Consider the following 72089-nt stretch of genomic DNA (forward strand, 5'->3'; position numbering starts at 1 on the left):
TACAATATATCTTTGCTTCTCTTGTTTCCCTTTTTCTTCGCCACTGTAACCCATTCATTCTCACTTTCTGTGCTATTAGCTTCACTCGACACACTAGCCGTTTCAAACAAAACCTCAGTTTCCGCCATCTTCCGTCCCACTCCTTCCAGCTGATCGTAATCTGGCTCCGGTCACTGATTTCGTCTGCGAAAAGAGCATGGAGGTGAGGAGGAGCATAACGTGATCTGGAAGTTTAGGGAGGAAGGAGCAGTTGGGGCATAGAGTCCGATAAGGTTGAGGGCTGTGATAAAAGATTTGATTGGGGTAGTTGTCAATGCTAAAGTGTTAAGAGATGGGAGCTTGTTGGTGTTCTGTAAGGACATGGCGCAGAGGGAAAAAGCTCTCAATAGGGAAGTGTAAGGTGGTGTGGAGCAGCTGGACAGATCAAGCCCTGAAATGTCCATCCCTAACTATAACATTTTCGACAAGATAGAACTGCCAAAGGGGGCGGAGTGGCAATATACTGCAGGGATAGCCTGCAGAGTTCTGTCACACTATCCAGGTCTGTGCCCAAACAAGTCGAGCTTCTACTTCTAAAAATCCACCTTTCCAGAAACAAGTCTCTCACCGTTGCCGCTTGCTATAGACCACCCTCCGCCCCCAGCTGTGCCCTGTGAATTGATTGCCCTCCATCTATCTTCAGAGCTCGTGCTGCTAGGTGACCTAAACTGGGACATGCTTAACACCCCGGCATCCTACAATCTAGGCTTGATGCCCTCAATCTCACACAAATTAACACGGGCACCCTCGTAGATATCATCCTAACCAACTTGCCCTCCAAATACACCTCTGCTGTCTTCAACCAAGATCTCAGAAATCACTGCCTCATTGCCTGCATCCGTAATGGGTCTGCGGTCAAATGACCATCCCTCAGCACCGTCAAACGCTCCCTAAAACACTTCAGCGAGCAGGCCTTTCTAATCAATCTGGCCCGGGTATTGTGGAAGGATATTGACCTCATCCCGTCAGTAGAGGATGTTTGGTTATTCTTTAAAAGTGCCTTCCTCACCATCTTGCCAGCAGCATACCACCCTGCATACCACCGCTGGCTTATTCTGAAGCCTAGCAGGGTTGGTCCTAGATGGGAGACCAGATGCTGCTGAAAGTGGTGTTGGAGGGCCAGTAGGAGGCACTCTTTCCTCTGGTCTAAAAACAAAATAATATCCCAATGCCCCTGACACTGCCCTGTGTAGGGTGCTGTCTTTCGGATGGGACGTTAAACGGGTGTCCTGACTCTCTGAGGTCATTAAAGATCCCATGGCACTTATCATAAGAGTAAGGGTGTTAACCCCGGTGTCCTGGCTAAATTCCCAATCTGGCCCTCAAACCATCATGGTCACCTAATAATCCCCAGTTTACAATTGGCTCATTCATCCCCCTCCTCTCCCCTGTAACTATTCCCCAGGTCGTTGCTGCAAATGAGAACGTGTTCTCAGTCAACTTACCTGGTAAAATAACGGATAAATAAAAAATACATCTTAAATAAGCATGCCCCACTCAAAAAAATTTAGAACGAGGAACAGATATAGCTCTTGGTTCACTCCAGACATGACTGCCCTTGACCAGCACTAAAACATCATGTGGCGGACTGAATTAGCATCAAATAGCCCCTGTGATATGCAACTTTTCAGGGAAGTTAGGAACCAATATACACAGGCAGTTATGAAAGCCAAGGCTAGCTTTTTCAAACAGAAATTTGCATCCAGTAGCACAAACTCAAAAAAGTTCTGGGACGCTGTAGTCCATGGAGAATAAGGGCACCTCCTCCCAGCTGCCTGCTGCACTGAGTCTAGGAAACACTGTCACCACTGATAAATCCATGATAATTGAGAATTTCAACAAGCATTTTTCTACGGCTAGCCATGCTTTCCACCTAGCTACTCCTACCCCGGTCAACCGCCCTGCACCCCCCACAGCAACTCGCCCAAGCCTCCCCCATTTCTCCTTCACCCAGTCCTCCTCCTCTTCAAAGGGGGAGACACTCTAGACCAAAACTGCTACAGACCTATATCTATCCTACCCTGCCTTTCTAAGGTCTTCGAAAGCCATGTTAACAAACAGATCACTGACCATTTCGAATCCCACCGTACCTTCTCCGCTATGCAGTCTGGTTTCCGAGCTGGTCACCTCAGTCACTCTTGCTGCTGGTGATTCTATGATCCACCTCTACGCAGACGACACCATTCTGTATACTTCTGGCCCTTCTTTGAACACTGTGCTACCTAACCTCCAGACAAGCTGCAATGCCATACAACTCTCTTCCGTGGCCTCCAACTGCTCTTAAATGCAAGTAAAACTAAATGCATCCTCTTCAACCGGTCGCTGCCCGCAACTGCCTGCCCGTCCAGAATCACTACTCTGGACGGTTCTGACTTAAAATATGTGGACAACTACAAATACCTAGGTGTCTGGTTAGACTGTAAACTCTCCTTCCAGACCCACAATAAGCATCTCCAATCCAAAATTAAATCTAGAATCAGCTTCCTATTTCGCAACAAAGCATCCTTCACTCATGCCAAACACACCCTCGTAAAAGTGACTATCCTACCAATCCTCGACTTCGGCGATGTCATTTACAAAATAGCCTCCAACACTCTACTCAACAAAGGGGATGCAGTCTACCACAGTGCCATCCATTTTGTCACCAAAGCCCCATATACTACCCACGACTGCAACCTGTACGCTCTCGTTGGCTGGCCCTCACTTCATACTCGTCGCCAAACCCACTGGCTCCAAGTCATCTACAAGTCTTTGCTAGGTAAAGCCCCGCCTTATGTCAGTTCACTGGTCACCATAGCAGCACCCACCCGCAGAATGCACTCCAGCAGGTATATTTCACTGGTAACCCCAAAGCGAATTCCTCGTTTCGCCGCCTTTCCTTCCAGTTCTCTGCTGCCTATGACTGGAACGAACTGCAAAAATCACTGAAGCTGGAGACTCATATCTCCCTCACTAACTTCAAGCACCAGCTGCCAGAGCAGCTCACAGATCATTGCACCTGTACATAGCCCGTCTTTAAATAGCCCATCCAACTACCTCATCCTCATCCCCATACTGTATTTATTAATTTAGCTCCTTTGCATCTCTTTACTTGCACATTCATCTTCTGCACATCTATCACTCCCGTGTTTAATTGCTACAGTTGAAGTCGTAAGTTTACATACACTTAGGTTGAAGTCATTAAAACTATTTTTTCAACCATTCCACTAATTTCTTGTTAACAAACTATAGTTTTGGCAAGTTGGTTAAGACATCTACTTTGTGCATGACACAAGTCATTTTTCCAACAATTGTTTACAGACTGATTATTTCACTTATAATTCACTGTATCACAATTCCAGTGGGTCAGAAGTTCACATACACTAAGTTGACTGTGCCTTTAAACAGTTTGGAAAATTCCAGAAAATGATGTCATGGCTTTAGAAGCTTCTGATAGGCTAATTGACATCATTTTAGTAAATTGGAGGTGTACCTGGGGATGTATTTCAAGGCCTACCTTCAAACTCAGTGCCTCTGCTTGACATCATGGGGAAATCAAAAGAAATCCGCCAAGAAATTGTAGACCTCCACAAGTCTGGTTCATCTTTTGGGAGAAATTTCTAAATGCCTGAAGGTACCACGTTCACCTGTACAAACAATAGTATGCAAGTATAAACACCATGAGACCACGCATCCGTCATACCGCTCAGGAAGGAGACGTGTTCTGCCTCCTAGAGATGAACGTACTTTGGTGCGAAAAGTGCAAATCATTCCCAGAACAACAGCAAAGGACCTTGTGAAGATGCTGGGGGAAACAGGTACAAAAGTATCTATATTCACAGTAAAACGAGTCCTGAAAGGCCGCTCAGCAAGGAAGAAGCCACTGCTCCAAAACCAGACTACTGTTTGCAACTGCACATGGGACAAAGATCATACTTCTTTGAGTAATGTCCTCTGGTCTGATGAAACAAAATATAACTGTTGGCCATAATGACCATCGTTATGTTTGGAGGTTAAAGGGGGAGGCTTGCAAGCCGAAGAACATCATCCCAGCCGTGAAGCACGGGGGTGGCAGCATCATGTTGTGGGGGTGCTTTGCTGCAGGAAGGACTGGTGTACTTCACAAAATAGATGGCATCATGAGAGAGGAAAAGGATGTGGCTATATTGAAGCAACATCTCAAGACATCAGTCAGGAAGTTAAAGCTTGATGGCAAATGGGTCTTCCAAATGGACAATGACCCCAAACATACTTCCAAAGTTGTGGAAAAATGGCTTAAGGACAACAAAGTGAAGGTATTGGAGTGGCCATCACAAAGCCCTGACCTCAATCCCATAGAAAATTTGTGGGCAGAACTGAAAAAGCGTGTGCGAGCAAGGAGGCCTCCAAACCTAACTCAGTTACACCAGCTCTGTCAGGGGGAATGGGCCAAAATTCACCCAATTTATTGTGGGAAGCTTGTGGAAGGCTCCCCGAAACGTTTGACCCAAGTTAAACTATTTAAAGGCAATGTTACCAAATACTAATTGAGTGTATGTAAACTTCTGACCCACTGGGAATGTGATGAAAGAAATAAAAGCTGAAATAAATCATTCTCTTTACTATTATTCTGACATTTCACATTCTTAAATAAAGTGGTGATCCTAACTGACCTAAGATATGGAATTTTTACTAGGATTCAATGTCAGGAATTGTGAAAAACTGAGTCTAAATGTATTTGGCTAAGGTGCATATAAACTTCCAACTTCAACTGAATATCGTAATTACCTCGCCACTATGGCCTATTTATTGCTTTACCTCCCTTATCTTACCTCATTTGCACACACTGTATATAGACTTTTTTTCTCTACTGTATTATTGACTTCATGTTTGTTTATTCCATGTGGAACTCTGTGTTGTTGTATGTGTCGAATTGCTACGCTTCATCTTGGCCAGGTCGCAGTTGTAAATGAGAACTTGTTCTCAACTAGCCTACCTGGTTTTAATAAAGGTGAAATAAAATGCATTTTTAAAAAGCAGGGAAGCAGTGGATTAAAGGGGGGATAACAGGAGGGCCTGTGGGTCTCAGCAGTAAAGAGGTAAGCAACAATATGAGAGGAGGTGTTCTAGTGGATGCTCAAAGATTGCAAGAAACAAGGGGTGGGGTTAGGGTAGACAGCCAGTCTATTCTGTTACACGTCAAGGACCGGGTACTGACAAATACAGTAAGCATAGGATATATGAGTTATTATGTGAGGGCTTTATGTACCAACGCCTTTAAGATGCTATAACTGCCAGAGGTTTGGGCATGTGGCAGCAGCCTGTAAACAGATAAAGAGGAGTGCAAGACGTGGAGGGGAGCATGAGTATGGGAAATGTGGGGATGGTGTACAACCAAAGGGTTGCAGCTGTGGGGGTGCTCATAGTGTGGCATATAGTGGGTGTGAGGCAATGAAGCAGGCAGTGGAGGTGCAAGTAAGAGAGTGCAGAGTAAGAGTAAAAGTGAGAGTAAGAGTGCAGAGAAGGGTGTCATATGCTGAGGCAGTGAGGCTGGTCCAGGTAGATACAGGTTCAAGGGAGAGATGGGTAGGAGCATCTAGACCGGGGGTGATATGGTATACATTGATAAGAGAAAGCTTGTGACGTTCATAGTAGGAGCTATCAATAGCACTGCTAAAGTAGACATGGGTTGACATGGGAAGAGGTTTGAGATTACCTCAATCAGCCGAGGGTGGAGTCATGTATTACTGGATCTTAGTTATGATGTTAATACTACAATGGAATGTTCGAAGTCTGTTGGCTAATGGGCAGGAATTCAAGCAGTTCATTGTAGATATGCCAGCTAAGGCTGATGTGATTTGTGTGTAGGAAACATGACTCAAACCGACTGTGGAGTTTATCATACAGGGATATGTGGGGAGGTGGGGTGCCACTTTCATAAAGAAAGGACTTCCCTATAGGATGCAAGGCAAAGGTATTGAACAGGAATATGTGGAGGTGTGGTTGAGAGGAGGGATGCTAGTGGTAGTGAACTACTATAATCCCTGTCAGATATTGGACCTGGAAGTGCTGGAGAGGGTGGAGGGCCAGGATAGAAGTACGGTAATGTGGTGTGGATATTTCAATGCCCACAATATGCTCTGGGGGGGGAAACAGGTGGATGGAATTGGCCAAGTGATGGACAATTTGATAGTAATCAAAGATATGGTGTGCCTGAATGATGGCCGAGGGACCAGGATTGATGTAGCCACAGGGAAAGAGTTTGCCAGGGAACTCACTCTGGTATCTAGTGCGATGGCAGGAATCTGTGAGTGGGAGGTATGGGAGGAGTCGACAGTAGGGAGTGATCATTACCCCATAGTATGCACAGTAGGCCAGAGGGAGGAGGAGGTGTCAATGGGTCAAGGAGGCAGGTGGGTGTTTGGAAGGGCAAAGTGGGATCAGATTCAGGAGCTGAGTGAACAGGTGATGGCTTGGGTGGATATGAGAGAGGATGTGGATAGTATGAATAACTGGGTGAGAACAGCGTTAGTGGGGGCAGCTACTGAGATACCTAAGAGTTCAGGGAGGAGGAAAACAGTCCCATGGTGGACGGATGTGTGTGGGGAAATGGTGAGGAGTAAGAACACGGCATTTAGAGCCCTGAAAAGGATGCATAACTTCCAACATCTGATTCGGTATAAACAGGCCCTGGTGAGGAGAACTATTCGTCAGGCAAAGAGGTCAAAGTTGGCATCGGGTCTATGACATCATTGAAAGGCGACACCTGTAGGAGAAGTATGGGGGATGATTAAGAGGATGAGTGGGGTCAGAAGGGAGTGGGATTATCCAGTGTTGACGAGCGGGAAGGATGTGGTAGTAACAGATGAGGAGAAGGCATAGATGAGGGCCTAAGCATTTGTCCAAGTGCATAGCTCGGGCTAATTTGTCAGAGGAGGTGCAGAGGGAGAGGGAGAGAACGAGAGAGGATTATCCTGGAGAGCTGGATAGGAGGGAGGAAGTAAATGATGCGTTGAATGCACCATTTACCATGGCAGAGGTGAAAAGGGAAAAGGGAAATAGGCAAGGCTGGGTTAACTTCACCTTGGAAAGATGAGGTGTGCTGTGTTATGTTGGCCCATCTTAATGATGAGGCACTGGATAAGGTATTGGTGTTGTACAACAGTGTGGGAGGAGGGGAAACTACTAGGCAGTTGGAAGGAGGCAGTAGTGGTACCAATCCAGAAGCCAGTAGAGGACCCAACGAGGCATCGGCCAATCGCTTTAACATCACATGTATGTAAGATTATGGAACATATGATTGCGGAGAGGTTAACTTACATCCTGGAGAGCAGGGGGTTAGTATCGCCACATCAGAGTGGGTTCAGGAAGGGTAGGGGAACTATCGACCCAGTGCTCTGCTTAGAAGCAGAGGTCAGGAAGGCTCAGGTGAACAAGGAGACTGTTGTAGCTGTCTTTTTTTATGTGGAGAAGGTGTATGATATGATGTGGAAGGAGGGGTTGTTAATTAAGCTTGATATTATGGGGGTAGGAGGAAGAATGTACAACTGGATAAAGAATGTCTGGTTTGGAAGGTCTATCCAGGTGAGGGTGGGGAGGTACAGTGGGGAGGGTGGGGAGGTACAGTGGGGAGGGTGGGGAGGTACAGTGGCAAGAAAAAGTATGTGATGGCCATACTGTTGGCCTTGCAGCGGGTGGAGGAAGTCAAGCCAGACAGAGTTGTTATTTGCTCTGATTCATGTGCAGTGTTAATGAGTCTCCAGTCCTTTAGATCACGTAGCAGACAAGACCTGCTATATGAGGTGCTACAAACCCATGGCAAGATTAAACAGATGGGTATACAGATAAGATTTACTTGGGATACAGCCATGTGGGGGCGGAGGGGAACGAGGCAGTTGATGTACTGGCTAAACAAGCGCTTAGTAGTGGGGATGTTGATGTTGTAGTTTCAATGAGCAATGCAGAGGTAAAAAGCCGGATATGGACAGTGATGGTGCAGAGATGGCAGGAGCAGTGGAATAGAAATACTAATTTAATTCAAGTACAGAGGCAAGTCGGGGAGAACGGCAGGAAGGGACAGAAGAGGGGAGGCTATTTTTTACAAGATTAAGGGTGGGACACAGTCGGTTAAATAAGTGCTTAAATGTGATAGGAAAGCATCCAACAAAAAAGTGTGGTTATTGCCAGGAAACAGAGACTGTGGAGCGTGTGTGGGCAGTATCATAGGGAAAGAGAGAGGCTGAGAACTGATATGAGGGAGAGGGCATACAGGAAATTATTTTAAAGAGTATATTGAGTAGAACGTCATTAGATATTGTCCCAAATATTTTATATTTTTTAAGAGTAAGAAGGGGCTGGCAGGTAGGATGTCGTTTCTCCTTGTATCTGGCTCACACTCCAGTACAGTAGGTGGCGATAATGCACCATAATGCTAGATGCCAACTGCCGATAAACCCCACCGAAGATGAAGCTGGATTCCTTCTAGCCATGACCCTAGAGGCGGGACTTACCTATCATTAACTTCCGGTTAAGCGCATGCTTCCTCTTCGGTTTAACTTGCTAAGTAGCTAACTAACACTCCTGAAACATAATCTAAGACAACGTTAGGAGTTCATAGCTTGAACACTTTACCCCCATTATTTATATTTTTCATCATCTGAACGTGTGACGGTCAAAGAAAACATGAATATTCGCAACGCAAGGGTAAGTGAGAAGCACTGTCGACCATGCAACACTGTGCTAGTTTACCTTAGCTAGATAGCCACCCATCGCTAATAATAACAATCCAAGGGTTTCTGATAGCTCCACTTATGCATGCCATGTCAAACTGTGAGCCAACTAGCCTATTTAGCTAGCTACTATTTAAATGGATTGCTTATACTGTAACTATCAACAAAGTAAACAGGAGAAGTGCCACTTGAAGTGTAGTTAACGTTAGCTTACTATTGTCAATAGTGATATTTTGACCGAGTCTGGAGTGGGGACACATATCTCTTCTTGTAGTCCCTTTTCTGAAGTGTTCTAGCTAACTAACGTTAAAGTAATTGTTTCAGTCAGTATCCATACCATTGACATTCCTTGTTCTGTTTCCTCAGCCGGAGGACCTTATGAACATGCAGCACTGCAACCTGCTGTGTCTCCCAGAGAACTACCAGATGAAGTACTACTTCTACCACGGACTGTCCTGGCCGCAGGTTAACATGGCTTCCTCTTCAGCAGACAACTCCATCACCACTTGACTCAAGTCTTTGTCCTGGCATTCAATCAGTCACAAATTGAATCTAACTTATCAGAAGGAATGACGGGTTCGATTTAGGCCTAGTTGTTACTAGATGTCTGTGTAACTCAGTGTATCTATCTCTAACATCACCTTGTCTTTGCTCGTCTTTCAGCTCTCCTACATCGCAGAGGATGAGAATGGCAAAATAGTGGGATATGTTTTGGCCAAGATGTGAGTATACTACAGATCTTATCTCATGTCATTGTTTGTCAGTCTCTATCAAGCCCTCACTCTTTATGTGGTATGCAGGGAGGAGGATCCAGATGATGTCCCCCATGGTCACATCACGTCCCTGGTGAGTCTTGGTTATGTATTGTTCATTGTAGTACTTAATTGAAGAGGGGGTGGCGTGCGTGCCCTATCATCTGCAGCACTTGTCAGGTTGTTTAGGTGCGGTTGTTGAGTAACAGGAAGGATTATTAACAACGGTTTGGATTGTCTCTGTCGCTCAGGCTGTCAAGCGCTCTCACAGACGTTTGGGACTAGCTCAGAAGCTGATGGACCAAGCCAGTCGAGCTATGATTGAAAACTTCAACGCCAAATATGTCTCACTTCATGTCCGGAAAAGGTAGTGCAGTGTGCTGGATGTCTGTGTTGGACTTCAATGAGATGGTTCTATTTCAAGTCGTTTTTATATGACTCTTAGATAAGAATTTCCACATAAGTTTTTGTAATGGAATGCTGCTCTTCTGTTCTCTAGAAGTGTAGCCAGAAGATCATTTAAATACAGAGAGACATTGTTTGTGTCAGATCATCCTTAAGTGGTATTTGTTTGTTCACAAATAACTTGAATTGCATCCATCTAATTTTCTCCTACTGCAGTAACCGAGCGGCCTTGCACCTGTACTCAAACACACTGAAATTCCAGTAAGATCTCCTTCTATCCTTGTGAAAACAAACCCTCTTAAAGCAAATGCATATGTAATATAGATGTTCCATGTCAGCCTCCTATTCAAACCGACGTTTATTCAGGGACTGTGGGTCATATTCCCTAATGATACTCTTTGCATTCAAATTCATTTATTTTTGCTCTTATTTAACCAGGTATTGTTTGCAGTGATGCAATGTACATGTATAATATGTTGTTGGTCACTCACTTACAAATCATTTCCTTTCTCTTTCATAGGATTAGTGAAATAGAGCCCAAGTACTATGCAGATGGGGAGGATGCCTATGCCATGAAGAGAGACCTAGCCCACATGGCTGATGAGGTGAATTTTTAATTTTACTCTTTCCCTTTATCCAGCAGCATGGCTTTTATTGGGCGTAATCCAACCACCTTTGTCTCACCCAGTGTTTTGCATACAGGCGCTTTAACCACCTTCGTCTCACCCAGTGTTTTGCATACGCTTTTCCCCGAAGGGTGCGTCCTATATTCTATTCTCCCTCATGGATTTAAAAGTAATAGACTGGTGTGAGCAGTATGGTGCAAACTCTCTCCCACCGTGCTTGCTTTTAAATGCATGAACTGGAGTGAACAAGTGCACACTTCTGGATGAAGGGTAGAGAATCGTAACGCAGTCATGAGCCACTCTCTTTACCTGAGGGTTAAGGTCAACCTTTCCTTTTTGTCAACTGAATTTTGACCGTTTTGTCTGTTGTTTCTGTCTATGGGTCCCACAGTTGAGGAAGCCAGGAATGAAGGCCCTGGGTCAGGAGGCACCTACAGCTACGACCACACCCGGTGACCAGGAGAAAGAGGGAGAGGGGGACAGCGGAGGAGAGAACAAAGACCTCAGTGAAGTTAGCGAGGCCACAGAGAGCACAGACGTCAAAGATTCATCCTCCGATTCACAATGACTCAGCCATCTTTAGTAGCCATTTTTAAATTTGCCGTCAAAGATACTTACTATACTTTTTATCTCACATAAAGGGAAAAATGATACCCAGTGGCAGTCCGCTTCTCCATTCACTTCTGTTACTTTTACAGCGTAAAGTAAAAGTAGATTTTTTTTTTACTAAAATAGCATTTCTCTCTCGACATTAGTGATACAATGTGATTGAAAGAAATTACTTTGCAACTGAAATGACAAGTTGATGTTGAGCTCAAATTCACAACTGGTTCTTAAAAGGTTGTTTTGGGCTTGATGCTGTCACTACTACTGTTTTCAACCCCCCCACTCACCCATGAAATCAACACATTTTGAAAAAAATAACCTCTGTTTTTGGGTGTGACTTAATGAGATCTGTGAAATATTCTTCAAAATGCTGAAAATAAAAGTTTCAAGTAATACTTTTTGTAGTGGCATTCTTTTTTTCTAGGTTTGAAATTGCAACTATTTAAGGTTGAAATTCTAAGAATGACCACCAGGTCGTACTGTTGTGAGTAGAATGCATACAACGCTTACAGTAGTGAGACTTTACAACTAGTAATAAGACTAGGGACATATTCAGACCAGGGTTTCAGTTAGCTGGCTAAATTAGGCAGTATGCATTTTGAAAACATACGGAATTGTTTGAAACCTGAATATTTATTTAATGTTATGAGGCATTTCTTCCCTTGCTTCAAAGTAGCCTACAGGCAAAATATGACCATTTAAACATGGCAATTATTTTATTGACCGCATAGGCAACACGAGTTTGAAGTTTGGGGAAGCTTACAATTTATCCTTGTACCATGTCTGATTTTCATAGAACAGTTTAATTTCAATGTTTTAGTTTCTCAATCATTGTCATGAATTAAAAATATATAAAAATAAAAACTCATTACTCACATGTGTTACATGGATCATCCAAACAAAAGACAATGAAACAAATGGACAAATATTGTAAATGATAGTTATGAAATAAAACGAAACTTGTTTCTCACATATGTAGCAGGTTGTGACCTCTGCAAACAACGTTTCCACTCTGAGAATGAGAACAGTAAATTACTAATTAATACATGCATTAACAGAAATGTACTGTATGTAACCAAATGACTGTGATTAATGGTACACTTACTACTGGTGACATATGTAATGGAGAATTTATATAAATAAAATAAAAGGATAAACAATACACACAATTAAACAATGAATGTGCAAGAATTGGCGGGAGACAGCTAAGCCCAGACTCCTATGTCTTCGCCACACACTCCTCCCCTTCTTGTCTCAATATTTTTATTCGTGGATCCCAAGGGAAGCAAGACTTGCCCAAATAATTGACCAAGAAAAGAACTCTGCGTCATAATTTTCTTTCAATTCGCAAGAGGCTGAATGCTTCTCACCTAATAAAGCACCCGAGCGAGCAAAACAGCACCACTCTGTCTATGTGTGTGTAGCCAACCTGATTGATGCTGTCTGGTCAAAAAGAGTATGACATTGTTGCCACCCGTAGCAGACCGTTTGTTTCCTCAATATGAAAGAGAGGAGGATGGTTTGGCATTTTTCTAGAAGCAGACCTGGGGTGAATCAACATGTTTTTTCTACTTGCACACACACATACATAAATAAGACGATAGATAGGAGTGATTATTTAATTTGGGCAAATTTATTTCCATTAACTTCCCTATTGGACCCACAGCTATGTCACTTCTCTCTTGCTCTATTGTTTTTCATATCAACTTTCTTTCGTTTTCCAGAAGCCAAATGCACAGTCCTAGTCATATTAGCAACCCATTCTCGTTGTGACATCTTTAGATTCACCCTCTTCCTAAATTTCGAACAGAGATTTTCATCTCCGTCGCATATGGAATCGCGTTATCAGGTGCACTTTTTAGAATGGGGTTTTCCCGCAAATTGCATTTTGGCAAAGGTTTGAAAACTGTCTGCTTCCTTACAGGAGTTGCATGTTCTGTTAATATGCATTACCATAATCTAAATGTGATTTCTGTCATTCTGAGCACCGCGGGCGGACGCCCTAATGGGATATGCATGCCTATGGATCCGGCAAATTTCTCAAATGGCCAGTAGGCTAAATTAAAATCTGTTGTTCAGGGCCACATTTCCTGAACGAAAACCCTGATTCACACTAGTGCTGTTTTAATGTTGCAGATGGAAATGTGATATATAGAGCTTACAATTCTATCTGACAGTCATTCCTGTTGTACACATTTCTATTTGAATTTTCTGTAATGTTGCTCCCTTCTAAATGAGCCCCTGAGCCAGTAACTCTGTTCCTGTCTTCATTACAATTGACAGCACAGACTGATAGATACCATGGTAACATCATTAGAAGAATTGACCTCCAGGACTGGACTGATACCATGGTAACACCATTATCATCATTAGAAGAATTGACATCACAGACTGAACTGATACCAAGGTAATACATACCCGAAGCATCCATCACCCTCACACACTGTTGTATTTAGCCTGCCCTGTGGTACCATCTCTCTCACATTCTACAAGGTGTTGAAGTACACCAACATGATGTCTTCAACAGGATGTCCTGAGATACATTTAAACAACAGATACAGTACCAGTCAAACGTTTGGATACACCTACTCATTCAGGGGTTTTTCTACAAAGTAAAATAATAGTGAAGACATCAAAACTATGAAATAACAAATATGGAATCATGAAGTAACCAAAAAAAGTGTTAAACAAATCAAAATATATTTTATATTTGAGATTCTTCAAAGTAGCCACCCTTTGCCTTGATGACAGCTTTGGACACTCTTGGCATTCTCTCAACCAGCTTCACCTGGAATGCTTTCCAACAGTCTTTAATGAGTTCCCACATATGCTGAGCACTTGTTGGCTGCTTTTCCTTCACTCTGTGGTCTGACTTCTCCCAAACCATATCAATTGGGTTGAGGTCGGTTGATTGTGGAGGCCAGGTCATCTGATGCAGCACTCCATCACTCTCTTTCTTGGTCAAATAGCCCTTACACAGCCTGGAGGTGTGTTGGGTCATTGTCCTGTTGAAAAACAAATGATAGTTCCACTAAGCCCAAATCAGATGGCATGGCGTATCGCTGCAGAATGCTGTGATAGCCATGCTGGTTAAGTGTGCCTTGAATTCTAAATAAATCACTGACAGTGTCACCAGCAAAGCACCCCCACACCACCACACCTCCTCCTCCATGCTTCATTGTGGGAAATACCGTTCACCCACAACACATCTCACAAAGACATGGCGGTTGGAACAAAAAATCTCAAATTTGGACTCATCAGACGAAAGGACAGAGTTCCACCGGTCTAATGTCCATTGCTAGTGTTTCTTGGCCCAAGAACGTCTCTTCTTCTTGGTGTCCTTTAGTAGTGGTTTCTTTACAGCAATTGACCATGAAGGCCTGATTCACACAGTCTCCTCTGAACAGTTGATGTTGAGATGTGTCTGTTACTTGAACTCTGTGAAGCATTTATTTGGGCTGCAAGTTCTGAGGCTGGTAACTCTAATGAACTTATCCTCTGCAGCAGAGGTAACTCTGGGTCTTCCTTTCCTATAGCGGTCCTCATGACAGCCACTTTCATCATAGCACTTGATGGTTTTTGAGACTGCACTTGAAGAATCTTTCAAAGTTCTTGAAATGTTCCAAATTGACTGACCTTCATGTCTTAAAGTAATGATGGACTGTCATTTCTCTTTGCTTATTTGAGCTGTTCTTGCCATAATATGTACTTGGTATTTTACCAAATAAGGTTATCTTCTGTATAGCACCCCTACCATGTCACACACAACTGATTGGGGGGCGGTTAGACTAGTAACCGGAAGGTTGCAAGTTCACATCCCCGAGCTGATAAGGTACAAATCTGTCGTTCTGCCCCTGAACAGGCAGTTAACCCACTGTTCCTAGGCCGTCATTAAAAATAAGAATTTGTTCTTAACTGACGTGCCTAGTTAAATAAAATAAAAAATTTTTTTTTAAAAATGGCTCAAATGAAGGAAAGAAATTCCACAAATTAACTTTTATCATGGCACTCCTGTTCATTGAAATGCATTCCAGATGACTACCTCATGAAGCTGGTTGAGAGAAACCCTGGCCAATATAAAATACATTTTGATTTGTTTAGAAAGAAAAAGAAAAACAATGGAATGAGTAGGTGTGTCCAAACTTTTGACTGGTATTGTACATTTTCTCAGAAAACTGGAAAAAGACTACTCTCTTTCATGGAAATAAAAACCATTTTGAGAAGTGTTTTGGGGATTGTGCACAAAAGGAAAATTTGGTTTAATGTTGCGTAGCTCACAGTTTCAGAAGGAAACTCTAAAGAAGGAAAGACTTCTTTAGAAAGGGGAAGAAATAAACTTAGCAATGCGTCAACATTTAAACCAACATTTATACCATACAACATTTATACCGAAAACTACAGTCAAAACAAAATATAGATCTGTTAGAAGCCACTTTCAGTTAACAGTCCGCTATTTAATGTGTCTTAGTTGGAAGGGAGGGAAGGAAATACACAGGAAGTTAGAAGTGAGAAAGAAGAGTGTTTGACAGTTCTCAGCTTGTACAGCAATATTTTTTAGACATTCAGTAAAACTCTTCCCTTCTCTTAACCACAGGCATACAGTTCTGTTTTCGCGCATGATCTGGTATCTTCACACCTTGCAAAGGCATGACAACACTGTCACTTCACTCTGCACCATTGTTTCTGGTAAACAATATTAGCTATAAGAGTAAGCAAACTACTGCTCTCTAGTCATGCATAGTATCAGGATTATATCATGTTATATGTGGAGAACATGCTCGTTCAGTGAGATGATATGAATGTGTTTTGTCGTGACATGGTGGGTGGATTTGGCACCACCATTTTAGGACGTGTTACACAATTAAGTGCAATGCTCTCATCAAGTATATTAGTTACTCAGAGTAAGAGATCGGTGGTAAGACTAAATACGGTAATTATAGATGACAGCGCTTACTCTTACTCAGGCTATGTGTGTTACTTCTATACACATGAACTCATAGGGGAAAGTGGATGGAATGACGAGGGAGGGGAGAAGAGGGGGGTGATGAGGAGGAGGGGGTGTGGCTTGAATTAGAAGCTTTCACTCTTCACAACTCTTTCACAAGCTGTCACAGGATGTCTCCGAGAGTGTGTCAGGGGGCAACGGAACAGAGTGTGTGTGTCTGTGACAGAGAGAGAGAGAGAGAGAGAGAGAGAGAGAGAGAGCACCCAGGTGTGTGTATTTAACGTAAGGAGGAGGAAGAGAGAAGTTATCGTTTGGAGATAAATGTTACTGACTGTGGAAAAGAAGAGTATTAAAACTAATTTCAGCCAGGTAAGAATCACATTTTCATGACAGAATAACTAGGCCATTTAATTCCCATTTTGTGAGGTTACTTTTTCAGTACTTCCTGTGAATGTGGTTTATTTGCTGTTTGCCAGTTATGAATACTGTATTCCTCAATTTGCATCTCACCCCACTGTGACCTTTATGTGTGGTTGTGGTTGGACCATAACCTGGGAAACACCTAATTAGTACATATGGAAACACATGTAACAATGACATTCATTACCAATGAAACGCTGCGTTTGCCTTGCAGCCTTGCGTTGCAGAGGCAGTTGCAGTGTGTTCGGTGTGGTGCGTCAATTTGATTTATTGATCGTATGCGTCACACTGTGTGCGTCGACACGGCTTGACAAAAATGGTAGCAGAAGGTGAATGTTGAACTTCTGTTGCACACATATCCAGATGATGCTGTGTTCGAAGTGTGAGCCTTAGATCAAATCAAATTCGATCAGATACAGCAACTACAAAAGGGTCTTCCAGTTAAAAACTGACCAGTGAACGTCAGTTAAGAATTGGTACCCTGCTTACGTCCTGATGATGATGGCAATAAACTCCAATTCCTGTTGGGTGATTCAATGATGATCACATAGTGAAGGAATGGAGAGAAGGAGAAAGGAAAGGGTGACAAAGCTGTAAAGACAACGTGCTGCCTGTACAACATCTGCTTTCTAAAAATGCATTTTCTTAAGCGAGACGACATGTGTTACAAATTCCAAATGGAGATGCAATAGACCTATAGGGGAACCTACAGGCACATACATAGATCAACCGATAGGCATGCCTATCTAGATGGACTGAAGAAATCACAGGCAAAGGTTGTTTTGTTTGTTAAAAGAAATGAAAGGGAGTGAAATTGGGAAGACTGTAAAACAGCTGTGTGACATGTGGAAGTGAATTGTAAGTTAAGAGAATGCTTTTTGAAAAGAGAAGAGGAAGTTAGTTGCCAGTGAAGAGTGAGAGAGTGATAAGAGAGACGGAGAGAGAGAAGTCAAGTGACTGGTTAAGGGAGGTCAAGTGAGTCCTAATTTGCTCCTGGGTGCGTGTGTGTGTGTGTGTGTGTGCATGTGCATGTGCGCGTGTGTGTGTGCCCCTGACACAGGAAACACCACCCCTGTCTTCCCCTTTCAAAAGATCACTAGAGGTGTCTCTATGTGACAGACAGACAACAGAGAAACAGAGAGGCAGGACAGATGCCAATAATATGAACTACTAACTTCATGAAGGGCAATTCAAATGCAGTTCTTAACCATAAGTCCAGGCAGTGATCATGTACTGACTGATTAAGCTCTCAATCAAATCGTTCCCCTAAAGGTAACCGCATTCCCCATGTCCTCATTTTTCTATTTCTCTTGTTTTTCCTCTGTATTGTTGGGAAGGGCTCCTCAGTAAACATTTCACTGTTAGTCTACCAATAATACTAACTTCATAAATGGCGGTTGAACTGTAGTTAACTGATCCACTACTTCTAAGGCCTTTAACAGTGCCTAACATAAGGAATAACAAACAACTCAAATCCAGAAAGACTTCTCTTTTCTCTCATCCACTGGACAAGTTAATGACTCTGGATCCAACGTAAGGGAATCCAACGTAGAGGAAGAATGGAAAATTATGTTGGATCATCAGATCACTATTATGCCAACAACACCAGGCCTATGCTATTGAACAGAAAAGCAACATTGGCTGGCTGGGTCTGACTGTCATGAAATTATATAGTCATAAACCAGTAACTGTAGTTAATAGTTTGGAAACTGATATAATCTGCAAATCATGTCAACATGAATTGAAGGATTATGTGTGCTGTGTCTTGTCTGGCTGTGCGCGGCAGTAGCCCCGAGACTGCCGCGCAGCTCCCCCAGGGACTGCCACGCAGAAATATCAGCCCACAGAGAGAAACAGGAGATTGTGACTTGAGTTTCGCCATCAGCTGGAAGACTGTGTCCCTTCTTGATTCTTGGTCAGCGTCAGTTGGAGGAAAGAGAGGGTGGAGGGATGATGAGAGGCGAACCCTCAGTCTGCTGCTCTCTCTCCATCAGCTGAGACTGACCATCAGATTCAGGCACCATTAGCCCAATAAAAATAGAAAGCAAATTATTTAAATGTATGCTCACTATATGATCACACTATTACCATTGTGATCATATAGTCTACCTCAAATGTTGAAAGATAATTGAAAAAAATGTCCCGAACAGCAATTGGCAGGGCAATTCAAGCAAAGCCAATATGCAGTGATAATATATTGGGCCTATAACTTACTTCACAAACCTCATTGATACAGTACTGTTTTTTGATTGGTTAATGTTGCATAGGCTTACCTTTTTTAAGTCATGTATAAAACAAAATCTCAGCAGTAGATCTCGGCTTGCATTTTGACTTAGTGATCTTGACTCAGAAAAGGTTGGTGACCACTGTTCTCAAGTTGTCCCAGTTAACACTATCAACATCTCCTTTTACTGTGGCTAATTGTGATCGAATCGATGACATATTAGCCACTTTCAACGCAACATACCGAAACAAAACAAACTACACAAGAGATTTTGTTGTAGGCAGAAGACATCCGAGAAGGATTCTATTACACACATTACTCAGCCCATAGACCGGTGCGGCCATTTACAGTGCATTCAGAAAGTATTCAGACCCTTTGACTTTTTCCAACTTTTTGTTCCATTACAGCCTTATTCTAAAATGATGGGGTACACACACTACCCCATAATGACAAAGTAAAAATAGTTTTTGTTTTAATTTTAGCAAATGTATTAAAAATAAAAAAACAGAAACATCTTATTTATATAAGTATTCAGACCCTTTGCTATGAGACTTGAAATTGAGCTCAGCTGCATCCCTTTTCCATTGATCATCCTTGAGATGTTTCTACAACTGATTGGAGTCCACCTGTGGTAAATTCCATTTATTGGGCATGATTTGGAAAGGCAGACACCTTTCTATATAATGTCCCATAGTTAACAGTGCACGTCAGAGCAAAAACCCAGCCATGAGGTCGAAGGAATTGTCCGTAGAGGTCCAAGACAGGATTGTGTCGAGGCACAGATCTGGGGAAGCGTACCAAAGTTTACCAAAAGGCACATTGGAGTTTACCAAAAGGCACATTAAGACACTCAGACCATGAGAAACAAGATTCTCTGGTTTGATGAAACCAAGATTGAACCCTTTGGCCTGAATGCCAAGCGTCACGTCTGGAGGAAACCTCAACCATCCCTATGATGAAGCATGGTCATGGCAGCATCATGCTGTGTGGGGACTGGGAGACTAGTCAGGATCGAAGCAAAGATGAACGGAGCAAAGTGCAGAGGGAAAAAAATGATTTAATCAATTTTAGAATAAGGTTGTAACGTAACAAAATGTAGAAAAAGTCAAGGGGTCTAAACATTTTCCGAATGCATTGTACATTGAACTGGACTGTGTTTACAGCATGATCAGTCGTGAGTAGATGCGCTTGTTTTGAGATCAAAGTGAGAGCTGCATATAGCCGCGTGTGCACATTTAGTTAATATCCTTTACTTGTTCCTAGGCCGTCATTGAAAATAAGAATGTGTTCTTAACTGACTTGCTTAGTTAAATAAAGCTAAAATAAAAAGTGAGTTATTAGCCCAGTTATAGATCACTTGTAGTCAGCAATAGGGGAGCGATTGCTTTCAACAAGAGCACAAATGTGTAAATTACTAGACATCTTTGAAAAGCGAGTCAGATAAAGAGCTTTTTTTGTTGTATTTTGAGACAGACTTGAATAAGCTAAGTAGCTAATAGGCAGAGGGTACAGTAGCACGATGTGTCTGATCCTCTGTAATAATGTTATGGGAATAATAATTTGTTTTATTTTGTAATGTAGTTTCTTGCATCAAACAACAAAACAACATTTTCAGTCACCTCTTTGCAGGTTAATGTCAAGCCCTGTATGATTTTTTTTCTTTTCAAAAGTCTCATGGAATGTAAGATATTGAACACCACACATTTGTTGCTACTGTAAACTGAATGATAAAACAGCTATTTCCATGTTAAAATGTTATGGGATGCATTTTCTCCATTGTTTTTGATGGTAAGCCACTTTGGTAGGCCTACATTATGATCAAATAGCCACAATAGCCTACAAGGCCACTGTTAAAACTGTAACTTAAAGTGGGTACATCCTCAGTGTTCACAGTAAACGCACGCATAGAATTTTCACGCCGTTCAAGTTTGCGCTCAGCAGACCTGAAATGTGCTCGGTGCCGAAAAAAATGAGAGGTTACATTGCTTACAGTTACTAAATCTATTAGTGAAACCACCTGTAGCTTGTAAAACGAACATCCCCTCGGTGACAGTGCTGTGTACCATGTGGCGGTGGCAAAGTATTATTTATAGAGCAGCTGAAATGTTTCTGTTGCTATTTTTCGCACAGCATACGACAGTTATGCAGCAGCGGGAGCAGAGCGGCGCGTTACATGCCAACTGGCTTTCTACGCAGCTAGGCTGGCTTGAACTAGATGTGTTACAGTAAGAGAATACTGTTTACAGTCACTCTATTTCAGTCAGTCTATCCCAGGCCGTCTATCTCTAATACGTGGATACTGTGGAGTCCGTCGGTCTGCATTGTAAACAAAGAGTGTCACAGAGCGTTGTTACTAAGTGTTTGGGACAGAATGTATCAAGACGCGGCAGGGTAGTGTACACTACAAGTATAGACAGAAAGGTTTTCAAGAGTTAGGTCAATAATCAAGTGGACTTTGTCCCGGATGAAGGGTCATTAGCTGCACAAATACATATACTCTCTAAGAAGCATGGGTACAGTGAGGGTTTTTGCCAGGAACTAGGTAGCAGGTTGGTTGTAAGGTTTCAGGTTGAACTATCGCAGAAAACCTTGTGGAATTATTGGCATCTCTTTGCAACAGGGTTTCACCCTGCCAGAGCAACAATGACGTCAAATGTGAAGCTGAGAAAAGTGGGTGTTCTAGACTATGACACACAAATCAAAGGTAAGGGAACTCCTCGCTACTGTTTTTACCCTCTAATGTTACTCTACTGTACTGCTCATATTTAATGTTTTTCTTCTCACCGCTCTCCGGTTGGTACATCATAGTTCTAGTTCCATGCATGTCTGTCTAGTCACAGACTGAGTCCATATGAAATGCTTATTGACTGTAAACACATTGGACTCAATGGTACAACACAACCGTCACCTTCGGCATTTGGTTGAAGGTCTACATGTACAGGACATGGAAGTGTAGAACTCAGTCACTCTTCAAAGTCAGTAAACAAAATGGAGGCATTCCTCTGTATATCTCTCCACTTCCCTCTTTCTTTCTCTCTCCTGCTCTCGCGCTCTCTTTCTCCCCCCCCCCCCCTCTCTCTCTCTCACCTTCCTCCCTCCCACTCTCCCGCTCCCTCCCCAAGAGGTGCGTTGTCAGTTGTTGGACCAGTTGAAGGTGTTGGACCTGCAATTGGAGCAGAAATCTCAGCAGCTTCAGGACCTGACAGACTACCTGCGAAGACGCAGTGAGATAGAAGGGGAGTATGCACGCTCGCTTGACAAATTGTCTGAGAGGTTCACCTCCAAAATCAAAAGGTAAATTGCTCCAAGTTCTGTTTGTGCTATGTCTGTTAGTCCTATGGTCATTGAGTTGGCAATATGTCACAAACAGATCTGGGATCAGGCTAGAGTTGAGGTGGTCTTTATGTCTCTGAATCCACTCTACAAATGACATGTTTCCCAGACACAGATTAAGCCTATTCCAGAACTAAAAAACAGTGTTTTTTAATTTTCTATTCTAGTATTTTCCATTCTAGTATTTTCCATTCTAGTAAATTTATGGTTAAACCATGGCCCTTTCCCTGTGCCTCTATCTTTCAGGAAGGAGCCCTGTAGTGGCCAGTCTGTGGCCCAGTGTTGGCTGGTGCTCTTGGCTCAGACCAGACAGGAGAGCAGAGACCACAGTGGTCTGAGTGAAATCTGTAGGACCACCCTAACAGAGCCCCTTACTCACTGTCTGGACATCACACAGCGCCTGGCCAAGAGGGTACTGCTCCATCTTCATTTGATTCATTCAGCCAGGATAGTCCGCTCAGTAACATTTGCACTATTTTACAGGGAGTCCTGGGGAGTCATATTCCTATGTCTAATCTGTACATTTCTCAATCTCTAATCTGTCTCTATCTCAGTCTCAAATCTGTCTCAATCTCTAATCTGTCTCAATCTCCATCTCTAATCTCTCTCTCTCTCCATCTCTAATCTGCCTCTATCTTTGCCTCGGCCTCTGTTTCATTCTCTAGTCATCTAACACATTTATTGGTTGATCTCTTTATTTCCAGAGTAAAGATGTATGTACCCAGTTACAGGATGGTCTACTGAAAGTCACCACCGAGCTACAGACAGTAAGTCCAACATGTGTGGGAAACAGACACCAGTTAAGAAACAAAGTATGACATATTTTCTAAAATAGGACACAGTGAGATATAAAGTAGTTGTCTTGGTATTTGCATGATATGACGTATTGATGGAGGTTCTCTCTATGTGTGTGTGTGCATGTGTGCTTCAACGTTTGTGTGTGTGTGTGTTTCTCCTGGCTTGCAGGCATGGAGGACCTACTACCAGTACCATTCAGATTATGTGTCTGCAGAGGGAAAGCTGAAGGAAGCAGAGAAACAGAAACAAGGCGCTTCTAAGAAGATAGAGAAAGTAAAGAACAGCTCACATCCCTTTTTTCAAAGTGTGTGTGTGTGTGTGTAATGGCTCATTCCGATGTGTGTTTCCAGAGACAGTGTAAAGTGCAGGAGATTCAGCTGAAGTGCACCAAGGCTCGAAACGACTACCTCCTCAACCTAGCTGCAGCCAACGCTTCCATGAACAAGTACTATCTCCAGGACATCTCCTCACTCATAGATGTGAGTGGTGCTTCACAGCTGCTGTCTGGCGCCAATAGGGAAGACACTGGATTGTACTGAAAAGAACCAGCCATAATACACAATGACTGCAATGCAATGATGCAAACTCAGCGGCCTTGTGGTAAGAGTGTCTGCCCTGAGATTGAAAAGATGGCAGTTCGATCCACGGCCGAGTCATATCAGAGATTGTAAAAATGGGATCCGAGGCGTCTCTGCCTGGCACTAAGCATTAAGGAGATAGATTAAGGGAAAGGCCCTGCGATAGACTAGCGTCCTGTCCAAGGGGTGTACTTGGACATCACACTACAGAAACAAGAGATAGGCTCCTGCTTCTATGAGCCGTTCTGGCTCACACAAGCCAAGGTTTACTACAATACTTTACAATACAATGTGCATCCAACATGTTATCTACAAGCAGGGTTGGGGTCAAGTCCATTCAGTTAAATTAAATTCAGGAAGCAAACTGAAATACGCCATGAAAGTGACGCGGCAAGTAGTTTGGATTTTTTGTATGCTTTTTGAATAGCCTTTAATGGGCAAAAATGTAACGCAATGCTCTTCAGCACAAAAATGTCATAAAAGATGTCTGGCAGAAGTAGATTTATCCATAAACAAAAATATAATTTTAGATTTACGCTACCGGTCAAAGTTTTAGAACACCTACTCATTCCAGGGTTTTTCTTTATTTTTTATATTTTCTGCATTGTAGAATAATAGTGAAGACATCAAAACTATGAAATAACACATATGTAGTAACCAAGAAAAGTGTTAAACAAAATATATTTTATATTTGAGATTCTTCAAATAGTCACCCTTTTCCTTGATGACAGCTTTGTACACTCTTGGCATTCTCTCAATCAGCTTCATGAGGTAGTCACCTGGAATGCATTTCAATTAACAGGTGTGCCTTCTTAAAAGTTAATTTGTGGAATTTCTTTCCTCCTTAATGCGTTTGAGTCAATCAGTCACTTTAAGACATGAAGGTCAGTCAATACAGAACATTTGAAGAACTTTGAAAGTTTCTTCAAGTGCAGTCGCAGAAACCATCAAGGGCTATGATGAAACTGACTCTCATGAGGACCACCACAGGAATGGAAGACCCAGAGTTACCTCCAAAATTGCTGCCCAAATAAATGTTTCACAGAGTTCATGTAACTCTGTGTGAATCAGGACTTCATGGTCGAATTGATGCAAAGAAACCACTACTAAAGGACACCAATAAGAAAAAGAGACTTGCTTGGTCCAAGAAACTCGAGCAATGGACATTAGACCGGTGGAGATTTCTGGTTCCAACCGCCGTGTCTTTGTGAGACGTGGTGTGGGTGAACGGATGATCTCCGCATGTGTATTTCCCACCGTGAAGCATGGAGGAGGAGGTGTGATGGTGTGTGGGTGCTTTGCTGGTGACCCTGTCAGTGATTTATTTAGAATTCAAATACAAATCTAATTTTATTTGTCACATACACATGGTTAGCAGATGTTAATGCGAGTGTAGCGAAATGCTTGTGCTTCTAGTTTCGACAATGCAGTAATAACCAACGAGTAATCTAACCTAACAATTTCACAACCACTACCTTATACACACAAGTGTAAAGGGATGAGGAATATGTACATAAACAAATATGAATGAGTGATGGTACAGAACGGCATAGGCAAGATGCAGTAGATTGTATCGAGTACAGTATATTCATATGAGATGAGTAATGTAGGGTATGTAAACATTATATTACGTGGCATTGTTTAAAGTGGCTAGTGATACATTTTTTACATGAATTTTTCCATTATTAAAGTGGCTGGAGTTGAGTCAGTATGTTGTCAGCAGCCACTCAATGTTAGTGGTGGCTGTTTAACAGTCTGATGGCCTTGAGATAGAAGCTGTTTTTCAGTCTCTCGGTCCCTGCTTTGATGCACCTGTACTGACCTCGCCTTCTGGATGATAGCGGGGTGAACAAGCAGTGGCTTGGGTGGTTGTTGTACTTGATGATCTTTATGGACTTCATGTGACATTCGGTGGTGTAGGTGTCCTGGAGGGCAGGTAGCTTGCCCCCGGTGATGCGTTGTGCAGACCTCACTACCCTCTGGAGAGCCTTACGGTTGTGGGCGGGGCAGTTGCCATACCAGGCGGTGATACAGCCCAACAGGATGCTCTCGATTGTGCATCTGTAAAAGTTTGTGAGTGCTTTTGGTGACAAGCCGAATTTCTTCAGCCTCCTGAGGTTGATAGTTTTGATGTCGTCGCTATTATTCTACAATGTAGAAAACCCCTTGAATGCGTAGGTGTCCTCAAAATTATGACCGGTAGTGTACCTTATTTGACCGCATTTTCATGGATTTCTTGAAATAATCTTGAAGTTCATTCAAAAGACCATGGACATGAATATTACGTAGGAACGTCAGTTTGCTTCCTGAATTGACTGTATTGAAATGTATTTGACCCAAACCCTGCCTACGACATAAACACATCGTCTTATCCCAGTGTCATCTCTGTCTCTCTCAGTGTTCAGATGTGGGCTACCACCTGTCTCTGTCCCGTGTGCTGTTGGCCTACCTGTCCAGCCGGTCCTGGGATCAGCAGAACTTGAGTGTAGGGCTGCAGCAGCTCCAAAGTGCTGTGTCTGGACTGGACCAGAGTCAGGACAGAGACAACCTGCTACAGACACACACCAACACCTTCTGTCTGCCCCTCCGCTTCCACTTCCAGCCACACGACGGAGACCAGGTAGAGTGTGTGGCTTGTGTATCTCGACGTCACATGTCTTTGCTCCCACCTGTCTGATATCCCCTGAATCTTCCCTGTCTCTGTTCCTCTCAGGTGTTTGAGGTGAGTGCAGAGCAGGAGATTAGGGGTGAGATGGAGACCAGGTTCCAACAGCTACAATCTAAACTCACCGGGTTCACCCAGGAAACGGAGGAGGTAAAGTCCAGTCCACCCAATCAAATGTATAAAGCCTTTATCAACTGTTGACACAAAATGCTTTACAGTAACCGGGCCATGACTCCCTCAAAAGCTTAAAATCGACCTTGTAGTGGATAAAATGGATTCCAATATATTCACTACACACTTTCTCCCTCCTAGGCAGATAAGACTCTACGGGCGGCCCGCGTTACCCTGCTGGAAGGTATCAGTGATGATGACCTAGATCCTCCACCCTCCAGCAGCCAGACCCAGGGCTCCCAGGTCCATCTTCAGTCCCCGTCTCAGAGCCAAGGTCAGGGGGGAAGCAATGAAAGCCTGACCAGCAGCAGTGGCAGACCTAGTCTGGCCAGACGCAGAGCCAACCTGCAGGAGACTGAGATCCTCTACTGTACTGTGAGTCATTATTAAACTGACTTACACATAAGGGTCAGGCCAAAAGTAGTGCACTATAATAGTAGGGGTTACGGTAATGATGAAAATGAAATACAAGGAAATGACGGTGGTGATGATGATGATGACTTTTTTGAATTGTGTTTGATTCTTCTCTCAGAAAGTGAAGGAGTATCTCTGTAAAAGCTCTCTGGTATCCAAACTACAGGCTAAACATGATCTGCTTAAAGTGGCTGTAGAGAAAGGTACAGCACTAACCACTTCTACAATACGAGAGCTTCGGACAACACGTTTCTATCTGCATTTTTGTCCAAATGTAGTTATTGACATCAGCCTTGTTCTGTTCAATGGTCTCTACTTATACAGTACTCTAAATGCCCCAATTTATGTTGTAAAGTTCAAAAGAATACAAGAACAAAAATAACGGACACCATTTAAACCCAATGAGGGTTCTGAACATTAAAGGCAGAATCCTATTTTTTCAGATAGAACCTAATAGTTCCAAGCTCTTGAATACACACACAACAGTTCGGCATGACTTTGTAGTATAGCCTCATATACAGTACACTCATTGTTGTTCCTTAATTGCCCAAGTGTCATTTTGGCTCTTCATTTCCTGTAATGCAGCTGTTACAGCTATCCTAATTGTTGCTTTTTCTTCCCTTTCTAGCTGAAGCAACCAATGGTCATCAAGCCAGGTCGAGTTACATTCCTCTGTAAGACCTTTATAACTGCCTCATAAGAGTAACATAACAGTTTAGGGCACTGTCTCATAGTCAACTGACTAGCGTGTCTTCTCCCCCCTGTAGTGGGAACTCCAGGAAGTCTGTTCGTGCGAGGATGGCGGGTCAACCTATAATCCAGTTCACCCACAAACTATTCACTGGAGACATGCTCTCGTTCATAAAGGTGCCAGCCTACTGTTGCTTTATGTCTACATCTCATTCTCCTCCTTGGTATCCTGATTTCAATCAACTTCTCCCAATATTCTCAGGCATCGGGCCAAGAGATCCCAGTGGTTGTGGAAAGCTGCATTCGCTTCATCAACCTCAATGGTGAGCCATTGTTGTGCATGTTTGGTGCTGTATATTACAAACAGCTAATGGACTGTAGCATGTATCTATGAAGGTCTTCATGTCTGTCTGTCAATCAATCCTAAACTGTAGGTCTCCACCATGAGGGTATCTTCAGAGTACCAGGGTCTCAGGCCGAGGTCAACAGTCTGAGAGATGCGTTTGAGAGAGGTAGGCCCGTCTGCTGTCCCTGTCTGCCGGTTGGTCATTTATTGGAATGAATCTTGTCCGGGAGGCAGCTCTGCAGGATGGTCACTAGTTGGCCTAGCCACAAAGTAATACAATCAGATTTGAAACCTAACCCTAATCTTAACCACACTGCTAACCTTGTCTAACCCTAACCTTAATTGTTTGTTTTTATACGATATAGCCAATTTTGGCTAGCCCATCTGGCAGAAACCGCTCAGCGCTGCCTCCAGGACAATATTCTTCCCAATAAACATCAACCTGCTCCTTGCCTGCTGCTCTAGCTGCTTCTAGTACAGACCTGGGTTCAAAGTATCTGTTTCAGATCATTTGTCTTTACTGGATTAAGCTGGCATTGGGCTAAATGTAACCAATGGTATAGTCCCAAAACAGCAAGCTCAGGCAGGCTCAATTGAACAGTCAGAGCATTTAGATAGAAAGTTAATATTATTTTAACCTAGGTCTGGTGTCTATGGAAGCCGTAGTCCAGCGCTGTAGTATTGATCATTAATAATGGTGGGCAATGTGCCCTTGGTGTTCCCTGTAGGAGAGGACCCCCTGGCAGACAGCAGGTGTGACATGGACTTAGTTGCAGGAGTACTGAAGCTCTACTTCAGAACCCTGGAGAACCCTCTCTTTCCTCAGGACAGCACCAGTCAGCTCCTGGAGTATGCAGGTAAGTGTGTGCGTGGGGGGGTGGGGGTTGTTTGAGTGTGTATATGTGTGCATTGGGTAGCTTTTCATATGCTTTTCCTTAATCTTTCTCCTTGTTGCACCCAACCCTTCCAGAGATTGATAACGAGACAGAGAGAGCAGCTCAACTCAAATCGGTCATCTCCTCCTATCCTCCACCTGTCATCATCGTCATGAGATACCTCTTTGCATTCCTCCATCAGTAAGTATCTTTGTTCTATTTCTAAAACATTGTCCACCAACAAACACTTATTTGGGATTTTTTACTGTCATTGTCAAGAGGAACTAACCATACACTTACCAGACTTACCACAACGCCCTTGCAAATGTCAGTATTGCAAAGAAAACCCTCTGTTCAAAGAAGAGAGAAGCAGCCATTTGATGAGATAGCTCTTTTCTAAAAACACAATCAGGTTGCTTCCCAAATGGCACCCTATTCCCTATATAGGCTCTGGTCAAAAGTGGTGCACTACACTTACAAAAAAAGGGTTCCAAAAGGATTATTCAGCTGTCCCCATAGGATAAGCCTTTTTGGTTCCAGGTAGAACCCTCTGTGGAAAGGATTTTTCATGGAACCCAAAAGGATTCTACCTGGAACCAAAAAGGGTTATTCAAAGGGTCAGGCAGCCATTTGGTTCAGCACTAAGAGCTTGAACTGTGACATTTCAGCTGTCTTATTATGTTATTCTTCTTCTTTCTCCCTTTCTCTCTCTCTCTCTTTCTGTCTCCTTCCCTCTTTCCCCCTTTTCTTCTCTCTTTCCCTCCCTCCCTACCCCTCTCTCTCCATCCCCTCCCTCTATCTGTCGCTTTCTCTTTCTCTCTTTTTCCCTCTCCCACTCTCTCGCGCTACTTCCCTCCCTCTCTCCCCTTCTATCTCCCCCTCTTCCCCCAGTGTATCCCAGTACAGCGATGAGAACATGATGCAGCCCTATAACTTAGCCGTGTGCTTCGGCCCCAGTCTGGTGCGAGGGTTGCAGGATGAGGATGTTGTTACTCTGCAGCCTCAGATCAACTCTCTGGTGAAGGGCCTCATTTTGCAGCACGAGAGCATCTTCCCCAGCCCGACCGAGCTACAGGGACCGGTGTATGAGAAATGCATGACGCTGGAGCAAGACGACTGGTGACAGAAAACGCATAGATAAATGGACAGCGACCTAGACAAACACACACGCAAGCACATACTCAGGCACATACACTTGATGTTGATCGTCTGTGTTTATTTTGCAGTGAGGAGGGAGAAGGGGATTCAGAAATCCTCAGTAAAGGTGAGAAGGGGCCGGCTGCTAACTTCATGTGTGTTTGAGAACCAGTCATTTGACAAAGGGATATTGTTTTTCCATCTATGCTTTATGAGAAACATAAACCCGAAATCTTGATTGATGTGCATTGTCCCAGTCCAAAAAATGTTATAACTCTTTGTGATCCAGAGTCCGAGTCAAAGGGAGAGCGATCTCGATCCAATAGCAGCTGCAGTTCCAGACCATCCCCAGCAGGAGGGAGTGTGTCCCTTGGAGAAAAGTTCACCATACAGATCCCCATGGCAGGCCCCGCCTTACATGGCAGGCCCCGCTCCCCCCGCTACATACGCAAAGAGTAAGTACTGTCGTGTAATCAAAGTTGTCTGGATGTGAGTAAAATAGCTACTAACGGTGTATCCTCATGAAGGCACATTTATTGCTTCATATTACAAGCCACATGAGAGAGAAAGATGCTTTCCTCACGAACCGCTAAATTCCCACAGGCCCTGATTAGCAAATGCCCAATCAGGATGCTATATTCAGAACACCACATCTTCCCTTTTCAGAGAACAAAGATTAGACTTCCTTTGTCTCAATAGACCTCAAGGGATTATTTTGCTCTCATGTCAGTAGGTCTGTTCCTGTCTAGTTATTCTAGAACATTTATACATAGTCATGAACATATTTTCTGTAAACTTTAACCCAAAATGTCTAATTTCTTTAAACATAAATCTACCCCACAGGTAAGTTAGAACTGTAACAACTTGACAGCTGTTGTTTTGTCTTATTTATTGGTTTTAACTTTGAGCTCAGTAAGATCGTGGTGCTGCATGTTCCCTCAGCACTGTTCCTGTGACTTTTGAGTCAGTCACCCACACCTGTGTTCTAGGTGGGAGTCTGCTGAGGTCGCTGGTTCTGTGACTCTTGTTGAAACCTTGCTGTACTGCACTCATTCTCTCCTTTTCCTTTGAGCTGACCGCAGCTGTGTTTGGGAGTAATGGGTCTAGCAGTGACGGGAGTGTTGGCACTGTGGTTTGAAGCTTTTGTCCCATCAGCAGTTGCCATTCTGGAGTGGAGTTGACTGATAGGCCGGCAAAGCAAGGTAAGGGTCAGCTGCTTTCTTGAGGAGGTTCTTCACCGTCTGAGCTTTCTACTGCTGGACTGCTGGTGACATGGCAAAATCCATACTCGGCAGCGAAGTTGGAAAGGGATCTTCCGGGGAACTGAGGCCCATTGTCCGTAAGCAGGACCTCAGGTACCCCATGGTGGGCAAAGATGGACTTCAGATGAACTACGACGCCCGCAGACTTTGTTAGCGACAGGTTTGCAATCTCCGCATACCTTGAGAAGTAGTCCACCACTAGCACGTAGGTGGTGCTTTTCAGAGTGAACAAGTCCGCGCCCAGTCTTTGCCAGGGTCTCTCTGGATCTGGGATCTGCCAGAAGCCCATGTTCAGTTCAAGCTTGTGAAAGATCTTCGCCCCGGCTAGTGAGCCAAAGTTCTGCTCGACAGTGGGAAGTATGTATTTTTCTCTACACACTGACTCATTGAGACTGGTGAAATCAACACATATCCGGACGTCCCTCTTCTTCATTGGGACAACCACCGTGCCGGCGCAACAGTCCGTGGGCTCCTCCGCTCTGGTGAAAACCTTTCCCGCGCTCTAGCTCATTCTTTTGTTGTTACTGTGTCACCTCGCAGGCAACTTTGATGCTGTTTCACTTCTTCCGTTTGCCTTGCCATCTCAATGGCTCTCTCTAGTGTGAGATCTGTATCTAGCTACATACGTTCTGACAGACGCACGTCTGCTAACCCAATGACTAGCCTGTCTTTAATTAGTTCATCATGCAAAAGTCCATAGTTGCAATATTCTGCTAGGGCATATAAGGCTGTGACAAAATAATCCACGGTTTCATTTTCCCCCGGTCTCCACATGTTAAAGCGGTCTCGCTCATAGATCACATTCTTTTTCACAATAAAGAATGCATGAAATCTCTTATTTGTCCATACTGCTTTTGCTCGAGTTTGTTTAGGTTTAGACCCTTACAAGACGTCCTCTCTCATAGAGTACGAGAGTGTTTACCTGGTTCTCCTCGATAGATTTGTGAAGATTCTCCCGCAATGTCTTCCATGCTGATTAGCCTCCTCGATTCTCCCCCCAAAATCTTTCAACCAGGTACTGTAAGCTAAACTCTGTTAGTAAGTCGTTCTAGTCCACTTCTAACACCATGTCGCGTAATCAAACCTGTCTGTATGTGAGTAAAATAACTACTAACGGTGCATCTTTATGAAGGCACATTTATTGCTAACTTCACGTTGCTTCACATTACGAGCCACATGAGAGAGAGATATGCTTTCCTCATAACACCACAAGTACCATCAAAGATATTTCACCTATTACTGTGGTACCTGTACCACTGAGACTTTAAACCACATTGTAGCCCAGTGGCGGTCAGTGCCGTTTAAGATGAGAGAGGAAAAAAAAATTCCATGAGCATGGCCTTTTTTCTATTACAGCATATTGGATGACTGTTATTCAAATTCCATTCACCCAGTTCAATGTAACAGTAATACGTTTAGGCTGCTACAACCTAGCCTATGAATGAAGTTTACAACGTAGTCCCACACAGGTCGAGGGAAATTTGAGGTGACAAACAGTGACACATTCAATACCGCCTTGCACACTCTTGCCTGCGTCTAGATGATATAGGGTGTAATCATTAATCCAACAGTTATAAACAAGTTTCTATTGGACAAATTCAGGTATGTTTACCCCAATTTTGTCCAGTTTGCTTCCGTTTTAAGAAAAGTTTTTCAGCAGAGTCAGCGGAATGAATACCCAGTTCACTTTCATAGCAGCCAGATTGTATTCCTTCTCGCATCTATGTGATCTCCACCTCTCACCTTTTCCCTTCGCTTGTGGACTTCAATGCACAACACATCAGCAGTATGGCGAAAAAACCTCTCCAAGCCAAACCATATCATAACCGCTACACACAGCCTACATCATTGTCACCATGTTAGCTAAAGTAACATCATAGTCAACATAGATAATAGAACTAACGCGTTAGTAAACTCACTACAATCATGCAGTAACGTTACAGTGTACAGTCAGTAAGCAGTTTAGCACTTACAATGGTGGGTCCCAGAGGCAATAAATTAGGAAAACCAGATACAGTGTTGTGTTGGATAGTCATAGCCAGCTAGCTTTCATAGCATCCTCTGTTTGAGCAGTGTGTTTGAGTAGGCTAAACTACCTAGCTGCATTTGCAAAGTAAGTGAAACTGAAAGTGAAAAAAATTCACAAAATCTCTATCTTTCGCTCTCGCTTTTCCTTCATTTAGGAAGAAATTAATTTAACTGTTCAACTATTGTCTTTCTCTCTCTTTGACTCAACTACTCACCACATTTTATGCACTGCAGTGCTAGCTAGCTGTAGCTTATGCTTTCTGTACTAGATTAATTCTCTGATCCTTTGATTGGGTGGACAACATTTAAGTTCATGTGCAAGAGCTCTGATCGGTTAGAGGATGTCCCCCGGAAGTTGTCATAATTACTGTGTAAGTCTATTGCGGGGGGTTAGAACCATGTCTCCTAGGTTTTGTATTGAAGTCAATGTACCCAGAGGAGGACGGAAATAGTTGTCTTCCGGCGACACCATGGTGCTACCCTACAGAGTGCTGTTGAGGCTACTGTAGACCTTCATTGCAAATAGTTTGTTTTAGTCAATTATTTGCATCCACTGCTGTAGCCATAACTTTGGTAGTAATATGTACCATCTACTCTGATATTCACAGGATATTTTTTACCAGTTATTGTTGTATTGTTTTAGCACTCAATTTCATAAATTGTAGTGACCTAAATATGCTTAAGCGGGGGACCTGAAATTCTCTCTCTACCCGCTCTCTTTACCCTCTCTGTTTTTCACAGAGCCCAGGACCTGTCATCCAGTGAAGATATAACAGTTCAGGTTGACAAGGTCTGACATGTTTTTCATTAAGCTAATATTTAATATTTTATTTCTGTAATTACCGGCAGCAGCTGTTGCAATTACTGTTGTCATTTTTGAACTCACTAAGCGTGCATAATAAGAGGTTTGCGACCACGCTAGAGGGACTCCACTCCGGTCCAGTGAAGAAAAACATCTCTGTCCTCTATTCTTCTCTTTTTTTCTTCCCTTCATCATTGTCCCCCTCCTCCCTCCTCCCGTATTCCATCTTTTCATCTCACAGGAGGTCTGCCGCCAGATGAGCTCTGTCTTCAAGGAGCTTATCGCTCGACAATCATTCCCTCCTCCATCCTCCTCCACCCCCCCGGTCACCTCGTCCCGCTCTTCCCAACCTCCTCCAGAGCAGAAGAAAGGAGGGGTCGGGCGCAGAAGGGAAAGACCTGTTTAGATCTGACCAACTGGATTGGTAAAAAGAGAGAGGGGACCAGAATGAATTAATGGCTCGATGGATGAATAAATGAATGAGAGGGAATGAAAGGAAGGAGAGAGACGAAAGTCAAGAGACTTAGACAAGATGACACAGTGTAGGATGACAGGTTGTGACAGCAGCCTTTGACAGTGGGATTACCGATGGCTGGGTTACATGAACCGCAGTCAGTTCACTGTACTGTATGAGTCTGCTCAGACAGCAGCCTTCATTGTGAAGCCGGTGAATGGACAGTCACAGACAAAAGGGTTTGACTCCTACTGTGAAGCCTTTTGTTAGTGTGTTTGATACAACACACCCCAATGACCCCCACTCTGATTTTCACTGTAGGGCTGTGTCCCCATTCTCCACACTTTTCCCAAAGTGTGCACTTGCACAGTCCCCGCCATGGATTTGAAAAGCATTGGATTGTAAGCTTTAAGGGGATTCTTGCTATTGCAAGTGGACAGACAGGTTTTGATTCTCACTGTGAAGCCTTTTTTTTGGTTAGCCTGATCCCAGATCTGTATGTGGGACCAGGCTGTGTTTGATAGAACCCCAGTGACCCCAGTGACACACTCCAGTGACCCCAGTGACTTTCAATGCTACACAGTCAATGGCAGATTTTGAGTTGGTATATCATAACTTATTTTACCCACAATGACTTGGAATGTACACTATTATCAGTGTTGTTTGTATTCTATGCTCTTGTGGTTATGAGCCTATGGAGGCCCTCTATGCCCAATGTGTGCAATGCCAACACCAAGACAAGCGCTCACTATCTGATTTGGTCAGTTCACGGTTCATGTTTGGGTAGGCCTATAATTATGAACATTCAACGGCCATATGGTCTTTATCATAGAGATCCTATAAGACATATGTTCTATCAACTTGTATCAGATGAAATGTCCATTTTTAACCTGTACCAGCAAGATCTCCTGTCTGTGATTGAGTCATTGAGCTACTGATAACGATGAACTTTTAAATGTTGTATTGCTATTTTTATATCGTTTTCTGGATCTGATGATTGTTTGAATAAATGTTTATGTTGAATTTGTTCAGAATTTCCCATGTTACTGTAGGTCTGTACTTCACATTGTACTGGGTACTGAGAAGATATTTGCAGTTAGACATTTGTTCACTAGGTGGCAACACCAACTCACAGAGAGGATGCAGTATGTTTGTGTCCTATGTTGTCGGAGGACTGTATGTTCTGGATGGGGGAAACTAATGGGACATGGCTGATGTGCAAATTATTTTTCATTTCTGAATTGGTTAAAATTAGGTTAGGGTTTGGGTTAGGGAAGATTCCGTTTTAAGGTTTGGGCTAGTCATGTTGTCAATGGGAAGCTGGACAGAAAAGTCAGCTGTGGTCTGTCCCGTTCTTGAAATGTCCCGCACTGTCTTCGGTACACTGTGCTCCAACAACATATGCATCCCATTATTAGCTGTTTGACAAGGAGAAATCGTACACTGTAATTATCTGCGTTTGGGATTAGGAAACGGCACAGGCTTGAAACACTTTGAGCAGCAGAGAAAAGTGTGAAATGTTGCAAGGAGTCTTCGTCAAGACAAGCAAATTGTGAAACGTTGCAGGAAGTCTTCGTCAAGACAAGGCATGTGGCAAACCTGCAGAACACTATCTAGCTAGCTGAACACACACACATTATTATAAAAAAATTAATAATAATTAAGAACCACCAATCAGCTCATTATACCGAAAAATATACATTTTTTTAATTGTATTTTTTACATAGAATAACCATAATGATTATGGCTCTAGATCGCAGGAAAAATCTGGTTCTGGTGAAAGATGCTACATTTTCCAAATCCAGACCAACCCCCCACCCAGGAGAAGAGGACCAAGGTGCAGCGTGGTAAGTATTCATAATACGTTTAATAAATACGAACACTAGAACAAAAACAACAAACGAACAGTTCCGCAAGGTGCAATACACAAAACAACTACCCACAAACACAGGTGGGAACAGGCTACCTAAGTATTTTCATTTTATTTATTTAACCTTTATTTAACTAGGCAAGTCAGTTAAGAACAAATTCTTATTTTCAATGACGGCCTAGGAACAGTGGGTTAACTGCCTGTTCAGGGGCAGGACGACAGATTTGTACCTTGTCAGCTCAGTGGTTTGCAACCTTCCAGTTACTAGTCCAACACTCTAACCACTAGGCTACCTGCCACCCCAAGTATGGTTCTCAATCAGAGACAACGATTGACAGCTGCCTCTGATTGGGAACCATACCAGGCCAAAAACATAGAAATACAACACACAGAACAAAACAGAATGAAAAACATAGAATGCCCCCCCCCAACTCACGCCCTGACCAAACCAAAATAGAGACATAAAAGGAACTAAGGTCAGGACGTGACACTAGGTGTAGATTACATCTCACATTCCAGTGTTCATAGGATCTCTCATAATGGGACCTTGTGCAGCCAATGGCAAGGTCCGCTTTAGGTATAATGCCGGGAGCAACTTGTGGATTTGACAGCTCTAACGCAGTTCCACCTCCCCGTACCTCCAAAACAACCGCTATGCAAATGTTGGCTAAAGCGGATCTGATTGAATCGAGCCCTTAGTTAAAACTATCCAATCCTCTCAGATCTCCACAATGATATAGGACGTAAGGTTTAGGGGACGACCCAAGGGCATAAGGCATAGGGGTCTACGGGTGGACCCAAGGGCATAGAGTATAGATTCTAGGGGTCAAATTGGGATTGGGAACCAAGTAATGGACATCACACACTGCATCAGGGATTCCAGATTAAAGTGATCAGGCTCGCTACATCCGGCACATTTACAGTGATGTTGATCGATGTGCATTGTCCCTGTCAAATAACTATTATAAATGAAATGAAATCATTGTGACCTCCGGCACAATGTACACAGAGGTACTGGCCCAGCCATCACAGTCACTCCACCCCTGTGGTTCTTCAGTCCGAGAGGACAGAGACCCCTGTCCAATTCATCAGGGCTCCATACACACTCAGATTGCACAACTGATGTACAACACATTCGACACAACGGTTGGGATACAACAGAGAGTTTTTCTGCACAAAAATCATCACAAAAGCTTCGCCGAGACACTGCACAATGGTTGTGTAATCATTTTTGCACAGACAAACTCTCAGTTGTGTCACAACCATTGTTTAAAACATGGTGTATATCAGGTGTACAATGGGGCCAGACGTACTGTCTAAACAATTACTTTCACTCCGCCCCTTTCAGAACGGACAGAGACCCCTGACCCCTATCCACTGTTGGCCAATTCCCCAACTGTTTGGATTCTGTGGGAAAGTTGTTCCCTGCGATTTATTCATCTGCATATTGAATGAAGAAACGTGTTTATGGAGCGACTTCATGTAAGAAGATTTAATGTAAGGTACATAGGGAACGCTGCGCTGGGGAGCGACTGAAGGACTGGATGAGTGATATATGGTGTGTGAAGTGGGTCGGGAATTACCCTCCGGTGTATTTTGGCTCTATCGCCATCTCCATCACTTATTTGGTCTGCAAAGACCTGAAGTTGGCTTATACACTCTTCTGCATTTCTTTCGTTTGTCGTTTAAGATTGATGTTATGAGTACATCCTCTCCAGCCCAATTTTCTCAGACTTACCCCACTCAATTTCATTGTGTGTGTACTCAATACTCTCTCTCTCTCTTGCTCTCTCTCCTTCATTTTAGATTGATGTCTCTGCTCAATACTCTCTCTCACCCCCCTCTGACTGTTCCCCTCAACACATTCCCCATGTTCTCCCTCAAGCTCTTAATCACTGCATCATGCTCCCTGTGGTCCTTCCCCGAGTCCCCCCTCTTCCCCCTCTCTCCTCCATCGCTGTCTCTCCACCATACCTCCCACATTGTTTTCCCTAATGCTGGTCGGTGCTTCCTGCGCTGAGCTCTATCCCCTGACCCCCCCCCCCATAACTCCACCTCTCCCCTATATCTCCCCCAAACCTTCTCCACTTCTCTCCTCTATCTCCCCATACCTTCTCAACCTCTCCCCCATACCTCCTCAACCTCTCCCCTCTATCTCCCCCATATCTTCTCGACCTCAATCCTCTATCTCCCTCATACGTCCTCAACCTCTCTCCTCTATCTCCCTCATAACTTCTCAACCTCTCCCCTCTATCTCCCCAATATCTCCCCCATACCTCCTCAACCTCTCCCCTCTATCTCCTCCATACCTTCTCAACCTCTCCCCTCTATCTCCCCATACCTTCTCAATCTCTCCCCTCTATCTCCCCCATACCTTCTCCACTTCTCCCCTCTATCTCCCCCATACCTCCTCAACCTCTCCCCCATACCTCTTCAACCTCTCCCCTCTATCTCCCTACATACCTCCTCAACCTCTCCCCTCTATCTCCCCCATACCTCCTAGAACTCTCCCCTCTATCTCCTCCATACCTTCTCAACCACCCCCCCTCTATCTCCCCCATACCTTCTCAACCTCTCCCCTCTATCTCCCCCATACCTACTCGACCTCTCCCCTCTATCTCCCCCATACCTCCTCGACCTCTCCCCTTTATCTCCCCCACACCTTCTCAATCTCTCCCCTCTATCTCCCCCATACCTTCTCCACCTCTCCCCTCTATCTCCCCCATACCTTCTCAACCGCTCTCCTCTATCTCCCCCATTCGTCCTCAACCTCTCCCCTCTATCTCCCCCATACGTCCTCAACCTCTCCCCTCTATCTCCCCCATACCTTCTCCACTTCTCCCCTCTATCTCCCCCATACCTCCTCAACCTCTCCCCCATACCGCCTCAACCTCTCCCCTCTATCTCCCCCATACCTCCTCGACCTCTCCCCTCTATCTCTCCCATACCTCCTCAACCTCTCCCTCTATCTCCCCCATACCTTTTCAACCGCTCTCCTCTATCTCCCCCATACCTTCTCAACCGCTCTCCTCTATCTCCCTCATACATTCTCAACCTCTCCCCTCTATCTCCCCCATACCTTCTCCACTTCTCCCCCATACCTCCTCAACCTCTCCCCTCTAGCTCCCCCATACCTCCTCAAACTCTCCCCTCTATTTCCCCCATATCTTCTCGACCTCTCCCCTCTATCTCCCCTCCCCCATATCTTCTCAACCTCTCCCCTCTATCTCCCCCATACCTTCTCCACTTCTCCCCCATACCTCCTCAACCTCTCCCTCTATCTCCCCCATACCTTTTCAACCGCTCTCCTCTATCTCCCCCATACCTTCTCAACTGCTCTCCTCTATCTCCCCCATACATCCTCAACCTCTCCCCTCTATCTCCCCCATACCTTCTCCACTTCTCCCCCATACCTCCTCAACCTCTCCCCTCTATCTCCCTCATACCTCCTCGAACTCTCCCCTCTATTTCCCCTTTATCTTCTCGACCTCTCCCCTCTATCTCCCCCATACCTTCTCAACCTTTCCCCTCTATCTCCCCCATACCTTCTCAACCTCTCCCCTCTATTTCCCCCATACCTCCTCGACCTCTCCCCTCTATCTCCCCCATACCTCCTCAACCTTTCCCCTCTATCTCCCCCATACCTTCTCAATCTCTCCCCTCTATCTCCCCCATACCTCCTCAACCTCCTCCCTTCTTTTTCCCCCATATCTTCTCGACCTCAATCCTCTATCTCCCTCATACGTCCTCAACCTCTCTCCTCTATCTCCCTCATACGTCCTCAACCTCTCCCCTCTATCTCCCCCATAACTTCTCAAAAACTCCCCTCTATCTCCCCCATACCTTCTCAACCTCTCCCCTCTATCTCCCCCATACCTTCTCAACCGCTCTCCTCTATCTCCCCCATACCTTCTCAACCTCTCCCCTCTATCTCCCCCATACCTCCTCAACCTTTCCCCTCTATCTCCCCCATACCTTCTCAATCTCTCCCCTCTATCTCCCCCATACCTCCTCAACCTCCTCCCTTCTTTTTCCCCCATATCTTCTCGACCTCAATCCTCTATCTCCCTCATACGTCCTCAACCTCTCTCCTCTATCTCCCTCATACGTCCTCAACCTCTCCCCTCTATCTCCCCCATAACTTCTCAAAAACTCCCCTCTATCTCCCCCATACCTTCTCAACCTCTCCCCTCTATCTCCCCCATACCTTCTCAACCGCTCTCCTCTATCTCCCCCATACCTTCTCAACCTCTCCCCTCTATCTCCCTCATACCTCCTCAATCTCTCCCCCATACCTCCTCGACCTCTCCCCTCTATTTCCCCCATATCTTCTCGACCTCTCCCCTCTATCTCCTCCATACCTTCTCAACCTCTCCCCTCTATCTCCCCCATACCTTCTCAACCACTCTCCTCTATCTCCCCCATACGTCCTCAACCTCTCCCCTCTATCTCCCCCATACCTTCTCCACTTCTCCCCTCTATCTCCCCCATACCTTCTCAACCGCTCTCCTCTATCTCCCCCATACCTTCTCAACCACTCTCCTCTATCTCCCCCATACGTCCTCAACCTCTCCCCTCTATCTCCCCCATATCTTCTCCACTTCTCCCCTCTATCTCCCCCATACCTTCTCAACCGCTCTCCTCTATCTCCCCCATACCTTTCCCACCTCTCCCATCTATCTCCCCCATACTTTCTCAACCTCTCCCCTCTACTCCCGCATACCTTTTCCACCTCTCCCCTCTCTCCCCAATAACTCCTCCACCTATCTCCCCTATAGATCCAGTCATACCTCCCTCTCCCCTTGCTCTGTCTCCTTCATTTTAGATTGATGTCTCTGCTCAATACTCCCTCTGACTGTTCCCCTCAACACATTCCCCATGTTCTCCCTCAAGCTCTTAATCACTGCATCATTCTCCCTGCGGTCCTTCCCCCAGTCCCCCCTCTTCCCCCTCTCTCCTCCATCGCTGTCTCTCCACCATACCTCCCACGTCTTTTTCCCTAATGCTGGTCGTGCTTCCTCCTCCTCCATACCTTCTCAACCTGTCCCCTCTATCTCCCCCATACCTTCTCCACTTCTCCCCTCTATCTCCCCCATACCTTTTCCACCTCTCCCCTCTCTCCCCAATAACTCCTCCACCTCTTTCCCCTATAGATCCAGTCATACCTCCCTCTCCCCTAATGCTGGTTTGTTCTCCTGCACTCTTTCCCTCTTTCTCCCCCTCACTCACATCTCTTTCCCCTAAACCACTCTCTCTCGCCAATCTCTTCCTCTCTCTCCCCCATAAATCTTCCCCCCTAATGTCCCTGTGGTTGAGTCGGAGCTAGCATGTGATTCATGTGGTAGGAACTCATACTTGATGATCTGTAGAGGGAAAGAGCTTTAAAAGAGAACAGACACCTGATGGAAAGGTTGCAAGCTCTCTCCATGTGTTATCATCCAATAGACCAACAGGGATTGAGCCCATAACCCCTCCAGCAGAGCCACTGGAGTTGCCTGGGAAACAAATCAAGCAGGTTAGTGTGGATTTCATTTCAGCCCTTTTATTAATTACAGACAGACTTCCCTACTCCTTCCCTCCCCTCTGTCGCTCTCTCTCTCTTTATCTCTCTCTGCCTTCCATCGCTCTCTCCTGTCGCTTTCCTTTCTCTCTCCTCTGTAGCGCTCTCAATTTACTCATCTCCTTCTGGCCATCTCCTTGGTCTGACAAGAGGCCCAAATACCCTTCGTTGTCCTCTCCCACCCTTGTGGCAAATGTATATCTTGTCTCTCTCAATCTCTCTCTCTCTCCTCATATCTCTCTGTCATCCTCTTGTATTTGAAAACCGACTCCTTTCTTCCATGACAAACTAAGTGTTGGTTTTAGAGGTTGACCCTAACAGTGAGATATGGAAATGATATTCAACATGATGATGTTAGTTGACATAACTCTTGCTCTCTTTTAACTCCCTCCGGCTATATCTCCTCATTTCTCCCTCTGTTTATCTATCGTAATCCAAGTTCGTACAGGTCATTTTCAGGCCATAAATTAGTGTGCGCGAATGTGTGAGTTTGTTTGTGCACATGGCTGTGTGTGTGTGATTCCGTTCCAGTTCTTCCCTTCCTGTGTGTGTGTGTGTGTGTGTGTGTTCCTTAGTTCTAATTTTGATCTTCTCTCACTACTCAAAGAACGCGGCTCAGCGCTGCTCTCCAGGAGATAGTTATCAATCGGGCTGTCTGATCAGGCCGTTGCCCACCACAGCTGGCTCCAGTCATCTGCTGCTCTGTTTAGTAGGCCTGTTCAGACCCACATGGCTTAGGTACGTTACAATACGTCAGGGGTCAGCTATTCCCTTCATCACTTCACTCCTAGTGTCTGATGCAGTACAGTTTTTCTTTTTGGCCCTACAGATGTAGGATTTTAATTCGATCACATTGTTGCAGGATCACTTTTCTGCAATGCCGTCAAATTAATGATGTACTTGCTGTACTGTAAGTCGCTTATGATAAAAGTGTCTGTTAAGTGGCATATCTGTACATATAACTTTTTACTACTGTTCTACTCCAGATCAACTGTACAGTAATGGGATTAGGAAACAGCTGACTGAAGTTTGATTCTACATCTGTTGCTGTTGTCATCGGGAGGGAGTTTATGGGTTTGTTCTCTACTGTGTGTGTGTGTGTGTGTGTGGGCTTACCACCTAGGGAGACTCTTTCCCCTGGCTGTAGATAGATCTCTCCTCTTATCTCCTGAGCTCCATGGAAGCCCCTATGGGACAGGAGCAAGAGGGTCGAGCAGGCGTTTCCCCCTATATAGATCCTATATGTTCCCTCACTGATATTACACACAGTCATAACTTGGTAATTAGCTACATACTGTACATTACATGCCTATTGCATCTATGTGCCACACACAGTGTAATTTGATATCATCATGTCAGTGTTGTGATGACACACATACACATACACACCCCTACCCACACACACGCACTCACACAGGGAAATGTATCCCACGTGTGTATATTCTACACTGGGCCGTGCTCTCTGGCCTCTTGTGCCCCGGCGCTGGTAATCAGAGCTGTCAGAGGACTTAGGTGATCATTGTTCTTTTAGGGGAACAGATGAGACTAGCTGGGGGGGGGGGTTGGACCAGCTGGGGTGTTATTGGATCACGTCCGCAGGGTGAGTGGGCACCTCCACCCCCTCGTTCCCCAGTCAGCTCTCTCTGGGCTTTAATGTCTGGCTGAAAGCCTCCTGGCTGGTTGCGAAGCCGGTGGGAGAGCGGCATCAGACTAACTACGTGCTATTTCTGTTTGGTTTCATGTCAAAATGGTGGATTTGTTTTCCTTTAGAAGGGATAGACCTCTGCGGACCACGGAGAAATGCAGCTGCTAATCATTAGGGGTTAAATCTCAGCAATCATTAGCCGGACGAATAGACAGACTAAAAAGAAAGAGAAGGGTAGAGAGAGGAGGGAGAGAGAGACAGAGAAAGCGATGAAGGGAGAGCGAGAGGGGGGGGGGGGGGACGAAAGGAAGCATGGGGGTGATTGATTAGATATTGATGGGATGCTTGTTCTATTTGGACCTGTTGACCTGTTGTGCCTTCTTTCAAACTATTCCTCCCTCTTCCTCCTCCTCCATCCCTCACAAGTGTTCTACCTCCTGGGTTCTTGGCTTGATTCAGGGGAAAATGCCAAAGCTGCATTACATCAAGAAATGCACACAGAGATGACCTACATAACATGACTGTGATGTCATTGTGGCTTCCATCCCAACATAATTACCCCGTGGCATGGTGCCAGCTCCGCGCCTCCCATCAGTCCCCCACTTATTCAGTCAAACCCCCAGTTTTATTTTTATTTTACTCTTTTACTGCCAGGTGTTACTAAAACAACAGACCACATTCCTTGGAGGCGTTGATGAAATGTCTTGTGATAAATGATCTTGTCTCCCATCTACTACCTCGTGCAGACCCAAGTTCGAATACTATGTGAAATCATTTCAAATACTTTAACTGGGCTTGCTTGAACGAAGGGCTCGATTCAATCAGATCCACATAGCGGTTGTTTTGGCGGTTCGGAGGTGGAACTGTGTTCGAGCTGTCAAATCCACAAGCAAATCCACAAGCGTCTCCTGTCATCATACCTAAACCGGACATTGCCATTGGCTGCATGGAGTCCATTAAGAGAAATCCCATGCAGCCTTGTTGATCATTTCAAACACCGGAATGTGAAGCGTAATCTACACCTCGATTAGGATGATAGTAATCATCGTTATTTTGTTTAATGATTTTCTATTTGAGCATAACTATTTCTACATTGCCCACACTTTCTCATTCTGAACTTGTGGCTTTGTGACTATGATCAAGAGCAGTTGCTCACCGATTTGACAGCTCAAACAGAGTTACACCTATCTGCTATGCGTGTGTCGTTAACGCTTGATCTGATTGAATCTAGACCTATAGCCTGACGCAATGGAACCAATAGAAAAGTTCAAACTGCATACCCCGCCCATCTGGCACTCAAGGCAGGCTAAAGCCAACGTTAAAGTAATTACAAAGATTTTGAATAGTTTTTGAACCCAGGTCTGCTACCTTCTCCATATGTGAGGTCTTATCCCGGTCTCGGGAGGAGCCTACCTCAGCCTCCTCGCCTTGTCAAGGGCTTGTCTAGACTGCTATTAGGGAAGAAAATATTGTCACATTAAAAGACCCTTGCAATCCTTCTAATCCTCCCAAAATAAGGTTGGACATTTATAGATCAGATTTTCAAAAAACATTCTCAACCAAGTCCAGAATCTAGACATGTTTCCACCTCCTCTCCCCCCTGTCTTTCTTCCCATGGTAGCTGTCTGCCACACAGACCATTCCCCTCACATCACATTCCCCTCTTCTTTTTGATATTTTCCACTCTTATACTATCCTCCTGGGACTCTCTGTCTTTCTCTCTCTCTCTCTCTCTCTCTTGCATGTCTGCCCTCCCTCCTTCCTCCCTCATTCTCTCCAGGTGCACCGTTTCTCAAGTGCTTTTGATGAAAACAGATTTTTCCGTAAATCTACCAGAAAACACAGCTTTGATTATTTTTCTCCTCTTGCTATGACTACAGCTTAAAGTTTTTATCTCAGTAAGAGAATGTTCATAGCCTCTCTCTAATATACAGGGCATTCGGAAAGTATTCAGACCCCTCGACTTTTGTTGAGTTACAGCCTTATTCTAAAATTGATTAAATTAATTGTTTTCCTCATCAATCTACACACAATACCCCATAATGATTTTTTTGATAAAATAGAATTCAAAAATACCTTATTTACATAAGTATTCAGACCCTTTGCTATGAGACACGAAATTTAGCTCATGTGCATCCTGTCTCCATTGATCATCTTGAGATGTTTCTACAACTGATTGGAGTCCACCTGGGATAAATTCAGTTGATTGGACATGATTTGGAAAGGCACACACCTGTTTATATAAGGTCCCACAGTTGACAGTGTATGTCAGAGCAAAAAACAAGCCATGAGGTCGAAGGAATTGTCCGTAAAGCTCAGAGACAGGATTGTGTTGAGGCACAGATCTGGGGAAGGGTACCAAAAAATGTCTGCAGCATTGAGGGTCCCCAAGAACACAGTGGCCCCCATTATTCTTAAATGGAAGAAGTTTAGAACCACCAAGACTCTTCATAGAGCTGGCCGCCCGGCCAAACTAAGCAATCGGATTAGAAGGGCCTTAGTCAGGGAGGTGACCAAAAACCCCATGGTCACTCGGACAGAGCTCCAGAGATCCTCTGTGGAGATGGGAGAACCTTCCAGAAGGACAACCATCTCTGCAGCCCTCCACCAATCAGGCCTTTATGGTACAGTGGCCAGACGGAAGCCATTCCAGGCACATTACAGCCCGCTTGGAGTTTACCAAAAGTCACCTAAAGGACTCAGACCATGAGAAACAAGGTTCTCTGGTCTGATGAAACTAGGATTGAACTCTTTGGCCTGAATGTCAAGCGTCACGTCTGGAGGAAACCTGGCACCATCCCTACGGTGAAGCATGGTCATGGCAGCATCATGCTGTGGGGATGGTTTTCAGCGGCAGGGACTGGGAGACTAGTCAGGGTTGAGGGAAAATGAACGGAGCAAAGTACAGCTCTTTGGTCTTGGCCATAGTGGAGTTTGGAGTGTGACTGTTTGAGGTTGTGGACAGGTGTTTTTATACTGATAACAAGTTCAAACAGGTGCCATTAATAAAGGTAACGAGTGGAGGACAGAGGAGCCTCTTAAAGAAGAAGTTACAGGTCTGTGAGAGCCAGAAATCTTGCTTGTTTGTAGGTGACCAAATACTTATTTTCCACCATAATTTGCAAATAAATTCATTAAAAATCCTACAATGTGATTTTCTGGATTTTTTTCCCTCATTTTGTCTGTCATAGTTGAAGTGTACCTACGAGGAAAATTACAGGCCTCTCATCTTTTTAAGTGGGAGTACTTGCACAATTGGTGGCGGACTAAATACTATTTTGCCCCACTGTACCTGCTGTGACCCAGCACCAAAGAGGAGCCAGGCCAAGCCAAGCCAGTACATGGTTAAATGAATAGCAGTGTAACAGTAGCAATTGTAGTAGAGATACACTTAAAAAGAGGAGTTCTGGTCCACACCTGCTGTGATCTGGTGCTAAGATGATTCAGACCACTTATTATGTTAACATTACCTGCTGTGAAGGCTATCCATCTTACCTATCAGTCTTACTACAGTACATACTTGATGTTGAGACGATCTGTCTTACAGTACATGCCTACTGTGACCCAGCACTAAAAGGGGCCAGGTCAGGTCAGTGTACTAGTGAGTATTTAGTACAGAGTGTACACTAGTGAGTGGCTATCTGTCTTGCTTTAGTGCATACCTGCTCTGACCGAGCACCTAGACAAACCAGGCCAAGTCAGGCCACTTTTATTTATTTTTTTCATTTTTCTTGTGGGGGCTACATGCACAATACACAAATTCATATCATTTAATAGCTAGCTCGCGTCACAGATCCAAAAGTAACATTACATTTAGTATGTAATGAGAGAGAAAAAAAAAAGTGAGCCTCCACCCCATTCCCCCAACCCCGCACCCGGAAACCGTGTTTTTCCACCCCTCCCACCCTCCTAGCAACTAGGGTGTTTTTCCAACCCCAACCCTTCCCCATGGGCCTGAAAGCAAAGTAAGTAGAAAATATTAAAATAGGTACATACTGTGCTTTCAGGAAGTATTCACAGCCCTTTACCTTTTTCCACATTCTGTTGTGTTACAGCCTGAATTTAACACACAATAACCCATAAGCAGTCACTCTCTTTGTAAGGAGCATTTCAACTGAAGTCTTGCCATTTCGGTTTGGGCTGTGGTGGAACCTGGAGAGAGGAGTTATAGCCCATGTTATTTTCTTGGTGTTGTTGTCTCCCAAAATCCCAGGTGTTTTTCCACTAGTCGATGATGGAACCACTGACTAATGGAGCAGCTGGGAGCCTGGGACATGGCTGTGAAGTTGACATGTTAAAGTATATTGAGGCATGCTACTGTACATCTGTCTGTGTATCTGGCCTTGTTGTCTTTCATATGCTTGTTAAGCATCCAGCCTCACTGAAATTACAGCCACAACATAGTCATTAGATACATTACATTATACATGCCTATTGCATCTATGTGCCTGCCACACAGTGACATTTAAGCTCTACAATGTCAGTGTTGTGAGCAGAACAGTCCATTTTGAAGCTACTTTATTCATCAGAACTGATAAAGCATGAGGGAGAGAAGGCATAGAGAGGTGACGCTGTAGCAGGGACAGTGCTGTGTATGTAGGCTACTGTGAGTGTGAGCGAGTGAGGAACAGGGAGGAAGGAGGGAGAGATAAGAAACAGCAACCCACCAAGCCGACTCCCACTATAGTAGACTAATGGCTGCCATAGATACAGGTGGTTATTTATCATCCAATAGGATTACATAGTACCTGCCTCGACTGCATCAAACTGGGAAAAGCTCGTTCAGAGCTCATTGAGGCTGCGTGCGCTTTTTCGTCCTAAACAGTTACAAACAACAACAGCTCCATTCAGAATATAAAGTAGCACCCAACCTGCTGGCTCTTGGTTGTTGTAGCCTATCTTTCTCCTTTAACTTTTAATTCCATCTTCCATTGATTAGATATCCCATAACTTTTGCCCCACTCTTGCCTCACTCTATGACTGTAGCCAAACAAGCAAAGAGCAGCAGCATAAACGACTAAAAACGTCTCTCTCTCTCTCTCTCTACTGCAGCAGTCGTGTTCAGATCGATATGGCTGGACAAGTCAGTTAAAATGACACATACCGGAGACGCATGACAATCACATCAGATCCGACCCAGACCCATGACATTATTTAGAATTCTGGATCCGGATCAGGTCTGGGGTATTCGGGTACAGGTGGCTCCGTGAAGACCTCTACTGCTGCTGCCTACAGTTTTTCATCATCCCCGCCACCGCCAGAAGGAGAGGAGACAGAAAAGACTCCACCATGTACTTACCTACATATTTATTTTGTTTGTCATTTTATCGTTAACGTGGCATTTTTGTAGTAATTAACTCATTTATTTCCATGTGCGAGCGTGCGTTTCTCGTGTCGCCACAATGGGAACGAGAAAGCACGTGCCTGCTCGCGCCTGGAAAAGTATTGCTTGAGTCCGACAAAAGTGGAATATAACCTTGCAGATAAAGATCAGAATTACACAATTTCATGTGTAACAACATCTGAAGACCCGCATCACTATACTGAGAGCTTTGCTGTTTCTAAAAGGACTTATTGGGGTGTTTTCGGGGGCTTTGTTCATGCTTCTCCTTGGCCCACATCGTGCCGAACGCGCAATGATGAAGTCTATTGATGGTGAATAAGTTTCTCAAAACCAAGTGAGATCGCAAAAACAGTGTCTGCACACTTCTTTAACGTGCCCTTTACATAAATGTTTTTGATTTGGAAAAAAAAAGAAAAGTGAACCACTCCTTTAACAGTTCTAGAACAGTGGGCACTGAAAATATATTTTAATTAACTTCTGGCACTTTTTAAACAGTTCTAGAACAGTTCTTGAACCTTTCATGATATTTGACAGAGGTGTTAACTCTCAAGAGTCATGGAGACAGTAGTCTGACAAACACCTCTGTAGCTCTGTCGCCTTCCACAACAGATGCAGAATGCCGACATCAGTGAAGGTGTGGATTGACCAGGCAGATCGCTCAAGAGTGACTTCGAAATTGGACGTCTATCCGTGTCATGAGGACTTGGGAAATTCTTTTAAAGCGGCCTCTAGGGGTAACAGTGATCGCTATGGCTCTGGATAAGAAGGTTAAGTGTTTGATCACAGCGTTGGACATTTGTTTCATGTTGTTTCAACCCTATCCCAAAACGTAACACTTAACCTTCTAAATTTGACATTTGGAGCAACTTTGATATTTGATGTTTGGAGAAACGGAAACAATACTGAGCAGGAGAAGTTAGCCACGGGTGTGAAAATCACTTCAACATTTGACGTTTGGAATAACTTGATGTTTGGAGGAACGTGGATAAACATCTAATTCTGCAGTGGGACTGTGAGAGCTTGTTGCAGAATTGAGACACAGCTCATGCAAAAACGAAGATATCTCTAGTTTAAACAGACATATTTTGATGGGGATTTTGTATTATTATGCTTATTAGATTTGGCTTATTCCCTGTTCAACTAAACCACTAAACGAGCCGTAGCAAAAGACAAGGGCTTTGAAAACACAAAGACCCACAGTCTAATTTCATCCCCTTCCCCTAATTTTTTCCCTGTCTCTTTATTATTTAGGCAGAGCATTTAATACTAGCCTGCCCTACGCTGCTGGGGTGCCTCAAAAACACACACACACACACACACACACACACACACACACACACACACACACACACACACACACACACACACACACACACACACACACACACACACACACACACACACACACACACACACACACACACAGTGGCTGCTGGGATGCCTCATGAAAAGCTAATGTCAAATCAAATCATATTTTATTGGTCGCATACACATATTTAGAGATGGCCGTGACTCGGGTGGCTGAGGTCCTCTTCTAGGCCTTCCTGTGACACCGGGTGCTGTAGATCTCCTGGAGGGCAGGCAGCGTGCCCCCGGTGATGCGTTGGGCAGACTGCACCACCCTCTGGAGAGCCCTGCGGTTGCGGGCGGAGCAGTTGCTGTACCAGAAGGTGATGCAGTCTGACAGGATGCTCTCAATGGTGCATCTGTAAAGGTTTGTGAGTGTCTTAGGAGCCTAGCCACATTTCTTCAGCCTCCTGAGGTCAAAGAGGCACTGTTGCGCCTTTTTCACCACCCTGTCTTTGTGGGTGGACCATTTTAGATTGTCAGTGATGTTTAACACCAAGGAACTTGAAGCTTTTCACATTCTCCACTCCGGCCCCATCGATGTGGATAGGGGCATGCACCCTCTGCTTGTCTCCTGAAGTCCACGATCAGCACCTTCGTTTTGTTGGCGTTGAGGGAGAGGTTATTTTCCTGGCACCACTCCGCCAGGGCCCTCGCCTCCTCCCTGTAGGCTGTATCGTTGTTGTTGGTAATCAGGCCTACCACTGAGTCATCACTTTGCAGGTTTCTTAACCTCTGGTTCTTCAGTCTGGAACTGTCCAGATACCACAGTGACTGACATTCTATCTTGACTTGTGTTAAGTCAGCCTTACATCTTATACATGCCTATCTGAACGGTCTTGTTACATGACTGCCGCATTACAGCATATGAATGCTAACTGCTTACATGCTTAACTTAGCATGACATAATGTTCTCACTAATAGACTGTTTACTATACTGCATGACTGTGGACATCCTTCCAGTAGCAGATTAGGCCTACAGTATAGCAATACCAATCTTGTTATTGTGTCTGCAGTTTAGTGAGCAAGTTGTCTCACGTCTGAAACAACAGATATATCTATCAGGTCGGTCTGTCTCTCCATGTCTGTCTGCCTGCATGTCTGCCTCCCTGTCTGTCTAATAATAATAATAATATTTCATTTGTAGAGTGCATTTCCCATGCTCAATGTGCATAAGTAACCATCAATAATCAATAATCATAACAACCACATTTATATTTAGAACAGCCCAGTCATCCAGACAGTCTGTAGCTTGGGCCATTCAGACAGACAGAAAAACTACTTTACAACTGTCAGACACACAGCAGTAGTTCCCATAAGAAAATTATTTACTAGAATGGACATCTCCGTTCAAGTCAATATGCCATGATGGCTTTGTCATTTCTCGTAGTTCTATTTCTATTATAGTTCCACTGCTCTGCTCTTCAGATCCACACAGAGAGAACAGCTAATCCAAGGTCACGGACCCACATATTTCAACAAGCTCTCACAGTCTCACTGCAGAATTAGACGTTCCTCCACGTTCTCCAAACATCAAATTTCAAACTATTCTTGTTGCTCCTGCTGCCCAGTATCATTCCATTTCTCCAAACATCAAATTTAGAAGTTAAGGGTTAAGTTCAGGCACACGTTCCGAATGGTTAAGGTCAGTGTTTGGGAGAGAGAAAAAAACTAAAAAACAGTGTCCACAACTGGGATTGAACACTCAAATTTCTAATCCAGAGTCATGGGATTACACCCATCCACCACGCCCTAGCAAATCCCAGGCATACTTGATGTAATAGTGCTCACTGTTGCCCTTACTAGCCGGTTTTGAAAGACGTCCAATTTCGACATCAATCTTGAACGACCTGGTTGCATTACAGAGTGCATTCGTAAAGTATTCAGACCCCTTGACTTTTTCCACATTTTGTTACATTACAACCTTATTCTAATTGATTAAATTGTCCCCCCCCCCCTCATCAATCTGCACACAATACCCCATAGTGACAAAGTAAAAACATTGTTTTTAGCCCATTTATCACAAATAAAAAGTATTCAGACCCTTTACTCAGTATTTTGTTGAAGCACCTTTGGCAGCGATTACAGCCTCTTCTTGGGTATGACGCTACAAGCTTGGCACACCTGTATTTGGGGAGTTTCTCCCATTCCTCTCTGCAGATGCTCTCAAGCTCTGTCAGGTTGGATGGGGAGCGTCGCTGCACAGCAATTTTCAGGTCTCTCCAGAGATGTTCAAGTCCGGGATCTGGCTGGGCCACTCAATGATATTCAGAGACTTGACTGTGACTGTGTGCTTAGGGTCGTTGTCCTGTTGGAAGGTGAACCTTCACCCAGATCTGAGGTCCTGTGTGCTCTGGAGCAGGTTTTCATCAAGGATCTCTCTGTACTTTGTTCTCTTCATCTTTGCCTAGTCTCCCTGTCCCTGCCGCTGAAAAAACATCCCCACAGCATGATGCTGCCACCGCCATGCTTCACCGTAGGGATGATGCCAGGTTTCCTCCAGACGTGACACTTGGCATTCAGGCCAAACAGTTTAATCTTGGTTTCATCAGACCAGAGAATCTTGTTTTGCCTTTAGGGGCCTTTTGGCAAACTCCAAGTTAACTGTAATGTGCCTTTTACTGATTCTTGGTTTCCGTCTGTCCACTACCATAAAGGCCTGATTGGTGGAGTGCTGGATGGTTGTCCTTCTGGAAGAGATGGTTGTCCTTCTGGAAATGTCTTCCATCTCCAAGAGCTCTGTCAGGGTGACCAGCGGGTTCTTGGTCACCTCCCTGATCAAGGCCTTCTCCTCCGATTGCTCAGTTTGGCCGGGCGGCCAGCTCTAGGAAGAGTCTTAGTGGTTCCAAACTTCTTCCATTTAAGAATAAATAGAGGCCACTGTGTTCTTGGGGACCTTCAATTCTGCAGAAATGTTTTGGAACCACTCCCCAGATCTGTGCCTCGACACAGTACTGTCACGGAGCTATAAGGACAATTCCTGCGACCTCATGGCTTGGTTTTTGCTCTGACATGCACTGTCAACTGTGGGACCTTATATAGACAGGTGTGTGCTTTTCCAAACCATGTCCAATCAATTGAATTTACCACAGGTGGACTCGAAGTTGTAGAAACATCTCAAGGATGATCAATGGAAAAAGGATGCCCCGGAGCTCATCCTATCCTTATTGACGTGTGTGTGTGTGTGTGTGTGTGTGTGTGTGTGTGTGTCTGTTTCCACTTCTGTGTTTGCATGCTTGCATGTAATGTGTGTGTGTGTATGTCTGGTGGTGGTGAGGGGGATCCAGGATCATAAGTCAAATCAAATCAAATCTTAACTGTGTCTGTGAGCTCACTTTCCAGCTCTACTGGTAATACAAGGCCTAGGCTTCATCTGAAAAGCCACCCTTTTTCCTATAGGGCTCTGGACAAAAGTAGCGCACTACTGTATGTAGGGAATAGGGTGCCATTTCGGACACAGCTCTAATCAGAGAGCAGTTTACCACCAGAGAATCCCCCAACTCTAAATGTGACTACAAATATCCATGGAGACATCATGCACAGTTACAAACAATTCACTGTTAGACCTGAGGACATAATGCCTGGTCATAGCCAGTGGTGTAAAGTACTTATCTGTACTTTACTTTTTATATTTTTGACAACTTTTACTCCACTACATTCCTAAAGAAAAGAATGTACTTTCTACTCCATACATTTTCCCTGACACCCAAAAGTACTCGTTACATTTTGACTGCTTATCAGGACAGGAAAATTGTCTAATTCACACACTTAAAAGAGAAAATCTATGTCACGACCGTCGTATGAATAATTGGACCAAGGCGCAGCGTGAGTAGAGTTCCACATTTTAATGATTGTGAGACTTCCAAAACAACAAAGACATAACGATCGTGAAATACGTGACGCACATAGGCACTCACACAAAACAATATCCCACATCGCAGCTGGGGAAAAAGGACACACAAAGTATGATCCCTAATTAGAGGTAACGATCATCAGCTGCCTCCAATTGGGAACCATACACACACACCAACATAGAAATATAATACCTAGAAACCCCCCTAGACACGCGCTGACCTAAAACACCATTAGAGAACCCCGAGGGCTCTCTATGGTCAGGGCGTGACAATCCCTGGTCATCCCTACCACATCTGATCTGCAGACGGACTAAATACAAATGCTTTGTTTGTAAATTATGTCAGAGTGTTGGAGTGTGCCCTTGGCTATCCATAATTGGATAAAAAACAATAATCATGCTGCCAGGTTTGCTTAATATGAGGATTTTTTACATTTTTAAATGTTTACTTTTATTTAAGTAAAAGTATATTTTGAGCAATTACATTTACTTATGATATTTAAGTATATTTAAAACCCAATACTTTTAGACTTTTACTCAAGTATTATTTTACTGGGTGACTTTCACTGTTACTTCCGAGTCATTTTCTATTAAGGTATCTTTACTTTTACTTAAGTATGACAATTGGGTACTTTTTCCACCACAGCCAGGACAGAATAGGATCTGAACCCTATATCCTCGGTTGGACCTCTCTTTCTTGGGAACAAACATGCTCGCAAGTGCGCATACACATAAGCATGTGTGAGCACACACACACACACAAACACCCTGGCCTGGGAACTAGGGGGGGGGGTCATATTTCCCTGAGGGTTTATGGGAAAGTCATCATAAACACATTCATTTACAGACACTGTACACATCCCTCCCTCCTCAGATTGGCATCACGCTGCTGTTCTCTGAAAGTAGATCTGAATGAGAGAGAGAGAGAGAGAGAGAGAGAGCAAGAGAGAGAGAGAGAAGGAGATGTCAATGGCGAGAGGGATCAGTGACACAGGGTGGATTAATATTGTTCTGTTGTGTTCAGACCTGGATTCAAATGGGACGGGTTTTCTCTCAAATGTTTTGTGCTGTGCTTGATTGAGCTTGGCTGGTGCGTTGGAACCAATGGTATAGTCCCCAAAGTGCAAAACCCACCCATCTCATCTGGCACTCCGAGCAATCAAACGCTTGACATAGTTGAAAGGAAAACAAATACTATTTGAACCCAGGGCCCAGAGTGAGTGTCTCAGAGTAGTAGTGCTGATCTAGTATCAAGTCACCCCTGTCCGTGTAATTATATTCATTATTCAGTAACAGGCTAAACTGATCCCAACACTAACACACACTAAACTATGCTGACTGACACACTTAATGTTTCATTGACTGTAATGTGAGATGAACAGAATCTCTCTCCCTCTCCCTCATTCACTGCCTCTCTCTTTTGCTGCTTCTCTCTATCTCTGTCACTTTCCCTCTCACTCTCGCTTTCTTTTTCTCCCCCTCTTGCTCCCTCCTTCTCTCTCCCCCTCCCTCTCTCTCTGCTGATACATCTATTTCTCTTCCTCTCTTGTACGCTGCACGCTCTCTCCCCCCTCTCTCTCCCCTTCCCTATATATCTCCCCCATCTCTCTTCCATTTAACCTTGTATCGCTACATACTGTAACCACTACATTTTCCAGATTAAAAAACAAACAAAACAGCTCGCTGTCCATTCAGTGTTTTTGATGCTCTGTGTAGCCCCTTGGTTTCTTTCCATTAGCCTCCCTCCTTCCTTTCCTCCTTCACTCCTCTCCTTCCTTTCATCCCCCTCTCTCCCTCCGACCCTCTCCTTCCCCTTTCCTCTCTGCTGTTGAATAATGAGAAACAGCTCTTCCAGGACTCAGGAAACTTTCAAATCTGCTGAACAACATAAATTGTTCCCACATTGTTTAACCTCACTTCAAAGCCCGTATGTTGGCCTAAGATGGGCTATTTGCTGATAAAAACCTTTAAAGCAAAACGTATTATCGGTCATGGTATATGTATGTAGCCTATGCTTTCTTTGCATGATGGCAGTGCTATGAAAGCATGGTAAATGTAATGTTGGAAAATCACATTGATGTCTCTAAGATAGGGTAATTGCAGAGTAATGTCTGTTCTGTAATTACGTTTAATTTCCTGAAAGTTCGTCAAGATGGCCTTTCTCTATTATGACGACACCTCTTGTCGGCTAGCCCTGTTGTTTGTGTTTTAAATGGCACCATATTGCGTATTCAGTGCGCTACTTTTATCCAGGGCCAATAGGGCTCTGTTGTTACTAGTAGTGCACTAAATAATAAATAGGGTGCCATTTGGGATGCGCCCATAGTCTCTCTATCCAAAACCAGCACTAATGAGCCAAATACAGCTTAGATTTACACGGTCTGTGGGAAAGTGTAAGTATGTACAGGTAACATAAAGTGTCATGTTGGGGCACCACGAGCCAGAACAGCTTCAATGCACTTTGACATAGATTCTACAACTCTTGGAGGGATGCGACGCCATTCTTCAATAATTTGCTATTTTGTTGATGGTGGTGGAAAACGCTGTCTTAGGCATCGCTCCAGAAACTCCCATAAGTGTTCAAATGGAATGAGATCTGGTGAGTAAGACAGCCATGGTATGTGGTTTACATTGTTTTCATGCTATTCAAACCATTCAGTGACCACTCGTGCCCTTTGGATGGGGGCGTTGTCATCCTATGAGGGCATAGCCACGCTAGCCAAAATAATGTCCAAAATAATGGCCTGCCCAGCATTTTTTACATGACCCTAAGCATGATGGGATGCTAATTGCCTAATTAACTGAGGAACCACACCTTTGTGGAAGCACCTGCTTTCAATATACTTTGTATCCCTCATTTACATTATTTTGGCAGTTACCTGTAACTTTGTCCCATAGTAAGTCAAAATAGTGGAAAACGCAGGACTGGGCCTTTAAACGCACCTCGGCTTGTTTTCATAGGCCAGACATTTCTAAGGACGTCCGTTGAATTATGAACTGAGAATTAAGCCATAATCAATCATCGGGTGACATTTAGAACATTAGGCGTAACGGTTTGGAATAAATTATACACCAGAGGAGAACCCAGTAATTCCCAGTAATTCAAGACATAAACACACGCAGACTGACAGAGACACTGTCAGACAGACGGATGGACAGACACGCACGGGCACAAGCGCACACACAATATCACTCGTTCTTGGAACCACACTGACGTGTAAAAACTACCACAAGAGTCCTTCTCTTGTCTCCCTCTCCCCTCCCTAACACAGCACTATTCACCCCACCTCCTTTCTCTCCTTCTCCCTCTTTCCTTGTCTCTTCCTGTTCCGCTCAGGGCTCCCACTGACAACACTCTCATTCAACCACAGCCAAATGATCCACCTCCACTCATAAACAAACATAATCGTCATCTTAATTAAGTGAATTATGTCAGCGCTCACCTACATGTACTCTGGATATTAGAAGTATGTGGACTGTATGTGGAACATGTACCGTACACACACACACACACACACACACAAACACAGAGGCACGCACGCACACACACACACACGGACACACACACAGGCACACACACACTGGAACACACACACACACACCTTGGCACCAGATGGAACATTGGTCTGAATATTCTGTCGCCTCCTGTCACCTCTCGTAGCCTACAGACGTGAACATATTTCTGATACAAAACACACCACTCACCTATGTAGCAATACAACCTGTGCAAAGATGAATTAGCTTGTTCAAAACCTCATGATAGAACGTAAGGAATGGGTAGCTAAAGTCGACTTGACATAAACCATTAAATAAACTATTCATTCATTTCTTGATTGTTTTTTTGTTTTTTTGGATCAGTCATTAATTCGTTCATTATTTAATTTGTTCATTCATTCATTCAGTTCGATGACGCGTAAGATAATCAACCCCAGGTTATAGCCTACGAGGAGGGCTAATCATAAAATACATTCAAATACATGTATATATTCAGTGCAAAACAAAAAACAGCAGCGCATCTAGATCCAGGTGCTGGTTTTGGCAGGAAATAACACTAAGCCGGTTCAGTAGGGAAACCTTAGTGTGGTGGCATCAGCTGATCGCGTTAGCGGGAATAGCACCTACTGAATTCACATTCTACTTACAGTGCCTTCAAAAACTATTCACACCCCTTTAATTTTTCCACATTTTGTTGTGTTACAGCCTGAATTTAAAATTGATTAAATTTCGATTTGTCATCACTGGCCTACACACAATACACAATGTCAAAGTGGAATTTATGCTTTTCGAAATGTTTACAAATGAATAAAATTTGAAAAGCTGAAATGTAAGTATTCAACCCCTTCATTATGGCATGCATAAATAAGTTCAGGAGTCAAAAGTTGCTTAACAAGTCACATAATAAGTTGCATGGACTTTTTTGAATGACTACAATGATACAGATAATTGTAAGAGCCCTCAGTCGAGCATTTCAAGCATAGGTTCAACCACAAAGACCAGGGAGGTTTTCCACTGCCTTGCAAAGAAGGCACCTATTGGTAGATTAGTAAAAAAAATAAATTAATTAAAAGCAGACATTGAATATCCTTTGAGCATGGTGAAGTTAATAATTATACTTTGGTTGGTGTATCAATACACCCAGTCACTACAAGATACAGGCGTTCTTCCTAACTCAGTTGCCGGAGAAGAAGGAAACCGCTCAGGGGTTTCACCATGAGGCCAATGGTGACTTTAAAACAGTCAGCACTGTAATTACGCCACAATACTAACCTAATTGGCAGAGTGAAAATAAAAGAGGCCTGAACAGAATAAAAAATATTGAAAAAAATGCATCCTGTTTGCAACAAGGGACTAAAGTAATACTGCATAAAACGCGGTAAAGCATTAACTTCTTATCCATTGCTTCTTCATAACATTACTCTTGGCTGAATCATGTTATGGGTATATTTGTAATCGTTAAGGACTGGGAAGTTTTTCAGGATAAAAAATAAACAGACTGGAGCTAAGCACAGGCAAAACCTGGTTAAGTCGGCTATACACCAGATGGGAGATGTCTAAAAACATGTTTTCACTTTGGCATTATGGGGCATTGAGTGTAGATGGGTGAGATATACAGTGCCTTGCGAAAGTATTCGGCCCCCTTGAACTTTGCAACCTTTTGCCACATTTCAGGCTTCAAACATAAAGATATAAAACTGTATTTTTTTGTGAAGAATCAACAACAAGTGGGACACAATCATGAAGTGGAACGACATTTATTGGATATTTCAAACTTTTTTAAATCAAAAACTGAAAAATTGGGCGTGCAAAATTATTCAGCCCCCTTAAGTTAATACTTTGTAGCACCACCTTTTGCTACGATTACAGCTGTAAGTCGCTTGGGGTATGTCTCTATCAGTTTTGCACATCGAGAGACTGACATTTTTTCCCATTCCTCCTTGCAAAACAGCTCGAGCTCAGTGAGGTTGGATGGAGAGCATTTGTGAACAGCAGTTTTCAGTTCTTTCCACAGATTCTCGATTGGATTCAGGTCTGGACTTTGACTTGGCCATTCTAACACCTGGATATGTTTATTTATGAACCATTCCATTGTAGATTTTGCTTTATGTTTTGGATCATTGTCTTGTTGGAAGACAAATCTCCGTCCCAGTCTCAGGTCTTTTGCAGACTCCATCAGGTTTTCTTCCAGGTCCTGTTCCTGTATTTGGCTCCATCCATCTTCCCATCAATTTTAACCATCTTCCCTGTCCCCGCTGAAAAAAAGCAGGCCCAAACCATGATGCTGCCACCACCATGTTTGACAGTGGGTATGGTGTGTTCAGGGTGATGAGCTGTGTTGCTTTTACGCCAAACATGACGTTTTGCATTGTTGCCAAAAAGTTCAATTTTGGTTTCATCTGACCAGAGCACCTTATTCCACATGTTTGGTGTGTCTCCCAGGTGGCTTGTGGCAAACTTTAAACACTTTTTATGGATATCTTTAAGAAATGGCTTTCTTCTTGCCACTCTTCCATAAAGGCCAGATTTGTGCAATATACGACTGATTGTTGTCCTATGGACAGAATCCCCCACCTCAGCTGTAGATCTCTGCAGTTCATCCAGAGTGATCATGGGCCTCTTGGCTGCATCTCTGATCAGTCTTCTCCTTGTATGAGCTGAAAGTTTAGAGGGACGGCCAGGTCTTGGTAGATTTGCAGTGGTCTGATACTCCTTCCATTTCAATATTATCGCTTGCACAGTGCTCCTTGGGATGTTTAAAGCTTGGGAAATCTTTTTGTATCCAAATCCGGCTTTAAACTTCTTCACAACAGTATCTCGGACCTGCCTGGTGTGTTCCTTGTTCTTCATGATGCTCTCTGCGCTTTTAACGGACCTCTGAGACTATCACAGTGCAGGTGCATTTATACGGAGACTTGATTACACACAGGTGGATTGTATTTATCATCATTAGTCATTTAGGTCAACATTGGATCATTCAGAGATCCTCACTGAAATTCTGGAGAGAGTTTGCTGCACTGAAAGTAAAGGGGCTGAATAATTTTGCACGCCCAATTTTTCAGTTTTTGATTTGTTAAAAAAGTTTGAAATATCCAATAAATGTCGTTCCACTTCATGATTGTGTCCCACTTGTTGTTGATTCTTCACAAAAAAATACAGTTTTATATCTTTATGTTTGAAGCCTGAAATGTGGCAAAAGGTCGCAAAGTTCAAGGGGGCCGAATACTTTCGCAAGGCACTGTATGTAATCAATTTTTAATTCAAACTGTAACACAAAAATTGCAAATAAGTCAAGGGCTATGAATATTTTCTGAAGGCACTGTATATGCAGTCTACTTAACCTGACCAGTTCTGGTGTCTCTTGCTGTTAACTAGCTGTAACAAGCAGTTACTCACTATGCTTGTTTTCTTCTGAAATCCCACCACCACCACCACCACCACCACCACAACCTCCACCTGTCTGGGTTCTGTGTTTCTTCTTTTCAGGGGGTTTGGTATAACATATTGTGCTCACTGCCTGTAGCTATTTTAATATGACGCTTCGCTCTGGCAGTGAGCTACCCTGAAGGAGCAGAGTCTCAACACCAAGAGTATGTATTGTAATCTTTCCTAATAAATGGTTAAAGCTGCAATATGTAACTTTTTGGGCAACCTGACCAAATTCACATAGAAATGTGTGTTATAGATCTGTCATTCTAATTGAAAGCAAGTCTAAGAAGCGGTATACCTTTTCTTTGTGCGCTATTTCAATGATCCAGTTCTTAAGTTTTGGTTTTGCGTCTTTTACTTTCGGTTTTGTACACAAACTTGGAACAGCTGAAAATACAACATTTTTGGTTATGTAAAATATATTTCACAGCGGTTTAGATGGCACAATGATTCTCTGCACAATGATTCTCTACACTATAGCCTACGTCCTTGTTTAGTCACATAAACTGAAATTAGGCAAACTATTAGCATTTTAGCAACCAGGAAACGGCGGAGCGATTTCTCCATAGTGCATCTTTAAACGTGCACGTGGCGTTTCCTTTCTGAAGAACTATATTATACATATAGTCAGTTTATGTACATCATTATAAACATAATTGGGGCTTACTCTCAGAGCTTTCTAGAGGTTTATTTACAACTCGGTCTATACTTTGTCTTCACAGTCTTTACATTGGCTCTATACTCTAAAATGTCCAGGAGGAAAGTTTGGTCAGTCCATCAATATTGTTGGAGTCTTCCTGTTTGATTATATAGGCCAGGGGGTGTCAAACCCATTCCATGGAAGGCCTAGTGTTTGCAGGTTTTTGTTTTTTCCTTCCAATTAAGACCTAGACAACCAGATGTGGGGAGTTGCTGACTAATTAGTGACCTTAATTCATCAAACAAGGGAGGGGTGAAATCCCGCAGACACTCGGTGGAGAGTTTGACATGCGATATAGATCTTTGGGCTTCTAGTTGTGTGTCTAGATCCTTTTGTAATGGTGACGTGAGGTTGATACACCTTTATCGTATAGTCTCTCTTCCGTGCCATCTGGCCATCCATCTATCTCCACATCTGACTTTCATTCGCCTGCTTTCCATCCCTCTGGATTTCTCTTTCTGCCTTTTATTCAGCTGTTCTCCCCCGGGTTTGCTAATGCTGTAATGGGATTCAGACAGTTACTCTAGATCTAAACAAAGGAGTAAAAGTCATCCCCTGTTCCTCTACCTTCACATCGCCCTTCCTCTCCTCTCTTCAGGCCTCTAATTGGTTGCAGCCAATAATCAGCATAGGAACTCCCTATAAGAAATAGAAGACAGGACACACATGCACGTGCGGACACATACACGCACACAAACACGCGCATGTGCAGGCACACACCCACACACACTTAAGCAGCTAGTTTCATCAATACAAGTGGTGGGTAGTACAGAGACCCAAAGATTTGGCTCTGTGAAATGACTCCCATTCACCCTCCCACAGCCCCACAGCATCTGTATCTTGTGTCCCAAATGGCACTCTATTTCCTATATAGTGAACTACTTTTGACCAGGGCCCACAGAGCTTTGATCAAAATAAGTGCAGTATACAGTGGCTTGCAAAAGTATTCAACCCCACTGGCATTTTTCCTATTTTGTTGCCTTACAACCTGAAGTAAAATTTATTTTAGGGGGATTGTATCATTTAATTTACACAACATGCCTACCACTTTGAAGATGCAAAATATATTTTTGTTGTATTAACAAACAAGAAATAAGACAAAAAAACAGAAAACTTGAGCATGCATAACTATTCACCCCCCCCAAAGTCAATACTTTGTAGAGCCACCTTTTGCAGCAATTATAGCTGCAAATCTCTTGAGGTGTGTCTCTATAAGCTTGGCACATCTAGCCTCTAGGATTTTTGCCCATTCTTCAAGGCAAAACTGCTCCAGCTCCTTCAAGTTGGATGGGTTCCACTGGTGTACAGCAATCTTTAAGTCATACCACAGATTCTCAATTGGATTGAGGTCTGGGCTTTGACTAGGCCATTCCAAGACATTTGAATGTTTCCCCTTAAACCACTCGAGTGTTGCTTTAGCAGTATGCTTAGGGTCATTGTCCTGCTGGAAGGTGAACCTCCATCCCAGTCTCAAATCTCTGGAAGACTGAAACGGGTTTCCCTCAAGAATTTCCCTGTATTTAGCACCATCCATCATTCCTTCAATTCTGACCAGTTTCCCAGTCCCTGACGATGAAAAACATCCCTACAGCATGATGCTGCCACCACCATGCTTCACTGTGGGGATAGTGTTCTCGGGATGATGAGAGGTGTTGGGTTTGTGCCAGACATAGCGCTGTCCTTGATGGCCAACAAGCTCAATTGTAGTCTCATCTGACCAGAGTTCCTTCTTCCATATGTTTGGGGAGTCTCCCACATGCCTTTTGGCGAACACCAAACGTGTTTGCTTATTTCTTTCTTTAAGCAATGGCTTTTTTCTGGTCACTATTCTGTAAAGCCCAGCTCTGTGGAGTGTATGGCTTAAAGTGGTCCTATGGACAGATACTCTAATCTCCGCTGTGGAGCTTTGCAGCTCCTTCATGGTTATCTTTGGTCTCTTTGTTGCCGCTCTGATTAATGTCCTCCTTGCCTGGTCCGTGAGTTTGAGTGGGTGGCCCTCTCTTGGCGGGTTTGTTGTGGTGCCATATTCTTTCCATTTTTAAATAATGGATTCAATGGTGCTCTGTGGGATGTTCAAAATTTCAGATATTTTTTTAAAACGCAACACTGATCTGTACTTCTCCACAACTGTGTCCCTGACCGGTTTGGAGAACTCCTTGGTCTTCATGGTACCCCTTGCTTAGGGGTGGGGTGTTGCAGACTCTGGGGCATTTCAGAACAAGTGTATATATACTGAGACCATGTGACAGATCATGTGACACTTAGATTGCACATAGGTGGTCTTTATTTAACTAATTATGTGACTTCTGAAGGTAATTGGTTGCACCAGATCTTATTTAGGGGCTTCATATCAAAGGGGGTGAATACATATGCATGTACAACTTTTCCGGTTTGTATTTTTAATAATTCTTTGAAACAAGTAATTTTTTAAATTTCACTATACCAATTTGGACTATTTTGTGTATGTTCATTACATGAAATACAAATACAAATATATTTAAATTACAGGTTGTAATGCAACAAAATAGGAAAAACGCCAAGGGGGTTGAATACTTTTGCAAGGCAATGTATAGGGCATAGGATGCCATTTGGGGCAGATTGTTTTCCCCATCTGCATATTCAATCCACACACTGTAAATACACTCCCTCCTGAATGCAGCACACTCTATATCACACACTAAACACAGCCTTTCCCTCCCACAACCATCACATTGTAGAAGCTGATTCACGTTGGTCTGATTTATCTTGATCATGTCATGTATAAGACATGTATTCATACGATGTAGGAGATTATGATGGCACTAGACTCTCTCTCTCTCTCTCTCTCTCTCTCATATCTATAATTTTCTGCTCCACTGTGTTCCATCCATTTTTCATGCTTGAATTACTGTCTCTCTGGTTTTTCCTGTCCTTTCCCCTCCTGTTTACAATGGAATAGTTGCAGGAGACAGATGGGGGGATTGCAAGTGTGGAAAAATAGTGTAAAAAAAGCAAATTGTGGAGGGAGTCATTGAAGTTCCAACAATCATTTTTGGAGAAGCACATTAAAAAACTGGTCAAATTTGTAGTTTCACGTGTCAAAATCACATTTTCACATGTGTCACGATGTTCGTAATAATGATGGTCGGACCAGTGCGCAGCGTACTTTGAGTTCCACATACTTTTAATGAATAAAGTGAAACTTAAGTAAATACAAAACAAATAAAGAATAAACAAACCGTGACGACAATGCAGTGCGATCAGGCAACTAAACATAAACAATATCCCATAACCCACAGGTGGAAAAATGCAACTTAAGTATGATCCCCAATTAGAGACAACGATTACCAGCTGCCTCTAATTGGGAATCATACACAAACATAGAAAAATAAACCTAGAACCCCACATAGAAATAATAAACTAGACTAAACACCCCTAGTCACGCCCTGACCTACTCTACCATAGAAAATATTGGCTTTCTATGGTCAGGATGTGACAACATGTGAAATAACTATAGTTATTAGTTTCACATGTTAATAACAACTTTTCAATGTGAAAATCAGATATCCATGTGAAAAACATTGCAAGTTCACGTTTGAAAATCAGTCACGTGTAATTTAACATTTGCAAATGTAGTTTTTTTTACATGTGATTGTTTTTCACATGTAATCTCGCATTTGAAAGTGAAAATCTAATTTGCAGTTTCATATTTAAGAAAACTCCCAACTGTGAAAACTTCACTTTCAGATGTGGAATTTCCATATTCACATGTGGGGTTGAAATGTAAGTAAGCATTTCACTGTAAGGTCTACACCTATTGTATTCAGAGCACATGACAAATAAACTTTGATTTGGTATTCTCCAGAACATGTGAAAAGATAGTGTTAACATTTATTTTTATTATAATACAGCAACAGCTTTTGAACACTCACAATGTCATGCGTTGATTGTTAAAATCCCAGCTCATAATCCTACTGATCATTGGCGAGAGCAAGGAAACAAATACTGAAGCAAATACTTACTACACAGTTATACAATGTAGCTGACTAGATGACACAGGAGTGTGAAATATGGATGAGCTGTTCTCAGGGGAAGGGTTCTGAAATATTTTCTGACCGTGAATATATCATAGTCATTCACCTCCGTGGAAACAATTTAGGACACACAAAGGGGACAGCCCTGATGCGTCAGATGAGAGTTAATTTGAAGGTAGTCATCCAAATGTTCCCCTGGACAACGGTGGTCACACAGTGGAGGAGTTTGATGTTCCAGTGGGAGGAGGACGCCAACAAGCGCAATGAGATGGCCCGGCGCTCTGCCAACCAGCTGGCGTTTGCATTTCTCTGTGACAGGTGCCTGCCATAAATCTCTATATCCCTGGGCAGTACCGTAGGGCAGGGTTTCCCAAACTCGGTCCTGGGGCCCCCCTGGTTGCACGGTAATAAAATAAACGCGCAGCCAGGCAGGGCCCCAGGACATCCACCCAGGCGGGCCCCAGGACATCCATTGAGGCGGGCCCCAGGACATCCCCCCAGGCGGGCCCCAGGACATCCCCCCCAGGCAGGCCCCCAGGACATCCATTGAGGTGGGGCACCAGGACATCCTCCCAGGCAGGGCCCCAGGACATCACCCCAGGCAGGCCCCCAGGACATCCATTGAGGTGGGGCACCAGGACATCGTCCCAGGCAGGGCCCCAGGACAACAATCGAGGCAGGCCCCAGGACATCCATCGAGCCGGGCCCCAGGACATCCATCGAGGTGGGCCCCAGGACATCCCCCCAGGCGGGCCCCAGGACGTCCCCCCAGGCAGGCCCCCAGGACATCCATTGAGGTGGGGCACCAGGACATCCTCCCAGGCAGGGCCCCAGGACATCACCCCAGGCAGGCCCCCAGGACATCCATTGAGGTGGGGCACCAGGACATCGTCCCAGGCAGGGCCCCAGGACAACAATCGAGGCAGGCCCCAGGACATCCATCGAGCCGGGCCCCAGGACATCCATCGAGGTGGGCCCCAGGACATCCATTGAGGCGCGGTCCCAGGACATCCATCGAGCACAATATGTCCAAATTCCACATATGTCTTTGCTATTTACGAGACGTGACAGATAAACACTTCCTCAGATATTCCATACTGCTGCCAGCTCCTACATTCAGGTCCAGGTACTGTCCCTTTCTCCAATCATCTCACTCCCTACCTCTATGTGTGTGTGTGTGTTAGTGGTGCGCGTGTCAGGAGTTCGTTCACCCGCACCCGCCCGCAATTGCTAATAATCCATCCGCAACCGCCAGACTATATGTGATACAGTGAAAATCTGAGGCCCGCACCTGACCCTAACCCACTAATTTTTACTAATTTAGATATGTTTCTGCTTATAATCTCCGACATTTTGGTAGGCTATTTCAAGAGCTTGGGATGATAAGGTTCTATCTGCATTTTTGTCCAAATGAAGTTAATGACATCAGCCTTGTTCTGTTCAATGGTCTGTACCTATATGGTATTCTAAATACCCCCATTTTGATCAATTCAAAATAATTAAAGAAAATAGCTGATGCCATTCTAACCATTTCCAAATGACATCAGTTTGATCGGTTGTAAGGAAATAAAAAGCTGTGGGAATGACATGTTGCTGATCATATTTCAGTTCAGCTTGGATGTACATTTTATGTGGTTGATATACTATCAGCTTTTTATGATGCTGATAAAGATAGCACCTCTACAGATGTTGAAATAAAGAAATCCTATTTCTCCACTCCTGTTGTCTAGTCAGAACTTACATTTAGTGTACAATTTTACTGCAAGAAATGCTTAATTCTGCAGAAGTTAATATTAAGGCTATGTGAGAGGTTATAAAGCTTCAGTCAGTGTCCAGATTTCAGTTTCAAATGAACCCATCTGTTCAGTAAGCTACAGTTCCCTTGACGTGCCATAGGCCTATTTTAAGTCCCCGTCCTGTGACTGTCGAATGTGTACAGCGATTTGTATAGCGCCTCACAATCAAATGTATTTATAAAGCCCTTCTTACATCAGCTGATGTCACAAAGTGCTGTACAGAAACCCAGCCTATGAGGGGTGGCCAGTCCCCTTATGCCGATGCCGGGTAGAGATCATAGCGGAACATGGTCAAGATGTTCAAATGTTCATAGCTGACCAGCAGGGTCAAATAATAATAATCACAGTGGTTGCACAGGGCTTGGCGTAACACCTCAGGAGTAAATGTCAGTTAGCTTTTCATAGCGGATCATTCAGAGTATCTCTACCGCTCCTGGTGTCTCTAGAGAGTTGAAAACAACAGGTCTGGGACAAGGTAGCACATCCAGTGAACCGGCCAGGTTCCCATAGCCACAGGCAGAACAGTTGAAACTGGAGCAACAGCACAACGAAAGAAAGAAAGAAAGAAAGATAGAAAGAAAGAAAGAAAGAAAGAAAGAAAGAAAGAAAGAAAGAAAGAAAGAAAGAAAGAAAGGAGAGAATTGGAGAGTGCATGCTTAAATTCACACAGGACACCGGATAAGACAGGAGAAATACTCCAGATATAACAGACTGACCCCAGCCCCCCGACACATAAACTATTGCAGCATAAATATTGGAGGCTGAGACAGGAGAGGTCGGGAGACACTGTGGCCCCGTCCGACGATACCCCTGGACAGGGTCAAACAGGCAGGATGTAACCCCACCCACTTTGCCAAAGCACAGCCCCCACACCACTAGAGGGATATCTTCAACCACCAACTTACTATCCTGAGTTTAGCCCACAAAGATCTCCCCCAAGGCACAAACCCAGGGGGGGGGGGGGGGGGGGCAACCCGGACAGGAAGATCAGGTCAGTGACTCAACCCACTCAAGTGACGCACCGCTCCTAGGGACGGTATGGAAGAGCACCAGTAAGCCAGTGCCCCTGTAATAGGGAGACAGAGAATCCCAGAGGAGAGAGGGGAACAAGCACGGGTGGTTCGTTGCGCCAGTGCCTTTCCGTTCACCTTCACATTCCTGGGCTACACTCAATCATAGGACCTACTGAAAAGATGAGTCTTCAATAAAATACTTGAAGGTCGAGGCCAAGTCTGCGTCTCTCACATGGATAGGCAGACCATTCCATAAAAATGGAGCTCTATAGCAGAAAGCCCTGCCTCCGGTGTCTTGTGACTGTAGCGTACGTGTAGGTATGTAGGACCAAATCGGAAAGGTAGGAGCAAGCTCATGTAATGCTCTGGAGGTAAGCAGGAAAACCTAAAAGTAAAGCTGCGAAATGGAGAATGGAAAATAATGAAAATAATAATCATCATACATAACATTTTTATTGAATTCAACTCTGACTTTGTGCTTTTCCCCCCAGTGGATCGACATTAACTTTTTCTGGCCGTTCCCAAAAGCATTTGGCGTTTGAAGTGTAAGCTATTTGGCGCGCGTACAGTTAGGCCCTAAACCTTATAGGCTTGTGCACTAATGCCAGATAGCCTAAATAGAATGAAAGAAAAACCTCAATGTAGCCAATAGATATACATTTCACAAAAAAATGAGTTTTTATGTATTATTTCCTCTTCATTCAACCACCCACCCACGCACCCTTCATCCACATAGTATTTCATGACCCCAAACACGCCCGCCTCGATATGACTGCGGATTTTATGTGTCAATCCACACATCACTAGTGTTTGTTCGTGTGCTACCTGGCATCCCTCCCCTCCTCAAGGCCTGTGGCCCACTTCTTTCCCCATCTGCTTGGATGAACTTTTCGCACCTCGGCCCGCGTGGAGAATATAAAGTGTCTCGTAAAACAGTAATCATCTCTATGGACCGACGCTCCGTTCACCAGGCCATATTGGTTGGAGAACTCAAACGGAACTCGACTGTGTGTGTGTGTGTGTGTGTGTGTGTGTGTGTGTGTGTGTGTGTGTGTTGGTGGACTCAAGGCCAAGGGTTCTTAACTTCTTGGAACATCAGGCAGAAAAGCAGACTGACAGACTGGCTTTGGGTCTGGCTCCATGTATTCCACATCCCCCAAGGCGGGGAACGAATGAACTAAGGAACGTCCATCAGTCCAGGATTGACCACACGATTGATTCGTTGACCATTATGCAACGGAGTGGACTGCAGAGCTTTCAACACCACCATTAGAACGAGGAGGAGGTCTGTGAGAGTAGCTGCTGAAAGGTTTTGTATAAGAGACAAATGATATGTCCCAAATGGCACCCTATTCCCTACATCGTCCACCAACACACACTTGGGGAATTAGGGTGCCATTTGGGATGCACCCTAACCATCTCAGAGGAAAACCGCTGTCATTTCATTTCTGGCCTGATACTCTGCTCCGATGCTGAGCTGGAAATGAGCCTCAACATGTGGGAGAATGTCCAGCCAATAACCACAGAGTTCTGATTGAGAACATTGAGATGTTTGCACTTGGGTTTCACCATAGAAATAGAATGAGAAAAACTATGGGGACACTCAAAATGGCCACCAGTCCACCCATCATGGCATCATTGACCTGAATGGGGATGTCCATTCTACTAATTCTCAGTGGTGGAAAAAGTACTCAGTTGTCATACCCGAGTCAAAGTAAAGATACCTTGATAGAAAATGACTCAAGTAAAAGTGAAAGTCACCCAGTAAAATACTACTTGAGAAAAAAGTCTAAAAGTATTTGATTTTAAATATATGTAAGTATCAAAAATCAATGTAATTGATTAAATATACATAAGCATAAATCATTTCAAATTCCTTATATTAAGCAAACCAGATGGCACAATTGTATTATTTTTTGTTCCGTTTATGGATAGCCAAGGGCACACTTCAACACGCAGACATCATTTACAAACAAAGCATTTGCATTTAGTGAGTCCGCTAGATCAGAGGCAGTATGGATGACCAGGGATGTTCTCTTGATAAGTGTGTAAATTGGACCATTTTACTGTCCCGCTAAGAATTCAGAATGTAACAAGTACTTTTGGGTGTCAGGGAAATGTATGGAGTACATTATTTTCTTTAGGAATGTAGTGGAGTAAAAGTAGTAAAATATAAATAGTAAAGTACAGTACAGATACCGAAAACAACCATTTAAGTATTTTTACTTAAGTACTTTACACCACTGGTTAATTATAATTATATGGGTTCCATGTTAGTTGGTTCCTACTCAAGTACAAAGTTGTGGTGGATCTAAAACTGGCACAAGAGCTGCTATATGCTTGGAAAATGGAGCATCAGAGACACCTTTCAGTTTTGATGCTTAGCTAGCCAGCTATATAGGTTGTTGACAGTTAGTTAGCAAACACGTATTCACTCTTTTGTTATAGTGCAGCCCTGGCAATTAATTCACTTGAACTCAACTAGTAAACACACAATGTCAGGACGCGGTTGTAAGCCGTGGTCTACCCTCCTTATCTTCCACAGTGATCAGCCAACCTAAGCCTTACAATTATGGTACTGGACCCGGCTGAGAATATGTGGGGGAAGACAAGGCCCTTAGTGTAGAATATGTTGGGGATAACCTTTTGTTTGAGTCTCATTGGATTAATGCCAGTGACATCTATTGTTTCATAGCCTTAGCTAAGAGGAAAGAACGTGAACTACTTTTCAAAGCAGAGACAGACGTCTTTGCACCGCTTCCTGGAATCTATGCAACCAAGTCACAGGATGAGAAGTGGAAGCACTGGCAGGTGGAATCCTCAATGAACATTGGTGAGAAGAACCTTCATCAAAAGATATCGCACCATTCTACCAGCCAGCTGTGAAGCCCGTCGATAAGTATGGGATCTGGTACGGAGTGAGAAAGTACAGGGTGGAGGTGAAGAGGGGAAGGACAGGAGAGCTGTTAAAGGTGCCGAATGCAATCGCTTTGGGCATCTACAGTGGTAGGGTTTTCTACACCAGACAGGTAGCTGCTTCATCTGTAACCTTGCTGACCATCAAGCCAAAGAATGTACAACCATCAAATGCTGTCTCTGTGGATCCCTTGGCCACAAAGCCAGAGAATATAAAAACACCAGCAAAAATGCACCCTATGTGATAAAAATGGCCACTCCTTCTAAGACAGGCAGCTTTCAGTGAAGAATCAGCAGAACAGGAATGCAAACAGCAGAAGGCCGAAGACAAGAAATCTGAGAGAGACCATTCAGTCATCGAGCGAGGAGAGTGACAGCGCAAAAGAAGACAATTTGACTCTTTTCTTCCTGAGAGCGAGGTTAATATATGTGAACGGTCCTCGTGGACCCAGAAGGAGCCGGAGACACGAGGACAATGAGAGATCACCCCCTGCCGTCCACCCCTTCTGAGATGGCCAGCACGACTGCTCAACCCGGTCAAGTGACGTCATTCCTCACCATCTACAGGTAATGCAAAAAGAAAATATGTGAAACGTAGCCCTACATAGGATGTCACCCGGTATTTTCTTTAGGAGGCCACACCAGTTTAACATCCTGAAGCATAATCTGTGGCTTTTAATTGAAAGACGTTTTTAAAAGAACACTAAACCATTTTTAAACGCAGACTCTTGAGTAAAAGGACCGTCTGTGGTGGAACTTTTATCCATAGGTTATACGGTCATTATAGAATGTTATCTTAATACTGTAATAGAAGCTAACGCCCGGGAGGCAAGTTCAAACTAAACTAAAAA

The 72089-nt window shown here is 43.9% G+C and overlaps 2 protein-coding genes across 8 annotated transcripts; both read left to right on the forward strand.

Moving 5' to 3' along the window:
• The first annotated feature begins 8490 nt into the window (after positions 1 to 8490).
• Positions 8491 to 11510, forward strand: LOC110491939 (N-alpha-acetyltransferase 10). Of its 2 annotated transcripts, none has more exons than XM_021565821.2 (8): positions 8491 to 8700; positions 9093 to 9191; positions 9390 to 9448; positions 9527 to 9572; positions 9730 to 9845; positions 10097 to 10144; positions 10404 to 10488; positions 10892 to 11510. In XM_021565821.2, the coding sequence occupies exons 1-8, from the start codon at positions 8680 to 8682 to the stop codon at positions 11075 to 11077; spliced, it is 660 nt and encodes a 219-aa protein (XP_021421496.1). In that variant the 5' UTR covers positions 8491 to 8679; the 3' UTR covers positions 11078 to 11510. The 2 variants fall into 2 exon arrangements, with proteins under 2 accessions (XP_021421496.1, XP_021421497.1); XM_021565822.2 differs by having other exon boundaries at positions 10100 to 10144.
• A 1904-nt stretch (positions 11511 to 13414) lies between these two features.
• Positions 13415 to 35280, forward strand: LOC110491940 (rho GTPase-activating protein 4). 6 transcript variants are annotated; one of them, XM_036946826.1, is made up of 22 exons: positions 13415 to 13522; positions 21325 to 21408; positions 21827 to 21998; positions 22284 to 22449; positions 22742 to 22804; positions 23004 to 23108; positions 23186 to 23314; positions 25812 to 26033; positions 26127 to 26228; positions 26391 to 26624; positions 26782 to 26866; positions 27292 to 27337; positions 27410 to 27530; positions 27616 to 27676; positions 27788 to 27865; positions 28428 to 28556; positions 28670 to 28775; positions 29466 to 29693; positions 29801 to 29838; positions 30001 to 30166; positions 33743 to 33791; positions 34045 to 35280. In XM_036946826.1, exons 2-22 carry the CDS (start codon positions 21348 to 21350, stop codon positions 34207 to 34209), a joined length of 2526 nt encoding a protein of 841 aa, XP_036802721.1. In that variant the 5' UTR covers positions 13415 to 13522; positions 21325 to 21347; the 3' UTR covers positions 34210 to 35280. The 6 variants fall into 6 exon arrangements, with proteins under 6 accessions (XP_036802721.1, XP_036802719.1, XP_021421498.2 ...); XM_036946824.1 differs by lacking the exon at positions 13415 to 13522 and adding an exon at positions 16217 to 16429; XM_021565823.2 differs by lacking the exon at positions 13415 to 13522 and adding an exon at positions 16217 to 16429 and having other exon boundaries at positions 27431 to 27530.
• Positions 35281 to 72089: the final 36809 nt, after the last annotated feature.

This window comes from Oncorhynchus mykiss, chromosome 16 (genome assembly GCF_013265735.2).
Source record: "Oncorhynchus mykiss isolate Arlee chromosome 16, USDA_OmykA_1.1, whole genome shotgun sequence".
Taxonomy (NCBI): Eukaryota; Metazoa; Chordata; class Actinopteri; order Salmoniformes; family Salmonidae; genus Oncorhynchus; species Oncorhynchus mykiss.

Excerpts from the sequence above, each read along its gene's own strand:
- LOC110491939 (XM_021565821.2), top strand. The coding sequence starts at position 8,680 with ATGAATATTCGCAACGCAAGG. Across the intron at positions 9,846-10,096 it reads TCACTTCATGTCCGGAAAAG|CAGTAACCGAGCGGCCTTGC; the intron begins GTAGTGCAGTGT and ends TTTCTCCTACTG. Across the intron at positions 10,489-10,891 it reads TAGCCCACATGGCTGATGAG|GTCCCACAGTTGAGGAAGCC; the intron begins GTGAATTTTTAA and ends TTCTGTCTATGG.
- LOC110491940 (XM_036946826.1), top strand. The coding sequence starts at position 21,348 with ATGACGTCAAATGTGAAGCTGAGAAAAGTGGGTGTTCTAGACTATGAC. Across the intron at positions 21,409-21,826 it reads CTATGACACACAAATCAAAG|AGGTGCGTTGTCAGTTGTTG; the intron begins GTAAGGGAACTC and ends TCCCTCCCCAAG. Across the intron at positions 30,167-33,742 it reads CCCCGCTACATACGCAAAGA|AGCCCAGGACCTGTCATCCA; the intron begins GTAAGTACTGTC and ends TGTTTTTCACAG.